General features: G+C 36.5%; 1 protein-coding gene and 1 long non-coding RNA gene across 2 annotated transcripts; both read right to left on the bottom strand.

Annotated features, from left to right (window-relative positions):
* Positions 1 to 14,069: 14,069 nt before the first annotated feature.
* On the bottom strand, positions 14,070 to 14,661 carry LOC139876400 (uncharacterized). Its single transcript, XR_011768075.1, has 3 exons — positions 14,584 to 14,661; positions 14,431 to 14,468; positions 14,070 to 14,315 (listed from the first exon to the last, which is right to left on the bottom strand). It is a non-coding gene; the product is annotated as an uncharacterized lncRNA (long non-coding RNA).
* A 14,219-nt stretch (positions 14,662 to 28,880) lies between these two features.
* On the bottom strand, positions 28,881 to 60,773 carry LOC139874986 (receptor like protein kinase S.2-like). Its single transcript, XM_071862373.1, has 4 exons — positions 59,904 to 60,773; positions 58,082 to 59,071; positions 29,169 to 30,131; positions 28,881 to 29,052 (listed from the first exon to the last, which is right to left on the bottom strand). Exons 1-4 carry the CDS (start codon positions 60,771 to 60,773, stop codon positions 29,032 to 29,034), a joined length of 2,844 nt encoding a protein of 947 aa, XP_071718474.1. The 3' UTR covers positions 28,881 to 29,031.
* Between the last annotated feature and the right edge of the window lie 11,316 nt (positions 60,774 to 72,089).

Here is a 72,089-nt window from a genome sequence, read left to right as displayed (position 1 = left end):
CCTTTTAACGTTGTGCAGAAATTTCTGACCTACTCGCACTTAGACCGTCTCCACGGTCAAACGAAGACGAGTTTGCTTCTGTAAATTTTATCACACTTAAAGGACTCGTATACGGAGCCATGGCCACTGGTCTCGCCTTATTTCAGTAGGTGTAGAGGCCGTGGTGACTGACCGAACTCAGCCTTTGTTTTAAACTACTTTCATGAAAGAAACTTACTTTATGCCTTTTGTTTGATGATGAATGATGATGACCCTTAAGACCTTATTTACATGATTTTAAACCTTTTGAGACGATTTACTGACTTAGTACTATTTGACTTAGGTTGAGGACCTTCGGACCGATTACTTGCACACCTTTTTCGAACCGACTTTACGACTACATTATCATTGTGAGTTATAGCATCCCTTTTTACTTTAACTATTTGGGACTGAGAATACATGCACGTTTTATGTTTTACATACTAGGCACGAGTACTTAAAACTTATATATGTGTGGGTTATACAACGGCACAAACATTCCCTTTAGCTCGGTAACGTTTAATCATTGGTTTTTGAACCGTGAACGCGAATCTTAGATATGGATCCATAGGGTTTGACATCCCCACTCGGGCTAGTCGCGCTAGCATTTAACGAGTGATTAATACTTCGTAATCATACGCACTTGCCAATTGTACTTTCAGGGGGTATAAACGTTAAGTTAGTTACCAAGTGCCCACGGTTAAGCATATACTTTATCATATCGTTTTGAAACGCTCTTTGTAGCACTGAAATCTCGTGGTCTACCTTATATTACTGTTATACTTAAAATATAGCTCACCAACCGTTGTGTTGACATTTTAAGCATGTTTTTCTCAGGTGCCTAAGGTTTGCTTCCGCTATGTTACTAGACTTGCTGTAGACACCCGCTGCTCTAGAGATGTCAACTGCATGAAACACTTTATTTTGCATTTAAACTTTAAAACTTTTGAACTACGTTTTGTAACGACCTAAGGGTCACATTCATTTATTCATGCTTGCTATTCGTAGAGGCATACTGTTGGTGTAAAACATTTGATGTAGGTTATGACGTCACCTTTTTAATCGTGAATGCAACTTCTTTTATTACAGCATATAGTACTTAACCTTGTAATGATCCTGTTGTTGATGATTCGTACACGATGGTTTTGTACGGGGTATCACACAAAACGCGAGATTATTTGATCGGAAACTAAAATATTATGGGAAAAATCAAAGACTTGTAAACTTTATGCAATCTGATGTTGGACTTGGAAGAAAATATTCTTTGATAACTGAAATAAATATATAAACCACAAAACGTTTACATCTATATTTAGAGAATTAAGTTTGTGGCAATTGAATACCTGAACCGCAGCGACAAAGAATCAATTCAAGCTGTCAAGCTCTTGTTCAATCTTGTGAGAAATCAAACTTCGACCGTTCAGAACTCCGAATTTACCTTCCTGGGTAACCAAAGACGGGCCTTTTATTTAGAATGATCCAAGTAACCCTATATTTTCAAAATAAAATAAAAAAAAAACTCAAATTCAGTTGAACCAAAACACCTATTTTTTTTATCCAAAACATAGTTGTATAGCCTTGTATATTTGTTGTCCAAACTATTATACCCATACATGATTATTCAATATGATCCGGTCAAGAAAAAAACTCATACCTGATTGAATGCTATATTATCTATTAGAGCCATGTCCAAACTATTTCATTCAAGCATTTTATCAAATACCTGAAATGTAAACCAAATTTAGCATTCAGTCCTTAAACAGGGATATTTAAATAAAAAAGTTAGCATTCTCTGTCTATCCAAGATCAAATAAATAAAATTAAATATATTTGAAGGATCGGTCCATAGATCGCTGTGTATAAACTTGTATCACAAATATTAGATATGTTCGTTAAACATAAATCGAAAATCAATAAAGCATACCTGATGTCGTTTTTAGAATCCGAAATCAATTCGATGACCCAACTATGAATCAACCCTACAAAACTTTAGGGTTTTTAATCCGATAAAGTAACGAACAGAAACAAAATTCAGGGTTTTTAATCATGTAAATAGTATCTTCAAAAATCGCTTGAAATAGGAATACATCGATCTTCAATCTGTAATTTTACATTGAATTGAGTTAAAGTAATTGTATAATGAATAACGAATTGCGAATTATGAATACCTGATTCGATCTTTGAGAATTTAGAACTCTCAATTTTAAACCTAAGTACAGGAAACTGATCTTTGAAACAAAAAACAAAACACCCGATACATGAAAACGCTATTGATCGAAGCATTAAGACAGGATAACTCACCCGCGATTATGAACGGATAATTTTCTTGATTTGAATTTCGTAATTCTTAGACTGAAGGCGATGATAGGAATGAGGCGAGAATAGAGAGAATTTGGAACAACTATCACGAATTATTAGTAAATTCTGACACAAAATGGGATGCCTGTTACCTGATTATGAACTTAGGGTTTCCAATTGCGATAGAAGTTATGTGAATTTCGTACGTATCATAGGTTTGAATCGAAACCTTCATAGGAGTATCACTTTGTTTGAATCGAAACCCTAAATTTTTCGATTGAATTTATGATGAAATCCAATCGCTGAATGTGGTGGTGAATTAGGGTTAAAAAGAAACAGATGATAGTATGAGTAATTTTGAGTGGGAACGGTTTTGAGAGCGTGTTAGGTTTAAGAGTGAGTAACTGCTGTCAGTTTAAGTGTTTAAGGGTTAAATAGATAAACACAGTTAATCTTAACTTAGATAGATTAGTTCAAGCTAAGATAAATCCTAGCCATTAGATCATTTTTTTTAAGGGATGAGATTTAATTTGAAAGGAGTTTTATGAAAGTATTAACTAATATAGGCTTTGTTTTAATAGATAGAGAGGATAGGGTGATGAAAGATGGGGTAGGAGAAAAGAATTTAGATGAAATTAGGGTGATGAAAGATGGTTTCCTTTTCAATTTTTTATTTAATTTAATAAATATTCAATGTAAACGTAATTGTAGATTAGATGTGGGTCCCATTCCATTCCTAACTACTTTCAAGTTCATTTTAAAGTTTCATTTTGTTTTTCATCTTAATCTTATACGGAGTATGTATTCGAGATGACAAGGAAAAAAATGTTAATTTACACTATTGGTTTGAGGTACATTTTAAAAGTTAAGTTAACCAACCATTAAGCGTATTTTTTAACCGTACTGTTTAATCGTTTAATTAACCGATTAAAACACTCCGCAACAAAGCACGGGTTTCTATCTTCATTTGTTACATTAATTGTTAGTTTAAATATGAAGGTTGAATTGGTTATGTAGACCACCGAATGTTATGACCAAGTTAGTGGATAAATTCAAATGCACGTGTTGCTAGAAAATAGGTAGTGGCAATTAGCTAATATCATCTATCTATCTACTCTATCTATTAAAGCAAAGCATTATTTACTTGAAATATTAAAAATTCAAATTACAACACCCAATTCCAACCCTTAGAGAGGTTAATCCAGTAGCTAAGATTTATCTGATGTCAGAATTACCTCTATGTTAGATTTATATGACTTTCCTAAATTGCCCTTCTAACAAACCTTACATATCAATCACCGCTTAAAATCAATTTAAGGCTTGCAACTTACTTTCTCCCTAATTCAAAAATCAATAACCGTCAGTTCGATTTGATCTTAAAAACTGAAAACCGTCATATCCATTAACCGCATTTAAAATCCCCTTAATCTCATTCCATTCCTGCTAATTTAATTTGATGGGAAAATTCAATTGTTTGTATTAGGGTTGGATACGTTTCGATGTTAAACAACAAAATCAACTATCAATTGATTAAAATCTTTCGTTTTGATGTAGATTATGTCGAATGGGCTACATGCAATTTGATTATGTATTTCTAGAGTAAGCTCGTAGTATTCATCAAAATCAACATAACATCCAAAATCTGACCATCGTCTTCAAATTGACAACAATCAAATGAAACAAATTGGGACATCAGCGAATAATGTTTCGAGAAAAAGGAAGAACAGCAGATTTGAAGGAAATGACAATCAGAATTTCATACTCCAGTTACATTCAAATTCGCATATATCAGCATCAGGTAATCTTATTTTCACATGTTTACATTAGTTTATTCTATAAATTAGTTAATTCATCAGTTTCAGGTAATATTCGCATTCATGATATGTAATTAGATAGATGGTACCATTCACACTAAATTAGTCAGTTATAAATAAGTTACATACAAGAGTTAATTATTAGTTTAAATACTAAAAACTGCCCACCATGTGTTTTGTGATTTGTTTCATTGAATTATAACCAACTTAAACCGGAATTTATCATTCACTTACTCAACATTGTTACTATATATTGACCTGATACTGTTTATTAGTTTACTCACATCACTAAGCAGTTGTATACAATTTAGATTCAGATGTTACTTTATGTATTTTCGTCTATCAGGTCAGACCATTACCAATGAGTTAAGCAATTGTGACTCGCCAATTGTTTATTCAGGACCAACATTCGACAATACACCTTCTTCTGCAATAAGTAAAGGTTACTTTCTAATACAATATCATTCATAATTATTCAATATTGTGGGTATGTTTTTCCTCGTATTTTATATTTGTTTTGTGGTATTTAATTATCTTTTTATTCTTTTATGACGGTAGTAATGTGCACATTTTGGGCGGATGTTGTATCGCCTGCAGCTGATTCATCCTGTAAACAGTTGCCTACGATTGCAGCTTAAGGTACGATTGTCGTTCTTTTCTTTATTGGTGGTTATGTGTGATTGTAGTTCTCTTGGTTATGTGGTATGGCTGAATGTTGATATTTTGTTTTTGTTTCTGTTATTTGTCGGGCAGGGGTGATTACTACTATAGTGACGCTGGTGAGTGTGAGTGTGTTTGTATTTTTTGTGGTGCCGTCTTTTTGGTACGAAGAACGATTATGATATTTTTCAAGTTTATGTCATTACTTAAAAGCTATGTAGGCAGATTTTGTAACCTGGCTGTGACTGGTCGTGCGGATGTGGTTGCTAGAGTATTTCATATGAAGGTGAAGGAGTTCGTTTCCCTTTTAAAAGAAGAACCTTTGGCCATTACAAAGATGGTATGTCTTCCTTTTTACTAAATTCTATTTTCGAGTGTATTAGTATCTAACCGTGTTTGTGGTTAACATATTTTGGTACATTTGTTATTTAGTTTTTTTGTGTACCTTATTTAGTTACTTGATAATACGTATTTGTATCCAAGTAGTATTAATGCTTATGTATCCTTGGTAAGATGTTTGGCATATGCTATTTTATATGTTTCTGGGCTGTCGATTACCTGGTGTATTGTTTCAAGTGTAAATCTCCAAGTAACAGGTTAAATTGGTCCTTTTTAGTTTTGTGATATACATTATCAAAAGTTTCTTTTTAAAAGGTTTATCAAGTGTGTAAAACGTCCCATTTTACATGATTAGCTTGAGGTTTATTAAGTTTCTTTCTTAAAAGGTAAGTCGAATAAGACTATATCTAAAGGTAGAATGGGACACTTAGTGTAACTTGTTGGGACTACGGTTAAGGAAAGCAAGTTGGTTGAAACTGAAATACTCTTTGTCCATTAGTTTTATAGTTAACGTGTCAATTACGATTCACCCGTAATGATTCTGGGCAACCCGCAAAGCGGGTGGTCACCCTAATATTACTCAGTTTTTGTGATTATATCAAATACGATTCACCTTGACCACTAAAACGATATGTAATGGTGTATCCTATCGTATGTACACATAAAAGTCGTAATGGTTGCATAAAAATAGCATCAGGAAGGCTGGAAACAACAGTTCTGTAGAGTTATCCTTCCAGCGTTCTCCGCTGTACAGGCTGCTCCGTCATGCGTAAGCCTTGAATGCTGCCTAGCGCGTAAGCCCTGGTCGGAGAACGCCACCTTCAACATAAATTTCGGATCACAAATAACAGAACGTATCATCATCTGACACGTGTCCCCAAGCAATCTGGTGGATCTGACACTATAAATAGACCCCTTGGGTCGTCATTTTACAGAGTTCAGACATTCTGACAACTTTGAGAGCTGAGACTTCACTTCTCTTTCTCTCTCTACTTTCTCTCACTAGAAGTCATCCGGCTAGCACTTTTACGCTCTACGGACGACAGATTGATTAAGCCACCCCACAAGTTTCTACACTTGTGAACCGGGTCTGCAGGGATTATTTCCCAAGGGTAAAAATCAATCGGCAACACTCCGCTCTCCTAAAGCTAGATTAATTCTAGTATCTTGTTGACACACTAAGCCTTACCTCATAAGGAAATAGGTATTAACAATGGTGCCATCCATTATTAAGACGAATCATCTCACAAACACTGATAAAGACGGCGAGGATAACGAATTCATACCCATAGAAGTGGGCATGATACATCCATGGAAAGCTGGACAACGGAGGAAGGCAGAAGTGTTAGAAGATTGGGAAGAGCAATTAATATCATTTCCTTCTATGTGTAACACAAATCCATCTGATGGTCCAGTGGTTATAGAAGCGCGAGTTGCTAATTGCTTAATACGCAACATTTACACTGACACAGGAGCTGGAGCAGACATCATGTATGAACATTGCTTCATACAGCTACCCAAAGATGTACAAGGAAAAAATGAAGGAAACATATGTGCCGTTAGCAAGTTTTACAAGTGAGCCGTCCTGGTCTGAAGGAAGTATCCTGCTTGAAGTAACCTTGGGCAAGCCACCCCTAAGACGCACGGCCAACATTGAGTTCTTAGTGGTTAAAGCAAATTCACAGTACAACATAATTTTGGGAAGAACTGCTTTAATGATGTTTGGAGCTGTAACATCAACTGTACATGGTATGATGAAGTTTCCAACGCCAGGCGGAGTAGCAACGTTATATGCAGAACGGCAGAAGTCAATTGAGTGTTCTCAAGTAACAAAGGCAATAATTAAGCCAATCATACACGATGATGGGTCAATTTCACCGAATCTTAAATTTCCAGATCAGAAAATCATAATTGGGTACACGTTGTCCGCTGAATGTAAAGAAAAATTACACAACATTTTGACAACAAATTTAGACGTCTTTGCATGGCAACCGTCTGATATGACCGGTGTTCCAAGGGAAATTGTAGAGCATAGGCTAAGCGTAAATCCCAACATACATCCTGTTTGTCAGAAAAAGCGTGGCATGGCGCCAGAAAGAAGCAAATTCCTCCGTGATGAGGTACGAAGTTTAGTGGATGCTGGGATCTTGCGAGAGGTCAAATATCAGACATGGGTAGCCAATCCAGTCATGGTTAGGAAGCCGGACAACTCATGGCGGATGTGTGTGGATTTCACGGATATCAATAAAGCATGTCCAAAGGATAATTATCCTTTACCTGAAATTGATTGGAAGGTTGAATCATTGGCAGGATATCGATTCAAATGTTTCCTAGATGCAGCTAAGGGATATCATCAAATCCCAATGGCTTTAAAAGATGAAGACAAAACGGCTTTTCACACGACGGAAGACATATTCTGTTACATGAAAATGCCTTTTGTCTTGAAGAATGCAGGAGCAACATATCAACGACTTATTGATATGGCGTTTAAGGATCAAATTGGGCAAAACTTAGAAGCTTATGTTGATGACATTGTCATCAAAAGTCATACTGAAAAAAAGATGTTACGAGATATACAGGAAACCTTTGCATCTCTGCGAAAAATTAACATGAAATTAAATCCCAAGAAGTGCACGTTTGGTGTGGAAGAGGGAAAATTCTTAGGTCATATTGTCACAGAACGTGGTATTAAAGCTAATCCTAAGAAAATTCAAGCAATTGAAGATATGAAGTCACCAACTAGCAAGAAAGATGTTCAACGGTTATATGGATGTCTAGCAGCATTAACAAGATTCTTGTCCAGAGCAGCTGAAAAGTCGCTTCCATTCATGAAGGTGTTAAAGGGCTGTTTAAATAAAAAAGATTTTGTGTGGACGATGGAAGCCGAAAATGCATTCCAAGAGGTCAAGCAGTTGCTAAAAACATTACCTACATTAACAGCACCGAAAGAGGGGGAAACCCTAATTTTATACTTAGCTGTCTCAAAGGAAGCAATAAGTTCTGTCCTAATCGCAGAACGGAACGGCGTGCAAATGCCTATATATTTTGTTAGCAAAGTGTTGCAGCTTAGTGAAACAAATTATCCACCACTTCACCGCATGGTTTATGCCCTTGTGCATACTGCACGACGTTTAAGAAGGTATTTTCAAGGTCATCCCATTTTAATGTTAACAGATCAACCATTGAAGCAAATACTCTGGCGTCCAGAATCGTCTGACCGTTTAGCAAAATGGGCCATCGAGTTGGGGGGCAGTTAAAGGACAAATTTTGGCAGATTTCCTCTTGGAGACAAATGAAAAGGTAGAGTATGACAACAAAATGGCACCATCACAGCATGAGTGGGAGTTACACACTGATGGAGCATCCAGTGAAGAGGGAACAGGTGCAGGACTAGTTTTAACAAGTCCAGCCGGTGAAGAGTATACTTATGCATTGAAATTTTGTTTTTATGCTTCAAACAATGGAGCAGAGTATGAGGCATTACTCTCCGGCCTCCGCATAGCGGTAGAAATGGGCATAACAAATTTACGAGCATATGTTGATTCTTAAATTGTCGCCCATCAGGTTAATGGAACGTTCGATGCAAGGGATACATCCATGAGACAATATGTAAAGTTGGTGGAGGCAATTTCAAAGAAATTTGATAACCTTGAAGTCGTGCAAATTCCTCGAAATAAGAACAAACAAGCTGACGTCTTGAGCAAGTTAGCTACTTTAACTTTTGATCATTTGCACAAACGAGTGTTGGTTGAAGAGCTTAAGGAGAAATCAATACATGGAAAACCAATTATTGCAATAGTTGAAGGAGCTAAGGAAACTTGGATGACTCCATATTTGAGATATTTGCATGACGGATGGTTACCTGTTGATAAGGCGGAAGCAAAAAGAATAAAAGTGACCGCACCAACGTATGAAATTGTTAATGGTCTCCTTCATCGAAAATCATACAATGGTCCGTTGTTAAGGTGTTTAACCGATAATGAAGTGTTAAAGGTGGTCAAAGAAATGCATGAAGGAGTTTGTTCTCAACACTCCGGTTTCCGTACTGTGGCATCACGGATTATGCGACAAGGGTATTTTTGGCCTTCCCTTTATCGAGATGTTGCAGAATCATAAAAACATGTGAGAATTGTCAGAGGCATGGTACAATTCAACGTCTTCCAAAGTATGACTTGATACCGGTGTCATCTGCTTGGCCGTTCTGCAAGTGGGCTATTGATATTGTGGGGCCATTCAATAGAAGCACTGGTAATGCTAAGTTCTTGGTGGTAGCAATCGATTTTTTCACGAAATGGGTTGAAGCAAAGGCTTTAGCAAAAATCACAGGAGAAAATGTCAAGAAGTTTGTCTGACATGATATTGTATGCCGTTATGGGGTGCCAAATGAAATAGTCAGCGATAACGGCAAGCAATTTGCAGAAAATCCATTTCGGAGTTGGTGTGAAGAGTTGGGCATAAAGCAAAACTTTACATCTGTTGCTCATCCTCAAGCGAACGGACAAGTGGAGGTTACCAATAAAGAAATCGTTGCTGGCATTAAGGCACGGTTGGGTCTGAGTCAAACTGGATGGGTGGATGAGCTGCCAAATGTGTTGTGGGCACACCGGACGACGCCAAAGCGGAGCACGGGGGAAACACCTTTCAGTCTAGTGTATGGAACAGAGGCAGTGATACCGGCTGAAATATGTGTGCCAACGCAACGCATTATGGCATTTGATGTTGAGGCTAATTCTGAAGCATTAAGGGAGAATCTCAATTTGTTGGAGGAAAGAAGGTTGATGGCCGCCATCCGGCAAGCAGATCACAAGCATAAAATGGCAAAATATTACAACAAGAAAGTGCAGCATGTGCAGTTTGAAGTAGGTGATTTAGTACTACGTGATAATGAGGCAAGCAGGCAAATCAAATTTGGAAAGCTAGCCCCAAAATGGGAAGGACCTTATAAGGTCACAAAAGTAAATCAGAATGGATCATACATGCTTGCTGCGCCTTCCGGCGAGCAATATGAAAGAGCTTGGAATGCAATGAATTTAAAGAAATTTTATGCGTAGCACTATATGCGTGGACAGCTTGATCAACTGTCAAATGCATGAGATATAGTCATAAATGTAAAAATTTCTTTAAGAATATGAATAATAGCAATTATTCTTATGGCAATATTTTTCATAAATTTTATCCGGCCAAGGAATTTTTTTTTTTTTTAGCCCAGGTGTCACATAGCTGTGTGTCATCCCTACCCGCAGAAAGAAAGAAAGCCTTTCGGTGGTAGAAGTACAATCATACTCAAAATGGTTGTATCGATAGTGAGACATGTAGAACTCACTAAAGCATCGAAGCGATGAAACGAATCTACAAAAAATGTCATGACACAACTTATATACACTAAATGCAGAGCAAAACGGAAAACGGACCATGGTGTCCAGCAAAATATTTAAAGGCGAAAATAATTCATAACTTTTCCTCATGAGTTTTATGACGGAAAGCGTATAACGGAGAATATGATTTCAATATTTACAAGCATAATGATTGCAACGTACAATCTCAATATCTTGTGCATTGTTCACTACAACAATCTTATTAAGTTACAGCATATTTCTAATATATACAACCAAGTACAATACTAAACGTTATGCAAAAGCAGATGTATAAAACATAGTATTTCATTCATCCTGCGGAGTATAATTCAATACATCATCTATTGTTACATCCGGCCTATTACAAAGATTTTCAAGATCAGAAAACTTCATATTTTCTATTAGTGCACCAGCTGTGTCAGCTTCTTTTATGGCGTTTTCGTTAATCTTCGATGTAATAACAACAGGCATTGGATTTGGCAATTCTGGCAGTTTTCTTTTCATAAAGTTGAAAAAATTCAGTCGTTTAGCAGACTTCGCAAGACGGACAAACTCACGTATCCCGTGAGACAGAGCTTGGCAATTAAAGATACGCTCTACAAGCGCAGGGATGCCAGCTTTCATTCGTCTTTCGTTCTCCTCTTTGGCTTTAAGCTGTTCTTTCAACATGTTATTCTGCTCAAGCATTTTTTCATTCTCCTTTACTAGTTCATCAATTTTGCTCAGATGCCGCTTTTCTCTGGACGATAGTTCTTTGACTTGCTCCTTATACTCCGCCTTCTGATTGTTGCTATTATCATAAAGCCTCTTCATTGTCTCGTATTCCCTCTTTATCTCTGTAGCTATTTGTTCAGTCCTGGCTACTTTCTCCTTTTCAGCAGATAGCTCCTTATTTGTAGTGACTTCATTGTTTTGCAAGTCAGATAGGCGTTGAAGGTCATTTAACCCAGAAGCAATGTTCAGAATGATACTTTGTGCCTTAACCTTCTTGGCATCTGCATCAGATAGGTTGCTAAAGAATTGGGCTAGTGAAGGACACACCATGGCATTCAAAAAAGTCATGAAATCTTCGTACGAGTGTGGTGGTCCTTTTAAAAGGGAGGAAAGCATATTTGTGTCAAGATTGGGAAGCGTAATTTGTTGTTGAGAAGAACTAGGGCCAGCTCCTTGTTGGGCGGATGACGGAGGAATTTGACCAGTTCTTCTCCTCTTGGCGGAAGGCGGAAGAGTCGCTAATGTAGTGTCTTGATGTGATGCACTAGCTGTTGGAGATAAAGGAAAATTGTTACTTATAAAAGAGTTCCAATATGCTTCACAACATTTCAAGGGTGGCATAAAGTATAAGGAAGGGTTTGGATTATAAAATCCACCAGTACTGGGCATACAAGAAAACAAGTACAGGTTTTGGTATGGTATTTTACATAATTTAGTGTTATCATTTTCATTACCCGAGGCACGACGTTCTCTAGAGGCAACTCGATTCATACCTATGTCGTCTTCTTCTTCTTCATCTTCTTCATCTTCCTCCTCCCTCACTTCATCTGTTTTGGGGGTATCATCAATAATTTTCTGAGTAGTAAAGGTAAGCTGTGAATAAGATGATGACCGCATGGCGGTAAGCGGAGTAATTTCTGCAAAAGTTTAAAAGTCACAGTGGTTAATTGGATAGATAAAGGAGAGCATCTTATTAAGCATATGTAGCAAAAGTAAATGCTTACTCTTCCTCCCAGAAAGAACACAGGCATAACCTTGTGTGATATCCCAATCTTAGCTTACGGATGTCAGCGAAAGCATGTGTTCCCCATATTTAACGTCATTGATTTGTTCAGCTTTAATTTTCTTAAACAAAATATTTTCCTTGGTAACGAGTTTTGGAAAGGTAACTGATACGGTATGCAAGTGTTTGCGCCACACTCGAGTAGCTGAGTATTGGTCATCAATTGCATCTTCATTAATAAAGATAAATGAAGCATACCAGTTATCGCCGGGATGATCAAGTGCAGGTTTCAAAAATCCATGAACTTTATTGAATGTGAACCAACCTTTTTCATGGCGTGCTATACGTACCAAATGGCAAAATATCCGAATAGATGGCTCAAAATTCCTTGCGCGACAATACATTTCAAAAATCAGAATCTTTCGAATTGATGCTGGTTCGAATTGACCAACAGCAACACCATAAAACTTGCAAACTTCTAAGAAGAATAGTGTAAATGGCAGACGTAAGCAAAAATTGAAAATTGAATGGCCATAAATAGCAACCTTGCCAGGGGGCGGTGAGTAGGCTCTGGCATTGATTGCAGGAATCACTGGTTCAACACCAGCTAATCTAGGAAAATGTTGCAGTAGTTCGCCTAAATATTTCTCATTTACTCTGCTATGAATAGCTGAAACATCCTTTATGGCTGCCATTAATGTTATAATGAAACAGGAAGTAAAGAAGGTATTGATGGAAGAAGATGAACACTGTAGAAGGAAGTTGTAAAAGTAAATGATCGGTTAAGGTTTATGGTGGTTAAAAAGCAAAAAGATATAACAGCTGTAATCAGTGGTGATTTTGGGGGTTTTGTTTTCAGCCGCACACGTGTAAGGACAAGATAAAAAGGCGAGTACATCGAAAAGCCTTTTTACAGCTAGAGGCGCGTGCGGTATTATAGCTGTGCAAAAAGCAATCATCAATATGTCAGTAAAATTCGCCTATCATTTAATGCCTGCGATGTGCTCCCCGATGCAAAAGGAAAACGTGTAGAATTGGTTGGCATGCGTTATTTCAAGTTTAATAACTTATTCATTTTTTAAATGCTTAAGTCATTAAACTGGGGGGACTTAATGGTGTATCCTATCGTATATACACATAAAAGACGTAATGGTTGCATAAAAATAGCATCAGGAAGGCTGGAAACAACAGTTCTGTAGAGTTATCCGTCCAGCGTTCTCCGCTGTACAGGCTGCTCCGTTATGCGTAAGCCCTGAATGCCGCCTAGCGCGTAAGCCCTGGTCGGAGAACGCCACCTTCAGCGTAAATTTCGGATCACAAATAACAGAACGTATCATCATCTGACACGTGTCCCCAAGCAGGATGTAGACTAAAGATAACAACGAATATATAAGTGGACCCCAGTGGACCTCGTCAATAATGTAACATTATGTAACGTGTCCTTGTAATTATTGTATGTAAATACGTGTGTTTAATGTACTGGCCATGTGGGCCATAGGAACCAATAATGTAAGATAACGTGTATGGTTTATGTTTAAAGTTAAATAAGTGCGCGGGCCACATCAATAATGTAAACAATCAATAATGTAATCGATCGTAGTGCGTGGGTCCTAGAGCATCTGTAAATAGTATTATGGCTCGCCTATAAAAGGAAGCCTTGGTTGTCATTTGTAATCAGGTTAAGTTTGATAATAAACCTCACTGGTTTCTTTCTGTTGAGTCTTTTAGATTCTGAATAGCAGAGCCCCCGTCGTTGAGTCCTAACCGATTCTGAATAGCGACACCGTCGTTGAGTCTTAACCGATTCTGAATAGCGACACCTATCCAAGCATTATATATATATATATTCATAACCTCAGTATACGTTCATCATATCAATCAAAGAATATAGAGTTAGGCATGTGTCTCAATCAAAGTTAGGCAAACCATTTACTCACATCTTATCCATGAATTCATACGTAATATATTTATTCAACTTTCAAGTAAACATTAGTCGGATCCTCACGATCTAATTTAATATAAACATAATATAATTCCGCACAAAAGAACGTATAGAAGATCCTGGTATCAGAGCTAGCAGCACGATTCTAGAGAAGCAGTTGCACCTTCAGAATTCTGCATCAAAGACAATCAAGAAAAAACACTCAGGTATACTTACAAACTTATTCTTAAATAACAAAATGACTAAAACTCAAGAGGAAGTATCTAATGAAATAATAGAAGGTATTACCACTATTAATGATATCGAAGATGAATCTGGTTTCATGGCTGATATCATGATAAACAGAAAAGCAATAAGAAGAACAAATTTTACATTATCTGAAAAACATAACTTTGATAATAATAGAAAAATTAAAGATATTTTCTCAAGAAAAAATATTACTTATTTTGGAAAAATGATTGGAGAAGAACCTGTACCTATTGAGCAAACAAAAGGAGATATATTAATTCCTATAATCAATAGAAAACAAATAAGCGATAGAATTAAACAAATGAATGAAAAAGATAAAACTAAAATAGCTTATGTACACATATCAACTATACAAATTATATTCAAAAGTACCTTCATGGGATGTAATACACCTATTGAATTAGAATTAAGAGACGATAGAATAATTGATAAACATGAAAGTATAATAGCAAAAGGAAAAGGAAATTTAGCTGAAGGAAAAATTAAGTTCGATGTAAACATTCAATTAGGTTTAAGTCTGAAAGATAAAGATCTAAATAAAAGCATTACAATAAGATATGAATTATTAAGAAGAAATTTTATGTATAAAGGAAATCACCCTTTTACGGTTACATATCAAATTAATTATGCATTAACAAATTCTCATCACAGTATTACTTTTAAAACTGATGATAGAATATATATAGATAAACTTTTTGAACCTCTATTAAGCCTAGAAACACCAAAAGTATTTACTAGCCAAAGATATATCGAAAAAGGGAAATCAACTTTAGAATTACCATCTGTTTGGATACCACGTATAGAAAAACCAATTTCCATTACAACAGGTGAAACATCTAGTGAAAGTAATGAAATAAAAGATTTAAAACAAATGATACGAACTCTAAGTCAACGAATTTAATGAATAAACTTGGTAGTATAGTTTTTAGTAAATTCAGAAACATAACTCCTAAAATAATATATAGTGAAACACTAGAATTAGAATTAGAAGTAATTAACCACGAACATAAAACCTACCAACTAGAATATATAAAGGCTGAAAATTACGATAAAAATAAACTCGAAATATTATACTCCAAAATATCTGAAAAAATTAAAAAAGATGAAGAATTATCCATAGTTGATTACTATAACAACGAAGCAAGAAAAAGATTTCAGAAAAGAATATGGAAAAAACAAATAGAATTAGAATTAAAGTTATGAGTTCTAGAGTACAAATTAAGTGTTCTAAATTAAATACTTTTTGGAAAGAATATTTGGATAGAAGATGGGAAGCTATTAAAAGGCATTATGAAACTATAGAACAACTTAAGAAAGAATTAAACGAATTAGAAGCCGGATTAGAAAAAGAAAAGCTATATCCTAAGGAAGCATGTAAGCATATTAATTGGATAGTAATTTTTAATAAAGAAATTAAGAGAAAAAAGTACTTGATTCATAAAAATTATTTGAGTATTAAAAATAATTTTAAAACTATAAAATATCATTCTAAAAATCTTACGATTTGTTAAAAAACTCATGGATCTATCAAATATTAAAATTGGAAAAGAAGGAATCACATCCAACAAACCATTTATACCATTTAATCAAACACTTTTCGAAATACCAAAAAATTTACCCGATGAATCAATTTACAAGATTGATGTAGAAAATATTTCAGAAAAACCTATAGGAGAAAAAGTAGAAATATTAAACTCCACATTAAATAATATTATAGAAATTCTAAGTTTTCTAGCGTTAAGACAACTTCCAGAAATAAAAGAAACAATTTTAGAAAATATAAACAAAATAAAAATAGTAAAACAAGACACTAATCATGAACATGCCAGCACAAGTGCTATAAAATATGAAGATACAGAAAGATTTTATGCAGATCAAGAAGAATCGAGTTCAAGAAAAAGGCATAAAATAGTACCACCTCTTCGCATAACATAATAAAAAAGTTTTACCATGGATTCTAAAATTCAAATGAATAATTTTTCAAATAAACTTTGGAAGAATCTTATAAATGAAAGCTGGGAAAGAATTTCGCAATCAACTAAAAATATTGAAGAATATGAAAAATATCTTGAAGAAGAAAAAGACACTGAAGGCATAGAACTTTTATCATCTATTATTAGCATACACAAACAATTAGTAAACAGCTCTTTAAAAAATATTAAAGAAATTTCAGCAAAGCTAGTAATCTGTTAAGCACACATTGCTTTGGGCAAACATTCTATGCAAAATCTATCTTCAAGTAATATTCATTATGAATTATAAGCTCGATGGAGGCAAGATCATATTCATGAAAACAACTCTTTTGAGTATATGAAAAGCAAACAACTCTTACGAGTACATGAAATAGCTTTTTAAAGTAAAAAGCACCAAAAGCATACAAAATATTTCTGCAGGTATTTCAACAATGGAAGCAATCATCAAGCAGATTCAACACCAATTACAACAAAAAAGAGAACAGATTCAAACACAGCAACAACAACTATCAATTTTTCAGAGGGAGGAGGAGGAATTACTAGAAACCTTAAACATTTTAACCCAACAAAAAACAGTCAAAAAAGAAACCCCAGAAAAAATCAAGGAAGAACCACCTTCATTAACAACACCCTCATCATCCACATCAACACAAACACCAAATTCACAAACACCACATAAACCAACTATCATTAACTTAGAAGAACCAGAAACACCCAAAAAACAAAGTTGGTATGAAATGACTGAAGAAGAAGAACAATCTCAACAAACATCGTATCCAGAAGAACCAAAGAAAAAATGGTATGTCATCTTTGACGGACCATCCAAAGGAATATACAACAACTGGGCAACAGTAAATCAGTTTATATTAGGAAGAAGCGTAACGTATAAAAGTTACAAAACTCTAGAAGCAGCAAAGGTAGCATTCAACGAAGCATATAAAACAATAGCAACTCAACCAGCCAATGAAACAAAACGTTCAGGATCAGGAATGGTTAATCTTAACCATTATCTTTATAGTCAAACAGCAAGTCTAAATGCCATGAATAGGATGAAAAGTATTCTCTCTACAACAGAAAAAGAAGATAAGAAGAAACCATCCACACACAGTTTTCAAAGGTTATGGGATAACCTTGTTAATTACAACGAAAATTACGCAACAATGATGTTCTATCCCAAAAATAGGAAAACTGGCCCTAAAGAAGTTTTCTTACCAGAAGCATCACCATTAACAATATCAGAATATTTCGTCCATGGATTAATTGATACCTTATATATCGATGGAAGAACACTTCATGAAATCAAGGAACTCCCTCAAAGAATGCAAGAAGCAATAACTAGATACAGAGACAATTTTGCAAAAGAAAGAGAAATATTTCTCAGAATGCATTCAAGCTACCCAATATTTAACGAAGACCAACAGTTACTTGTCCCATCATTTACAATAGCATATCTCGGAGTAAGCAATGGTAATTATCCAACAAGAGACGAAGCATTAAAAATAACTCCAACAATCGATCATCTGGTGTCATCATTAGCAGGAGTCTATTTCGGATCCTCAAAAATAGGAAATGGTCAAGAACAGCAAGAAAATGTGAGAATCAATTACGTTCACAAAAATGTCTTAATCTACTCAAGCATTATTGAAAAAATTGATGAAAAAGGTCTCAATCTAATCAATAATTTTGAAGAACCCTTTGAAGCATTCACAAGACAACTTTCTGCTATTCCAGAAGATATAAAAAGGCGTTTATGTAAACAGATATCCAGGGCACCAAGGCACAGTTGCGAATACTGTCAAGAAGAAGACACATTCCTAGCATCATAATCTCCAACATTTGTCTTTTTAAGCGTAGGAGGGATGTAGACTAAAGATAACAACGAATATATAAGTGGACCCCAGTGGACCTCGTCAATAATGTAACATTATGTAACGTGTCCTTGTAATTATTGTATGTAAATACGTGTGTTTAATGTACTGGCCATGTGGGCCATAGGAACCAATAATGTAAGATAACGTGTATGGTTTATGTTTAAAGTTAAATAAGTGCGCGGGCCACATCAATAATGTAAACGATCAATAATGTAATCGATCGTAGTGCGTGGGTCCTAGAGCATCTGTAAATAGTATTATGGCTCGCCTATAAAAGGAAGCCTTGGTTGTCATTTGTAATCAGGTTAAGTTTGATAATAAACCTCACTGGTTTCTTTCTGTTGAGTCTTTTAGATTCTGAATAGCAGAGCCCCCGTCGTTGAGTCCTAACCGATTCTGAATAGCGACACCGTCGTTGAGTCTTAACCGATTCTGAATAGCGACACCTATCCAAGCATTATATATATATATATATATATATATATATATATATATATATATATGTATATATATATATATATATATATATATATATATATATATATATATATATATATATATATATATATTCATAACCTCAGTATACGTTCATCATATCAATCAAAGAATATAGAGTTAGGCATGTGTCTCAATCAAAGTTAGGCAAACCATTTACTCACATCTTATTCATGAATTCATACGTAATATATTTATTCAACTTTCAAGTAAACATTAGTCGGATCCTCACGATCTAAATTAATATAAACATAATATAATTCCGCACAAAAGAACGGGGAAAGAAATACAATGACACTATAAATAGACCCCTTGTGTCGTCATTTTACAGAGTTCAGAGATTCTGACAACCTTGAGAGCTGAGACTTCACTTCTCTTTCTCTCTCTACTTTCTCTCACTAGAAGTCATCCGGCTAGCACTTTTACGCTCTACGGACGACAGATTGATTAAGCCACCCCACAAGTTTCTACACTTGTGAACCGGGTCTGCAGGGATTATTTCCCAAGGGTAAAAATCAATCGGCAACACTCCGCTCTCCTAAAGCTAGATTACTTCTAGTATCTTGTTGACACACTAAGCCTTACCTCATAAGGAAATAGGTGTTAACAATATGAAACCTATATAAATATATATTTGAAGATTGTGATTATGTTACTCATATGTTTAAACTTCACCATGTACCATGTATTTCATTTTTAATTAAATAAAGATACATATAGCGCCGTAAACATGTGACTATTATAGTTATACTGAATACAATAGTCTAGGAAATTTTATATTTGAAACAATTTGGTTGCTGCTATGTATTTTCCATGCTTCCCTTTTAGATTAGAAGTTTTGTTTATTTCAATTTGACCCATTTTAGCTAAATTATATCCTAAATCTGGGTGTTCATCTTCAAAAGAAAGGATAAATGGTTGCTATTTGCGATCGCGATTAGTGGTTCGTTTACATTCGATGATATACGTGAACTGATGGTTGTTATATTTAGGGTCAGGGTTCCCGTAGACGAAGGTTTTTTCTGCCCGAACTGCCCAAGCTCTGGTATGTTTATTTTATCTTAGTTTTTGTGTTTAATCTTTGTATTAAAGGTTAAACAATTGTTTCCCATATATAATAGTAAATAATTGACTAATATTGTTACAATTATGGATTTATGAATGGGGAAGTTTGGAGGATATTTTTTGTAAAATGTATTTTTGTTTTTAAATGTCAGCATTAGTTATAATGATCTACATGTTTTTTGGGTCTGAATAAAAATGAAACTGTAACGGTACATAGAATCAAAGATCATAAGATATATAATTTGTGTGTTTTTATATGTATAATAAAGCTAGGGAAGTGAGAATTCTCAATACTAATCACAGATGTTATTGCAATTGAGGAGTGTGCCTATTAAATTTTTATTGATTTGTAGAATTAGCAGAGAAATGTAGTTGTACTAGCTGAATCAATTTTCTTCCGTTATTGTTGCTGCCTCACTGAATCACATCATCGTTTATCCCCAATTACTTTGCCTTCCCTTCGTCTTTTTGATTGGCAGGCAAGCATTTATGGATTAAACAAAATCTGTAATTAGTACCACTCTCATGTGTGCTTGATTCTTCAGATATGTGGTGATCATCCAAATACTTGATGCAAAAGTATGTGAGTTTAAAGAGAATGTTTGACTTTTAATTTCTCCTTGAGACATCCTTTTACTTTACTGCCTTAAGAAAAAAAATGCTCTTTAGGTACTACAAATAGATCAACCCATACCGGCATTAAATAAGGAGTAAACATATTAATATTATTCAACCGTCAAAATAACCTCCATCAGTTTCTGCAGAATTACAATCTCACATGTGAAACATTCAATATCCATGAAATCACAGACGCCATTTTTGAATTCTATTTTACGAGTCTATAGATATATATTGAAAAAGTATGTTTATCGTTTCTATTTATTTTCGTCGGAGACGATGAAGGTAACGCCGCCGCCGTCAATGTATCATATGTTATTTCTACTTGGTTATCGGGGATTAACCAAATGTGGCCTGGTTAGGTTTGTATGATTTTCATTGAATTGTTCAATCAGTTTCATATTTATGGATGAATTTGCTTTTGTATTTTCCTGTTATGTGTTAGTTTTGTTATGGTTTTGAAAACGTGAATAATTATGTTGTTTAAATTCAATTGTTCATTCAATGTCGCCTAAAATATGATAAGATCATAATCGTGTTGCTGGATTCTCTCGGAATTTGTCTAAGAGTGCTATCAATGTTGCGGCTCCCGTTATCTCTTAAGACATTAGGTACATCCTCAAGCATCGAGTCTCTTGCTTGCGAGGCTTAGCCGGTTATCGAAGGTTCTTTCTTTGCGCCTTTTGTTAAGTGGAACTGTTTTAGAGAGTGTGGTTGTTACCAGTTTTCTATTTTAAATTTTGGAATTGTTTGTCCTAATTGGTGCAGGTAGTGTCCCTTCGTCTATTGAGTTTCCGCGTAATTCTTTTATTAGCATAGGTGTTGACATTTAAAAATGAGGAAGAAGAAATAGTCTATGTTGTTCTGGTGGTTTTACCGAATTAATGGATGTATCTGCAATGGGGATCCCACCTCTTGAAAATTCAGTAGTTATCAAGTGGTACTCATTTCTATCCTGGTTTGATTTAAGTTAACTTACTATCGTTTTCTGTGTCCTTTTTGCATTTGTGACTCTGAGATCTGCCTGTAGTGGTACCTGGTGTCCTTTTTGTACTGTCAAAGATATATGGTTACAATTTATTTTCGAGTAGTAATATATTGCAGGTCAAGGTACAGAAGCAACTCAACCAACGGACTCAACAAAGTGCTCAACAGCCCACCCCAATGGTACAATTTTATTTTGGGCCCTGCTGTAGTAGAATAGCAATCGTTAGGTGAAATGGTCTTTTATTCTACAAAGAATACAGCGAGAATAAAACAATACTAGGACTGAATAACATATCTCACTAAGAATTGCACGTTATTCTACAATAAAAGAATTGCAGGTTATTCTACAGTAAAAGAATTGCAGGTTATACACATTTATTAGTAAGTTGGAATTCTATAACTCCATGTTACTAAGCTAATTCCTGACATGTAGGTATTACATTTTAAACCAAGTCATGTGTCTTATTTGGATTCTTGTACACAAATACTCAAAGAATGGAATGGTTCAATATTAGCTGTACAAATTAGCTGTACAATATTGTGTGAATATTTTCCTTAATTGTATTCTACATAAACATAGCAACTAGAATCAAATCCCTGGCTTGTAGGCATTTAGTGGTAGGTATTAGCATATGCCAGCCAGCCCATCGATTGTATATATACATGATTACAGTGTAATGGAAATTCATAAAAAACCATTTACTTACATGGTATCAGGCCTTAATCGATCCTCTCCCTCTCTGTAATCACAACTCGTTCATACTTCCAACCCTTTACAACTCTACAATGTCTGATCAAACCACAAAATATCATCCAGCTCTTACTATCTCCAATATTAAAAACCTCATTCCCATAACACTTGACATGAACAAATCGATGTACAACTCCTGGGCTCAACTTTTCAAACTCCACTGCAAAGCCTATGATGTTATTGATCACATCATCACTCCTGCTGCTGCTACAGACTCTTCCTCCTCCACTGATTCTTCCACCATCGAAAACACACCAAAAGATGCACTCTGGCATCGTCTAGACGCTGTTGTCCTTCAATGGATCTATAGCACTATCTCAATTGATCTGTTGAATCAGATATTAGAAGACGAATCCACTGCCCAAAACGCTTGGACTCGTCTAGAAAACATATTCCAGGATAATAAAAACTCACGAGCCCTTTACCTTCAAAGGCAATTTACTACCATTCGCCTTGATGATTTCCTAGACTGCGCTGCATACTGTCAAGAAATTAAGGTGTTAGCCGATCAACTTCGTAATGTTGGTGATAAAGTGTCTGACAATCGCATGGTCCTTCAATTGATTGCCGGATTAAACGATAATTTTGATACCGTCGGCACTTATTTCACGCAGATGGATAAACTTCCTTCCTTTTATGATGCACGCTCTAAACTCATCTTGGAGGAGACACGAAAGAAAAAACAAGCAATCAACAACTCTACTAACATCGATGCCGCCTTGGTTGTTTCTGCTCCAAAACCCTCGGTCAATTCAACCCTCAATCAAGAAACCCCACCATTCACTGATCGGAGTAATTCTAATACACATGTTCCATCCAACAACAATCGTGGCCGTGGTGGTCGCGGATACAACAATAATCGTGGGAGAAGTAATCGTGGCAGAGGTAGAAATTTTTCCCCAAATCCATCGGCCTCACAATGGCAGAATTACCCACCTTGGGCTTATGCACAATGGACTGCTACACCTTCTTGGGCCACTCCACCTTGTCCTTTTCCAACTACCACTTGGGCTCGGCCCAATAACAATTGCAGCAAATCTAATCAGCCTGGAATCTTGGGCCCTAGACCACAACAGGCCCACTACTCGCATGCTGGATACACGCCTACTGATCTCAATCATGCTTTGCACACCATGACGCTTAATCCTCCTGAAGATACATGGTACATGGATACGGGTACCACCTCTCACATGACCGCGAATTCAGGTAATCTCGAGTCTTATTATCCCTTAAGGCAACGTAAAAATATAATTGTCGGTAATGGTCATGGTATGCCAATTTCGGGTTTTGGTCACTCAACCCTTTCTAATTTATCTCGTCCACTTTACTTACGTAATATCCTTCATTCTCCTAACCTAATTAAAAATCTTATTTCTGTTCGTCGCCTAACTATTGATAATAATATTTCTATGGAATTTGACCCCTTTGGTTTTACTGTCAAGAATTTTCCGCAGGGCACACCGGTTCTCAGATGTGACAGTACAAGCGACCTCTATCCACTTACAACCTCAGTGTTGCATCATCTATCAAAACCTTCTACTTTTGCTGCTTTATCTTCGGACATATGGCATCACCGTCTTGGACACCCAGGCGATGAAGTCCTACGTTCTCTTAGTAATAAGAAGTTTATTTCTTGTAATAAACAAACTTTGAATTCTATTTGTCAAGCTTGTGTGTTTGGAAAACAAATTAAATTACCATATGTTTCATCCTCTTCTACTACTTTATCTCCTTTCGATATAATCCATAGCGATTTGTGGACTTCTATTGTTTCAAGTACTGCCGGACACCGTTATTACATACTTTTTCTAGATAATCACTCTAATTTTTTGTGGACATACCCCCTAATAAATAAATCCGAAGTTTTCTCCACATTTCTCACATTTAACAAATACATCCAAACGCAATTTGCAAAACCCATTAAAACTTTCCAATGTGATAATGGAACGGAATACAACAACAAACAATTTCATCAATTTTGTGCCACTCAAGGGATGCAATTTCGATTTTCTTGTCCTTACTCTTCACCTCAAAACGGTAAATCCGAAAGAAAAATACGTGCCATAAATAACATTATTCGTACTCTTTTATCACACGCCTCTATTCCACTTTCTTTTTGGCCTCATGCACTACAAATGGCCACTTATATCTTAAATATCTTACCTACTAAAACACTTCAAAATCGTTCACATACTCAAATACTATATAATCGCATCCCTTCATACTCTCATTTGTGCACATTCGGATGTCTTTGCTATCCGTTACTCCCCTCTCACACTCTAAATAAACTTCAACCACGTTCTACTCCTTGTGTCTTCCTTGGCTATCCACCTAACCATCGTGGCTACAAATGCTACGACTTGTCCTCACAAAAATTCATTATCTCTCGCAATGTTGTGTTTGATGAAACTCAATTTCCCTTCTCTAAACTTCAAACACCCTCTACCTCTGACTATCAAATACTCACTGATTCCATTAATCCCTATTTCAACACTCCTCAATACTTGTCCACTCTACCCAACACTACATCTACTCAAAATAATCCAGTATCTCACAGCCCAACGGAGACCACTTCACCTAACATATCTCCTTTGGCCCAATCACCAAGCCCAACACACAAATCTGGACCCATTTCTTCTGTATCCGAAACTGAACTTTGGTCCACTTTCACTCCCTCCCCTAGCCCATCAAATACTAGCCCAATAGCCACGAGTCCAAAACCACCAAACATCACCACTACTGAACCGTCACATGTCTCTTCTGACAACTCCTCAATTCCACATGTTTCTGTTCCTTCCTCACACTCACCTACGGATACCTCCAATTCTGTACAAGCACCAAATCCCAACCACCCTACACGTACTATCACAACTCGTAGTATGACCGGTATACATAAACCTAAGACTCCCTTTAATCTCTCATTTATCACTACTATCTCTCCTATTCCGACCTCACCAAAAGAAGCCTTATCTGACCCAAATTGGAACATGGCCATGGTCGATGAATACAAAGCCTTAATGGATAATAATACTTGGGTACTTGTACCGCGAACATCTAATATGAATGTTATTCGTAGTATGTGGATTTTCAGGCATAAAATAAAATCAGACGGATCTCTAGAAAGATATAAAGCTTGGCTAGTAGGAGATGGGCGTTCACAAACTATTGGTATCGATTGCAATGAAACTTTTAGTCCTGTCGTCAAACCAGCCACCATTCGTCTAGTGCTCTCAATTGCTTTATCAAAATCTTGGAACATAAATCAACTTGATGTAAAGAATGCGTTTCTTCATGGTTCTCTCGATGAAACAGTGTACATGTATCAACCATATGGTTTTCGAGACACAACAAAACTAGACCACGTTTGCTTATTAAAACGATCATTATAAGGATTAAAACAGGCGCCTCGTGCGTGGTATCAGCGGTTTGCATCTTTTGCTTCTTCTATTGGTTCCAATCACAGCTCGCCAGATCACTCTCTATTTGTTTACACTCATGGCAATGACACAGCTTATCTACTTCTGTACGTAGATGACATCATACTGGTTACATCATCAAATGCTCTTCGTACTACTTTGATGTCTCTTTTTGCTAACGAGTTTGCCATGAAAAATCTCGGATCATTAAGTTATTTTTTGGGTATCGCAGTCACTAGAAACAATGATGGATTATTTTTAAGTCAGGAAACCTACGCGGAGGACATCATTCAACGTGCCGGTATGTCCGCCTGCAAAACTGTCAAGACTCCGGTTGATAGCAATGGTAAACTAAGTTGTCAGGATGGTCCTTCTTATTCGGACCCCACGGAGTTTCGGAGCTTAGCAGGCACACTTCAATACCTCACCTTCACTCGCCCCGACATCTCCTATGCCGTTCAGCAAATCTGTTTACATATGCACGATCCGAAAGAGTGTCATATGCAAGCCCTACGTCGAATCATCCGATATGTTCGTGGTACACTTTCTCATGGTTTACAGTTAACGAGGTCCTCCTTGTCCTCTCTAGTGTCTTAGACGGATGCTGATTGGGGTGGTTGTCCCGATACACGACGTTCCACCTCTGGTTATTGCGTTTTTTTGGGAGGGAACCTTATTTCCTGGTCTGCTAAACGACAGCCGACTGTGTCTCGTTCTAGTGCCGAAGCCGAGTATCGAGGAGTTGCAAACGTTGTGTCTGAGTCATGTTGGCTTCGCAACTTACTCTTAGAACTTCGGTGTCCCATTTCCAGAGCAACTATTGTATTTTGCGACAACGTGAGTGCCATCTTTCTTTCAGGAAATCCAGTTCAACATCAACGCACCAAACATATAGAGATGGACATTCATTTCGTACGCGAAAAAGTAGCATGTGGTCAAGTTCGTGTGTTGCATATTCCTACTCGTTTCCAGATTGCGGACATCTTTACCAAAGGTTTGCCTCGGGTGTTGTTTGAAGAATTTCGAGACAGTTTAAACGTCCGTCCAGTCTCCCGTTCAAACTGAGGGGCTGTATTAGCTGTACAAATTAGCTGTACAATATTGTGTGAATATTTTCCTTAATTGTATTCTACATAAACATAGCAACTAGAATCAAATCCCTGGCTTGTAGGCAATTAGTGGTAGGTATTAGCACATGCCAGCCAGCCCATCGATTGTATATATACATGATTACAGTGTAATGAAAATTCATAAAAAACCATTTACTTACATTCAAGGATGTGACTATGTGAGGTAACTATTCATTTGTTTTTAAATTTACTTGATATACTAGAACAACTTTTTTGGTTATAGGTGTTTCATGCATACTTGTTGCATTTATGAATGGGATAATGAGTACCTACATAACAATTACTCAATTAGTAGTAGCACATGATGGCGAAAAACATTGGTAATTAACTAATTATAGGGGTGGCATATTTGATAGTTGAGGTTGTCTCCAACATCGGGGCCTTATATGATGCTTCGCTTGGTAGTTTACTCCGTAACTTTTTATGTTAGTATTCGTGGATGGCTTTAGTTATAAAGCTTTTAAGGTTACCATCTGTTCCAGTTTTATACTATTATGAGCTATTACATAAGAGTCTAAAATGTGATTAAGAATTTTAAGATACTTAGTTATCAGTGATTATATACTATATATTTGATCATCAATGTTTATGTATGTTATTAACCATGTTGCAGACTAATGTGCTTATATGGTTATATTAAAGGAGAATTTAAAATGTTGAATGTATTGCCTATAACTTATGGTTGTTCAAACTAATTCAAGTTATTTTCATTTGCTTGAAATCTTACAACGTGAAACTTTTAGGATCAATAGTTACTTGCTCTGTTCATATATAAATACAAGTAATATAAAAATTGAGCTGTAAATATTAAAGGTTGCAAGATAGTTGGTGTGGGGTGCTTGGTAATAACTAACATATCAAGTTGTACAATGATATTAGCAAGCAAAACAGTTGCTTAAATATTTCATGTTTAATTCTTATACAAACATCATACAAGACTGTATTTGACTTTTGAATGTTGTAATGAGTTTTTTTTTTTTCTCATGGGTTGTTACAGGTGTGGATCAAGGAATATATTTTTAGACTTTTAAGTTGAACGGTTCAATATCTGAAACACTATCAGATCCAGATTTGCATTCGGAAGAGTTGTGTTTGTGCAGATGTTTTGTTACTAGACTAGATTAAAATATTGAAATTGAAACATTTATTATACTATAATTGGTTGCAAAATTGGTTATTCGTTAAACATGATGGTTTAATTTTTACTAATTAGAATTATTATAGTAGTTAGTTCATACATGAGTCATATATATTTGTCTAAAATTAATAAACTGTTTGTTTAGAAAGTGATGATTTCTTTTATCTTTTCTTTTTTTATTTCTACAATTCTTCTATCCCTTTAAATCTCTATAAACTTTAATCCTTTACTTTACTTGCATGTATCACGTCATTTTTTACCCACATATGATTATAAAAGGAATTTGTACCGTCATCTAATTATATTAAATTGATATTGCATTATTTTCTTTAATAATCCCGCGAATTCGCGGGTATTAAACTAGTATGTGAATAAAAGCAGTGAAAACATTAGCAATGTAGTCCTTTTTTTTTGTCTCACATATTCTATAATTGTGTGTTTTTGAATATGTTTTAGTAATTAAGAATGCAAACAGGTTTTATACTCAATCAATATCTGAGTATGTTATGACTTATGAGCATGTTCCAACATCTTAAACACTTCCTGATTTGGTGTAAGAATGCAGCAACTTCTACCATTAAATTGAGGTACACTACTGCTAAAAGAGGACTTCGAGCCTCTACAAGAACGTCAACCTACATTTATAGGTCGACCAAACGCATCCGATTAACAGGCTCCAAGGCAGCAGACGAAGAATCGAACGTAATGAAAGCATAGTAATGCATAGCCCAAGCCTCTATGTCGGAGATCACCCACACCTTACTAAAACCCCTTCTAAGCAGTAAGCATAGTGTCGTTGCACTCTTTCATGCGTCTTCCCACAAAGATCGTGCACCGTTGATCCACAGAGGACTCTGAAACGAATGAGATCTCCGACAACGGCCATCCGAAGCAAATCTGTAAGATGAGTCAATGATAGGTGGTGAAGGTGGATCGGCCGGAATTGAGAAGCTAGTCGCAACAACAATGTAATCATACAAAAACTCAAGAAGACATTACTATATTAGGTTGGGATGTGTTTAATTTTATTTTTAAATTGTCCTAATGCATGTAATGGGCTTAAACATTAAATCAGAACAGACTCCTAGTAAATATTTCCCACAGTTTTAGGCCGACCCTGCCACTCACACCGAAATATAAAACAACAATAATACAATGTTATTTCCTCAACCAACACCATTCACCCGATGAATTGCCTATGTTGAGATCCCGTTGACCTACAACAAAAGAATCGTTGAAATGAATTATAAAAGTACCTGTAAATAGTTAAAGAAGAATTACGAAATTAATGAATTATGAAAGTACTTGTAAGAAGTTAAAGATAAATACTTACTTGTAAATCCAATGCTTCCTCAAGCAGATCTACGATCAAATCCATGGTAGGGCGTTCCTTTGAATTGAAACTAATGCATTGAATTGCAGTGCTTTTGAACGCATTAAAAGATAGCGTGTTAATTTCGTCTCTGATAAACGGATCAATTAACAATTCTGGTCTGTGATCATAATAACGCCGGACATGATGCAACAGACTCTGGGGGGGTTTACCATCTTCAAAACTTCTATAATTATAAACCAGCATCCCACTTAGCAATTCAAACATTACAACACCAAACGAATATACATCTGACTCTTTCCGGAGGACACCACCTTCATGGTAAACAGGATCAATATAGAAGTTGGTACCCGCAATGTGTGTGTACGCATGAGCATATGGCTGACCTATGGTAGAGTCTGATATTGATAATTCAAAATCACATATCTTGGGTTCGAGATTGTCGTCTAATAATATGTTTCCGCTCTTTACGTCTCGGTGTATTACTCTTTTGTCTTCCCCAAGACCTGAGTGGAGGTAGTTTAGTCCTCTTGCTGCCCCTAAACAAATCCTCAGACGTTGTGCCCATGTCAAGCAACGTCTGTTATCCTCTATCAAGAGATAATCATCAAGGCTTCCGTTTTCAGCAAAATCATGTACTGTAATCTTTTCATTTCCTTCATCACAGTAACCAATGAAAGGGATGACATTTTGATGATTGAAATTGAAAATCATCCCAAGCTCACTGCGAAAATTGATCTCCATCTGTTCTTCGTCACCTTTGGGTTTTTGGAATTTGATCGCAACTTTGCGGTTTAGCCAGCGTTCAGAGAGTTTTCCTCGATAAACCACACCGAATCCACCCTCTCCAACACAAGTATCTTGATCTTTTACTCCAATGGCCAAGTTGATTTCATCAAGTGGAATTTTGAAATCTTCTATCTTTTTATCATTTCGGTTAACAGTAATATTAGCTCCATGGTTCTGTGAATAGAGAGCATAAACCTTTTAGGACGACTCATATGATGCATCTTGATTAATAGGATATATGAATCATGATATCATTTATATTTTGTAATGGATGGATATGCACTATAAATATCCCCCTCAGCTCCCCCCTCGCTTTACTACTTTTTGCCATTTTGAGCTTATATGTAACTTTACATATTATGGCAATAATAACTTTCAAAACTCTCTCTAGCCTAAACTAACAAACACATAACCTAAACATTCATATCTAGTGGTTAAACCATGGATTAGATCATTACATTTGGTACCACAGCTGTATGGTGCATTAGAAACGTTCATGAATCATTAATTCGTGGTAAGAATCACATGTTTGAGCTTAAATTTGGAGAATATTTTCGGTTTTTGAAAGTTTTTGTACAATTTTCTGAATCTGATAATGATAATTAGAAAATATAATGGATTGATTTTGAATTCGGAAGTTAGTAAGTGTTACAGATAGATCTGTAAGAGGAATCGAATTAGTTTTAAGATTTGATCATATATTTGTTGAATTTTCAGGTTGGGGTTTCGAAGCTTGTTAATCACCATTTTGAGAATTTTAGGCTTGATTAAAGAAAGATTTGAAGTGAATTGTTAGATTTAAGTGTTCTAGAATTATTAGGTAATAATTTCTGTTTGTTTAGGCGATTTGGAAAAAAATGGAGTAATGGGGTAGTGATGAACACTTGAAGACCTTCAAAGTGATCTTGAGTGCCAACGAAGCATAGCTTCAACGGCATCCCCTTTACCTTGTGTGTTGGGACTGGGGGTTAGGTCATGGGTTCAAGTCTCGCTCTGCCCATCCTATTAATTAATCTGTCTGAAATATGGATATCCGGATTGACCTCAGGGGGTTTTCTCCTAGATCCATTCAGGATTCAAACCTGGTCCGCCTGCCCCTCGGGATAGTTAAAGGATCGGGTTTCTGTAATGTGATTTGGGTTTTCTCGGAACGCGCGTGTGTGTGCAAATGATAAGTGTCGTTGAAATAAATGATACACGGATGAAAGCTTCTCGTTAAAAAAAATTGATCTTAAGTTGGAGCCAAAATTTGGTTTAAAAAAGGGCGTTTCATCTACTTATGTTAATTTCTAGGATGAAATTTGTGTTTGTGTCACTACCGTCGAAAAAATATATTTTCGACTAAACATCTAGTCGAAAATTTTATTTCCAACCACATCTTCACCTGGTCAAAAAATTTATTTTAAGTGGCGAATCCATGATTTTGTTTTAACGGGGGCAAAACGTAATAAAATGAAAAAAGAAACAAATAATGCCGGCAAAATGTCAAATTTTAACATATTAATACATTAAAAAATTCGATCGTCGAGGGCGGCTGACCCCGACGACACTACTCTGGCTCCGCCCTGTTCAACCACATCAACACCTAGCCGAAAATTTTATTTTGACCACCTCTTCACCTAGTCGAATTTTTTTTTTTTCGACTACTAATTCACCTAGTTGAAATTTATTTTCGACTACAAATCCACCGAGTCAAAATTTTTATTTATTTGACAACAAGTATACTTAGTCAAAAAACTTTAAATTTCGAGCAACCCTATTCACAGTCAAAAACTTTAAATTTCGACTACAATTCATGCTGGTGTGTGTGTGTAGGTATGTACGTACGTACATATGTATGTATGTATGTATGTATGTATGTATGTATGTATGTATGTATGTATGTATGTATGTATGTATGTATGTATGGTCAAAGTTTGTCCGTTAGGTCAAAGTCACCTATTCAAATCTGGTCAACCCTAGTTAAAGTTGGGTCAAAATAATCAAGCTTGAAAGTTTAGGGTGAAATCTGTCAAAAAGTTGAAGGTGTAGGGGTCATAAAGTCAAAATTAAAAGTTTAGGTTAAAAGCAATCAATATTTTAAAATTTAGGAATAAAACTATCAAAAAGAAAGTTCATGATTAAATATTTCAAATTCATAAAGTTGAAGGTTGAGCTTTCGAAAAATCCAAAGTTGAGGGTCAAACGTGTAAATCCTATTAATGTTTGAAAAATTTGCACAAATAGTCCTTTGGTTACTGTTAACACAAATATGGATCAAAAGTTGAATAACCGGGTCAAATTCTCGGATCAGGATATAATCCGGTGTGGGTGAGTTACAAAATCTAAACCAAGTTAGTGATGGGTCAAGTTGGGTTTAAGGGTTTGAGAACAATTGGGTTATAATCTGCTTCTTGGGCTTCTTACTTAAATGAGTTACTGAGCTTAAATATTATTTGGGCCCGGGTGGTTTAGTTGTGCTGCTATAGTTGGTTATAATCTGCTACACTGATTAGAGGTAATTAAACAATAAATTACGGAACACTAAAAAGAATTTGTCTGTTGTGATGTGAACTGGAGACATTCCCTCACAACCATACGCTTTAACCACTGAAATATACGTATTAAACTCTTTATATTTACGTTTTACACTTTTAAATCAACCAGGCAGGTTGTCTTCTTCCCCAAAACAACCAACCGCATAGAAAAAAACTAATTTCCTAAAACACGTGAGTCTTTCGACTCTTCCTGTGTGAGAGTGACAGATGCGTGAGAGTGTTTAAAGCGTGAGACAGTTTGGCGTGTATGAGTTTTTGAGAAATCTAGAAACTTGATGAAGATGATGATGAAGAAATTTGCAGTTTTGAATTTCAATCAAATTGCTAAAAATTGATTCTAATATGCTTCCGCACCATCCTAAAGGCTATTTCAATCCAAATAACGTCATTATACAAGCCTTAAATCGAGATTCACGATGGTACAGTGAGTTCAAACTTGAAAAATTAAACTCACTCTATAATGATTTTCAAGCAACTATTATAGGCTGAAAAATGTTCTAAACTGGTATACAAACCTTTGACAATAATCAGAACGATCTAAAAACCTATAAATTATCAATTTATTTCATATTCACTTTTCGTGAAAACTTTGACAGACGTATTGATAGACCAAACGAGCGAGTTAATCCTTGAATATTTACAGATAGTTTCACAAGATGATGTCGAAAATTTCTGTAATTTTTGTTTTCGTTAAATCCTTCTAGAAATCGTACACGACTGAAACAATTGAACGATTTTGACCAAGACTAAAAACGAATCTACTATCGAATTTGCAGCAAATTAAACACGAATTTGGAGCACTAGATCGATGAGGAAGACCTCTCACGCTCTGATAGCAAACGTAAACTCAGATTTAAGCTTGAATTCGTGTTTTCCAGTTAAAAATAATGAACTAGTAAGGGTAAAATGAAATAATGAGAGAATGTGAGTGTTTGTGTGTGAAACTTGGGAAGGGGAAAGAGAGTGTTTGGAACGGGTAATAGGATGGCTCAAAGGTGTAAAGTGTAACGTAACAAATGAGGAAATGGTATTTATTTATACTTATTTATTTATACTTGCATAGACACATGTAAATTAATTGGGGTTAATGGGCAAAATGATCATATCACACTTAGGGATAAAATATTACAACAAATCATATCAACTACTGTAGGATCGAGTAAACGGAATTAATCGATCTTGACTTCAATATCGAGTGCGGAATAACTCAATAACGGGTTTTATATCAAAAACAATAACCAAAACAATGATCTTATTTAGTAAAACGATTTTAGAATGTTAAAGATCAACCAAACTGAGTGCTAGAACCTCTGTAGATCGATTTCACGGCTAAGGAAGGTTTTGAGTTCGTAACCCTAACAATGAACCCGAAATCAACATTAAATATATTCTGCACTTGCAACCGTGCGGTTGCAGGATGCAACCGTGCGGTTGCACACTGAACCCGTACGGATGCATTCTGCATCCGTGCTGTTGCACAAACTGTAAGTAAAATTAACTTTAAATGTATACGAGCACTTATTCTATTAATCACCGTATATAAAACACAATGTAAACATAATAATGAACTTGGGACTAACGCTCATGCACTAACAAAATCCACCTAGGATCCAGTTCATTATCTAACAATCAGATCAACATTAAACATCATTATTTAATCAAATAAACATTCAAACAATTCAAATAACGAATAGTTCACACATTCAAGTCTATTTATTACAACCTAATTGAAATAAAAGAAACGTTCAAGTCCATAGTTCAATAGTTCACGATTTAAAGAAAAACATTAAGTGCACAGGTCATATGCATAACATGTACGAACAACCCTGTTAAAATGAATAACATGTTCCTTGTTCTGCAGCTCGTAGAAGATTGGGTGTCATCTCAACACCTTGATATCAGCCTTACGCATATTCCTAATCCACCTCGGATCTAAAATCCTTATCTGATTCGCCCATCATAATACCACCATTTCAAAATCTCTTACCGAAGTTTTGTGGCATCTTGCGAACAGGAGCATACCTCATCGTCTTCGCACATTTATACTTTACAATCTTGATCCTCTTCCCAGTTTCTTTATCGGTTCGATATGATGTCTTTGGAAACTGCGGAGCTAACACTGATCAACCATACTTAAATTCCTTTTTTTTTATTATCTTAAACTGTATCCACTCACTCCAACCATCAGTATCATGGTAAAGCGGAGGCAGTCTTGCAAACTCCATCATTTCAAAATACGGGAGAGTCTTCATATCAGTAGCATGTTTGAAGTAGTCAACTCCATTCTCTTTCTCACAGCAAAACACTCCAAATCCTTGAGAAATTCCCAACTAAGAATCTTACCACCAGTGACTATACCCCGTTCTATCACAAAATAACTTGTACTTGAGATTTAGTGGCAGTTTTCGAAACCAAGATTTCTAAGTATTCTTCTGGTACTCCCTCCATTCTTGATTCTTTTGTCTATTCACTTCCTCATGATTCTCAACTTCTTTATTCACACCGGATGACTGTCCCTCCTCAGCAGTTCGCTTCTCATCAACCTTTCTATTCAAAACATCATCACTTTGTTGTCTAAATAAGTCAGCAAACTCCTGGTAAATCATCCTCATCAGCATCATTCACAGACTCTTCATCATCGGAAGCATCCTCAATGATAACCTCCTCAGCACTATCGTCACCTGTATGTCTATGTACACGTGTTCCCACGGTATTCAGTCTTTTCTCACAAGTAATCAATTGCTCAACCTCTATACCAAACAATTTAGTTACCTCTTCATCACTCATCGTATGTACAATTTCTCCCTCTTTGACATCATAGTTTAGCGAGCTGATCACTGTATGCTCTCAGGACCATCAGAAGACGAATTCGAAGAAAATTCACTCTCGGTTGATATGAGATCATCTTCAATGTCCTTCAGCTGAACAGTACCATCTTGAGGATCAGCCTCTAACTTATCTTGTTCAGTTACAGTAGGTGGGTTTGTAGGTAGTCCTCTTCGAATTGCTTCTCAGGTGGTGTGAAGCTATAGTCATGCTCAAATGGGGGTGGACACTGATTATAGTCACCAATAGCTCCTTTATATCCTACTGTCTGACAATACTCTAACACAAAAGTAGATCTCTTAAAGATAAACGACTTCTCTCTTTCTGTTTCAAAACTAATCCTTAGAGACTCTTTTTCTCTCTTAAGGGCATCTATCTTAGCGAGATACTTCATTATTGTTTGAGTATTAAGCATCACATTAGATTTCAAATCGGTCACCTGATTCTCTAGTGTTTTGATGATTTCCCTAAACTCTTTCTCTCTATTCCTATAGAACATGTAATCCTCATACCTTCTCTTAAGTGTCTCACTACTTTTCTTAAGAAAATCAATTTCTTGTTCTAAGACAGTATAATTATTACAGTTTAGGCAAATATCAGTCAACTGCTTAACCTGTTCTTCTAAATTAACACATTCAGGACAGGCAGTTACATATTCTTTAAGGTCTTTAACTTTCTGTTCTAAACTAATACAATTTTTACAAACAGTATCAATTTCAGATTGTACCTTAGATTTGTTAGAAGAATCTGCCATGAACACATAGAGACGCGTGAATTTCCCATCATCTGGACCAGATTCTGATTCCGACTCTGATTTAGATTCTTATCTAAAGCTGTCTGACCAAATTTCCAAGCTTCCTAACTTATCACCATTCACCACATCAGCAACCTTATCGTCATGATTACTAATATTGCTTCCTGACAACCGATCTTCATTGTCACAAGATCTCCATGATTCGTTGTCAGAGGAGGAGGACTCACTATCAGTCCACACGTCACCATCATTGTGCTTAGCCCACTTGAACTTCTCCGTTAACCTTTTGTTCACAATCCCTCTACCCAAAAAAGTTTGCCCAGTACCATGCTTGCTTAATTTTATGTTCCATTTTGTACCCATAGCACTTGCAGAACTTATCTCTACCAATACACCCCATACTTTCTCTCCCGGCCTTCTCCTTTTCAACTTCCTCTTCTGTCATTTGTAGCCTCACGATGTTAGCCTGATGATCATAAGCATTGGTCACATCAATTGACCAGTCATACACCTCGTCCTCATCTGTTGCAGCCAAGGCTTTGGATGACTCATTAGTAATTGGAATGTTGGCCTTATTCTTTGGTTCCCTATTCTGATTATGAAATGGGTTGTGAAAACCTGGCTGCTTTGGCTTACTACAGTTTCTATTGAAATGTCCTAACTCGTTACAGTTGTGACATCTCACCTTATTCATATCAAAGCCAAACTTGTTGTTCTTGTTTACACCCAACGTCTTCTCACCAGTCTTCTATAAGTACCTCTTAGCCCTTTGAATGACACTACCCATAGCCTAGAGGATGTCCATTTTCTCCATTTCATTCTCATCATTCTGATCATAGTCTTCAGCTTCTAAATAACTATTCCCAATATGACCATTTAGCAAATCATTATATGAATTTACAACCATAACCACTAACGCCATGTCCTCTTCTACTCCCTGAATTGTTCAAAAATGAATGTTATCAGTTTTAAGAAACTCAGAACTCTCGTATTTGCTTGAAATGGTATTATGGAGAACACTTTGAGGAGCAGGAGTAACATAACAAGAGGTCAATTTCTGACTGTTTGTAGTGAACGCTGTCTGAAGAGGTGTATGTTTCTTGTTCGATCCTATAGTAGGAGCTTTGTAAGCAGCTGGGTTTTGAGCTAACCCTAATCGCTTCAGACATTCCTGCATTTCAAGTTCCTTAGCTTGTAGCTTGGTAACAAAGCTTCTAAAAGAGTTATCCAATATGACACAAGTAGTCTCAATTTGTTGTACAATTGGATCCCACTTAACACGTAAATCCTCACTGAAGCATTGCACAATCTTCTTATTTGTGAAGGTAATATCAAACCTCTTCAATTCTGTCAGCAGGTGACGGAATATAGCAACTGCAGCCTCTAAAGTCTCATCTGGTTGTACCACAAACTGTTTCCACTCTTTCTTCAAAACATTACCTTTAGTCTTCCTGTATTCAGCACTACCCTCAACACCACTCTCTATCGCATTCCAGACCTCATACGTGGTTGTATGTGTTTCAAACTGATGGAAGACCTCTTTTGAGAGAGCCTGAGTAAGATAACTGAAAGCCTTACATTATATATTATAGTCCTCTCTCTCAAGAGCAAAAAGTTTCATAGGAGTCTTAGGTTCTCCGGGTTCTTTTTCAGGGAACTTGTACTCAACTTTTAAACATTTATGCAATCGTGAATCGATTCCACTAAGTGAAATTAGGAACCTAGGTTTTCATTCAGCATAGTCGTCTAAAGATTCAAGCCTAGGAACTCTATATGTGCTCCCTATCTCATTTTCAGTTTGTAAAAGTTTGTGGAGACCAGATGAAGAGGCCCTAACGTAAGCTGATTATGTTTCAGAGGATTCAATATGGTTTGACATTGTATCCGTACGGTTGCAGTACACAGTTGCACTAAAACTACACGGATGCAGGATTAAAACGGTTGTAAAAACACCGATGTAAGGTTACACGGATGCAGGTGTAACCGGCTTAATGCTATACGGTTGTACTGGGTATCCGTACGGTTACAGGGGTTAACACGGTTTCACTATACGGATGCAAGGGTTCACGGTTGGATGAAACATGTAACATCCCGCCTTTTTCCATTTATTTTTCCGTTATACTAATATAAAATCCGTTATATGTTTATAACATCTCCCGTTGATACGCGTTTTAAATTATCTCGTTTAGGTAATTCCCGCACCCGAGCGAAAGTTGAGGGACTAAACTTGACAAGGGATCAAACCCTTGACTAGGTCAAAGGGTCAAACCCCTTTCACCCATTCATTTCATCTTCATCTCTCTCTCTCTTTCTCTCTAGCAAGAACACACACACCCAATTTTCTTTCTCATTCATTCATCATCTAAATCCGGATTAGGGAGCTAGCAACCAAATAAATTACATATTCGTGATCCTCTCTTCATCCTCTTCATTTTGGTACCAACTTCATCTCATTTGGGTAACTTTCTAAAATCACTAGATTTTGTGTTCTTGATGTTTTTAACTTATAAAAGTGTTAATTAGTGTCTATGGCTCAAGTCTAACATGAATATATGATTTATATGCTCGATCTCGTTGTTTTAGTGTAACTAGCATGAACTTGAATTTTGGTGTGTTGTTCTTGAATTTTGGATGATCATATGTTGTTAGATGTTGAAAGTTGATGTTTTAAAAGTGTTACTAGCATCATTAGCTTCATGTTGATATATAGATTGATCAAAGAAACTTCAAAAACGTGATTATTGATTTTGGTGTTGCTTGACTAGGGTTTGCTAGTTCTTGAAATGAATTTTTGGATGCTTGAATGCCATGGAATGTTAATTGTTAGTGATTAGTTGTAATGTATGCTTCATTACCTTCAAAACGGCATATCATATGTGTAAATTGGATTCCCGGAACTTAAAATGCATATTGATGAACTTGAGGCTTTGAGATGAGCGTTTATTGATCACATGACGAGAATTTGATTGTTGTAAATGATGTTTTTGTTTGAGGATTTGTGTTTAGTTGTGTTCCTTGTCAAAAGAGCTTTCCAACGGTATAAGATACGTCTTCTAATTGTTTGCGGTTTGCGTTTTGCGTTTGTTTGAAGTTTTGACCAAGACTTGAACCTTGAAAACGACCTGACACCAGACCATGTGTTATGTCGCGGCGCGACACCCCTTGCCGCGGCGCGACATTTGCCTTGTCCAGATTCTGTCCAACTTTTCCATTTTATCAAAAATGTTTGCCATGTTCTAGACCTCCGATTCACATGAGACTTGTTCTAACATGCTTATATATGAATAAAAACCTCAGAAAAATAGTTCGGGACCCGACCCGAACGTGTTGACTTTCGTTGACTTTGACCGACCAAAGTTTGACTTTTTGTCAAACTTAACCAAATGATTATGCAACCTTCCTAACTTGTTTATATACTTGTATCTTGCATGAAACTTGGCAATTTGATTTCACATGCTAAATAATCGAGTCGTAACGAGCCATAGGACTAATTGAACATCTTTGACCTATCGTGTTTACCGTTATTGATACGACCTATTTGTTTAGGTCAAGACTAGCACTATCCTTCGCACACGTTATTTTGTGAAGTACTTTACTACTCGTGCACTCAAGGTGAGATCATAGTCCCACTTTTACTCTTTTTGAACTTATATTGGGATGAGAAAACATAAACGATTCTTTTGAACTAAGTGAACACAAGAACGGGAAAACAAACATTCTACATACGAGTTTAGAACAAAATCCTCAATTCGATTATCATTAGTTACACTTGCCGGGTGTAAGCGAGAACTTATGTTATATGGCCATATGGGTTGACAACCCTCATCCTTGACGGTTCGCTACCGTCTACGGATGAAATATATTTTCGAGAATCAGTGTTTGTTCTAGCACTAAGTGATGGGGTATACAATGGAAGGAATGTTAAGCTTTGATAATTGGGTGCTCGTGAAACAAACTTTTGGAATGTATTACTATTATTTCATTGATGCAAATCTTGTGGTTCACTTGTACTTACTTACTTAAACCTATGATTTCACCAACGTTTTCGTTGACAGATTTCTATGTTTTTCTCAGGTCCTTGAACGATACATGATACATGCTTCCGCTCATTATTTGATACTTGCATTGGATGTCGAGTATATGTGCATTTCATGGAGCGTCTTTTGACTTTACTTTAAACCGTGTCGCCTAGATTTCATTCGTATTATAACGTTGTAACTTAACTATTGGTTGAACAATTCTTGTAAACTTTGGGAACAATCTTTATTTTGAAATGAAGGCGACATATTTTGGTCAAACTTTGTCTTAAAGACTTATGACCACGTAACGGGACCTAAGTAGACGGCGCCGTCAAACATGATTTGGTCGGGTCGCTACAGATGGTATCAGAGCGTTGGTTGTAGGGATTTAGAGTTCATTAGTGTCAACCCCGAGTCATAGGGTACATTGGTGAGTCTAGACTACAACCGGCATATAGACTTGAAGTAGGAATTACTTGACTACTTGTGCATTTATACTCGAACGTTTCTACTCATATCTACTCCTAGTTCATCTTAATCTCACGTTGTTTAATTTGATTGACACGCCACCTTGACTATATGAAATGATGTCGAATGCACATATGAATCAGGGTAATATAATTTCCGGGATTATATTACGGTGACTCGTATGAACGTTCCGACATTATGACATAAAGAATTTAAGGCGAGTCGAAAAAAAAAAAAAAAAAAAAAAAAAAAAAAAAAAAAAAAAACCCTTCTCTTTATCTTTATTCTATATCACGGTTAGTATTATTGAGAATACTAATCAATGATATTCTTGTGTCTTGAAGGAGCAATGGCTCCTCGTCGTGTACGCCGAAATGAAACTCCCGAACAAGCTCTCGAACGGATGATAGCTACCGCCGTAGATGCGGCCATGGCCGGTCACTCATCCAACAACAATAATAATAACAACCACAACAACAACAACAACAACAACAACAATGGAGCCAGAAACTCAAACGAGAGATGCTCCTATAAAGCTTTCATGGGGTGCAAACCTCACACTTTTGATGGAACCGGGGGACCGGTCGTGCTCACCCGATGGTTTGAGCAAACGGAAGCCGTCTTTAGCATAAGCGGTTGTCGGGGCCAAGACAGGGTCAAATACTCCACTCACACTTTCTCCGGAATTGCTCTAACATGGTGGAACACCTATGTTCAATCGGTGGGTACCGATGAGGCTCATGCCCTCTCTTGGGCCGATCTAAAGGAAAAGATGATTGTTGAATATTTTCCGCGCGAAGAAACCCGAAAGCTTGAGGAAGAACTAAGAGCTTTGAAAGCAGTCGGAAACGATCTTAAAGCTTATAATCAACGCTTCGCCGAACTATCCTTGATGTGTCCTAATCTTGTTAACCCCGAATCTCAAAGGATTGAGCTCTACATGCTCGGTCTTCCAAAAAGCATCAAACAAGGGGTGATGTCATCCAAACCCACTACCCATCAAGCCGCTATGAACATGGCTCGCCAACTAATTGAAACGGTTGACGAAATCGTAGTTTCGGCACCTAAGGCCGAGGATAAATCGGGCGGCAACAAAAGAAAGTGGGAACCCTCCCAATCAAGCAACAACAACTTTGCTAAGAAGCCTTACACCTCCGACGGCAAGAAAGGTTATGCCGGGAACCTACCTCTTTGCAACAAATGCAACAAACATCACTTTGGCGAATGTAGTAAGTTAATTTGCCACCGGTGCCAAGGAATTGGTCATAAGGCCAACGATTGTAAAAGTGCCACTCCCGTCGCTCGAAAATGGCCCAATGCACCAAAGACGGGCACTTGTTATGAATGTGGCCAAACGGGCCATTATAGAAATGCATGCCCGAAGAGGAAAGATAACCCCAATACGCGCGGTCGAGCTTTCAACATAAACACCGAGGAAGCCCGGGATGACACTGAACTAGTCACGGGTACGTTTCTTCTCAACAATTCTTATGTCTCTTGCTTATTCGATTCGGGTGCCGATAAATGCTTTGTATCCAAGACTTTGACTCATTCTTTTAGCACTCCACCTCTTCCATTAGATACCACTTATACCATTGAAGTGGCTAACGGAAAACTATTAAGTGCCGACACATATTACCGGGGGTGTACGTTAAACATTTTGGGTAGGGAATTTGAAATTGACTTGATACCCATGGAACTAGGAAGCTTTGATGTAATAATCGGTATGAATTGGTTAGTCAAAACGAAATCTCACATTCTTTGTGATCTTAACGCAATCCGAATTCCTATCGAGAATGGTGAACCTTTGATCGTCTATGGCGATAAGAGTTGCACCGGACTCAACCTCGTTTCGTGTATTAAAGTTAGAAAACTACTCCGTAAGGGTTGTTTTGCGATCCTTGCTCACGTTAAGAAAGTCGAGTCCGATGAGAAGCACATCGATGATGTGCCAATTGTTAGTGACTATTCCGATGTATTTCCCGACGAATTGCCGGGTCTTCCGCCTCATCGACCGGTTGAATTCCAAATCGATCTTATTCCGGGAGCCGCACCCGTAGCACGTGCACCATATAGACTCGCTCCATCTGAAATGCAAGAATTGCAAAGTCAAATCCAAGAACTACTTGATCGAGGTTTTATCCAACCTAGCCATTCACCTTGGGGCGCTCCGATTTTATTTGTTAAAAAGAAAGACGGATCCCTACGAATGTGCATTGATTATCGTGAACTAAATAAATTGACGGTTAAGAACCGATATCCTCTTCCTCGCATCGATGACCTCTTTGATCAACTACAAGGGTCTTGTGTATATTCGAAAATCGATCTCCGCTCGGGTTATCATCAATTGAGGGTTAAGGGGGAAGATGTCTCCAAAACCGCTTTCCGAACTCGTTATGGTAGTTATGAATTCCTTGTCATGCCATTTGGTCTCACTAACGCACCGGCGGTGTTCATGGATCTTATGAACCGCGTGTGCAAACCGTATCTCGATAAATTCGTTATTGTGTTCATCGATGACATATTGATCTATTCTAAAAATGAAGAAGAGCACGAACATCATCTCCGACTTGTGCTTGAACTTTTAAGACAAGAACAACTCTATGCCAAATTCTCCAAGTGTGAATTTTGGTTAAAGGAAGTTCAATTTCTTGGTCATGTTGTAAGTGACCAAGGTATTAAAGTCGATCCCACAAAGATCGAAGCCATTAGTAAATGGGAGACTCCTACTACTCCTACTCACATTCGTCAATTTTTGGGTCTCGCCGGGTACTATCGTAGATTCATCGAAAATTTCTCTTTGGTTGCACGTCCTCTAACCGCATTGACTCACAAGGGAAAGAAATTCATTTGGGCGACCGAACATGAATCCACATTCCAAATCTTGAAAACGAAGCTAACCACCGCTCCTATCTTGTCACTTCCCGAAGGCAATGATGACTTCGTTGTATATTGCGATGCCTCAAAACATGGTTTTGGGTGTGTATTGATGCAACGAGCGAAAGTCATTGCTTATGCTTCTCGACAACTCAAAATTCATGAACGAAACTATACGACACATGATCTCGAACTCGGAGCCGTTGTCTTTGCACTTAAAATGTGGAGACACTATCTTTATGGAACCAAGAGTACTATCTTCACCGATCACAAAAGCCTTCAACACATTTTCGATCAAAAGCAACTAAACATGAGACAACGACGGTGGATTGAAACTTTGAACGATTACGATTGCGAGCTTCGTTACCATCCCGGGAAGGCAAATGTAGTAGCCGATGCCTTAAGTCGAAAAGAAAGAGCGGTGCCTCTTCGTGTCCGAGCCTTAAACATCACCATCCACACAAACCTTAATAGCCAAATTCGGGTAGCCCAAGATGAGGCTCTCAAGGATGAAAACCTTTCACACGAGCTCTTGAACATTCTCGTCTCTCGATTCGAAATTAGGGAGACCGGACTCCGATATTTCGCCGGAAGAATTTGGGTGCCTAGTTATGGGGACCTACGAAGCCTTATTTTAGATGAAGCCCATAAGTCACGATACTCGATTCACCCCGGTGCCAATAAGATGTACCACGACCTTAAACAGCTATATTGGTGGCCGAACATCAAAAGGGACGTAGCTACTTATGTTTCCAAGTGTTTGACATGTTCCAAAGTCAAAGCCGAACACCAAAGACCGTCCGGACTACTTCGACAACCCGAGATTCCGCAATGGAAGTGGGAAAGGATAACGATGGATTTTATCACCAAACTACCAAAAACGACGGGCGGTTATGATACCATTTGGGTTATTGTTGACCGTCTCACCAAATCCGCACACTTCCTGGCCATGAAGGAAACGGACAAAATGGAGAAACTTGCACAACTTTACATTAAGGAAATCGTAGCCCGACACGGTGTACCTTTATCCATTATCTCCGACCGAGATGGCCGTTTCGTTTCTAGATTTTGGCGTACATTGCAAGAAGCGTTGGGAACGCGTTTAGACATGAGCACCGCATATCATCCTCAAACCGATGGACAAAGCGAACGTACGATCCAAACCTTAGAGGACATGTTACGAGCTTGCGTGGTTGATTTCGGAAAAGCTTGGGACAAGCACTTACCTCTCGCCGAGTTCTCTTATAACAATAGTTATCACGCGAGTATTAAAGCCGCACCCTTTGAAGCGCTATATGGCCGCAAATGTCGTTCACCTCTTTGTTGGGCCGAGGTAGGCGACGTGCAAATCACCGGACCCGAACTCATTCACGAAACCACCGAGAAAATCGTTCAAATCCGAGATAGGCTTAGGACGGCCCGAAGTCGTCAAAAGAGCTATACCGACAAACGACGCAACGATCTTGAATTTCAAGTCGGTGACCGAGTAATGTTAAAAGTCGCGCCTTGGAAAGGTGTAATCCGTTTTGGGAAACGCGGGAAGCTAAATCCGCGGTATATTGGTCCTTTCGAAATCTTGGAGCGTATTGGAACCGTTGCTTATCGTTTAAATCTTCCGCCTCAATTGAACTCCGTTCATCCTACCTTCCATGTATCTAACTTGAAAAAGTGTCTTGCCGAACCCGATATCGTCATCCCTCTTGAGGAACTTACTATTGATGACAAGCTTCATTTTGTGGAGGAACCGGTTAAAATTGTGGACACCTCCGTCAAGACATTGAAACAAAGCCGAATTCCGATTGTCAAGGTTCGTTGGAATGCCAAAAGAGGACCCGAGTTCACTTGGGAAAGACAAGATCAAATGCAAAGGAAGTATCCTCACCTATTCGTGAATTCGGAAACGCGAGATCTCGAGGAAGAAACAACGACTACTACGCCTACTTAAATTTCGGGACGAAATTTCTTTTAAGGAGTAGGTAATGTAACATCCCGCCTTTTTCCATTTATTTTTCCGTTATACTAATATAAAATCCGTTATATGTTTATAACATCTCCCGTTGATACGCGTTTTAAATTATCTCGTTTAGGTAATTCCCGCACCCGAGCGAAAGTTGAGGGACTAAACTTGACAAGGGATCAAACCCTTGACTAGGTCAAAGGGTCAAACCCCTTTCACCCATTCATTTCATCTTCATCTCTCTCTCTCTTTCTCTCTAGCAAGAACACACACACCCAATTTTCTTTCTCATTCATTCATCATCTAAATCCGGATTAGGGAGCTAGCAACCAAATAAATTACATATTCGTGATCCTCTCTTCATCCTCTTCATTTTGGTACCAACTTCATCTCATTTGGGTAACTTTCTAAAATCACTAGATTTTGTGTTCTTGATGTTTTTAACTTATTTTTTTTTTGGGTAAAGGGTTATACCCGGTGAATTTTATAAAAGAATAAAGAATGAAACAAAATAAGTTAGAGGTTAAGAGACAAGCCTCAAAACCACCATAAAAGACCAGCAAACGCAAAACCAAAACAACAAGCACGCAGGCTCGAGCAAACCAAACAAACAACCAGACACGGCCTAATAAACAGCTAGAACACTAGCAAGCACAAACTAGCGCAGCTTATGGGATCTTCCATGTATCCTTTAAAAGCTGCGATTGAAGAGAATCTTTAAACTTGATCGAAAGCAACTTTAAACGAACAGTGGAAAAAATGACATCAAAGACTTGATCACTTGAACGTTTGGGTCTTTTGAAAATCCGATTGTTTCGCTCTTGCCACAGAAAATATATAGCAGCAGCATACAAAAGCTTTGAAACGACAACACGGGCCACTTTTTTGTGAGCAACTGGCGATAACACATCACGAGCCAACTTCCAGCTAGAAGAATTAATAGGAATCGGAATTAAAGGCTGCACTTTGGACCAAACCTGCGACGAGAAAGCACACTCAAAAAATAAATGATCATGAGAATCCATAACCATGTTGCATAACGAGCACACCACAGCCCCCCTATGATGTTGTAAATCCCACGAGCGAAGCCTATCCTGAGTTTTCAGTTTCTGACCCATGACAAGCCATAACAGAAACGCGTGACGGGGAATGCAATGAGGGGACCAAACAAGATTAAACCATGGGACAACAGGAGCTTTTGGCCTAATCGAATGCCAGACAGATCCAACCGAAAACTGATGAGCAACACCATCCGAATCGATCCACTTCATAAAATCATGATCATGAGACAATGAGATAGAAGTATCGAAAGGAATAATCTGACCCCATTCCGATGGCCATGTCCACCCTGTGTCATTAACCAAACTGCACACTCGAGTATTGTGATCAAAACCCGCGTTAAAAATTTGGCGTCTAGAAATCTTAAGATCCAACGGGCCATGTTCGCACCACCAATCGAACCAAGCAGAAGTTGATTGGCCATTCCCGATAATATGTCTAATAAACGGCCGAATGATACCTCGAATGCTAAGAAGTTTTCGCCAGCTCCAACAAGAGGTGGATTTAACATCAACCTCCCAAAAATGGCGCCCCACTAAATGGTAAGAATGCACCCACTTAACCCAAAGGGATTGCTTATTTGCAATAAGACTCCAAATATGGTAAGACATGAGAGCAACATTCCACATTTTAAGGCTCTTAAACCCAAGACCTCCTTCAGATTTCGGAAGACACAAATCAGACCATTTTACCTTGGCCTTCCCTTTTTTCATATCCCCTTGGCACCACAAGAAACCCCTTAACAGTTTTTCGATGTCTTTGATCACGGATGCAGGCAAAATAAAAACACCCGACCAATAAACCTGCATAGAATAAAGCACTGAGATGATAAGTTGCACACGCCCAGCAAAAGATAAAGATTTATTTTTCCAATCATCTATCTTGTGCTTCACTCTCTCAATAAGAACTTTACAGTCTCGATGTAATAAGCGAGAAGAAACAAGAGGAACCCCAAGGTAACGAACCGGGAGAGATCCCTCTTCAAAAGGGAGTAAATCCAGAATCTGATGCTTTACAACCTGGCTAACGTTAGCAAAAAATGCGGTGCTCTTAGGAAGACTAGGCACCAACCCCGAACAAGATTTAAATTCCTCAAGGGCATCGGAAATAATACGAACAGAGTCGATATCAGCATGCGAGAATAAGAACAAGTCATCAGCAAAGCATAGATTTACAATGTGTTGCTTACTACATTTAGGATGGTACTGAAAGTCACCTGCCCGGCTAATATTCCGTTTTAGCATCAACGAGAGCACCTCCATAACAAGAGTAAAAAGATAAGGAGAAATCGGGTCTCCTTGTCTCAAACCCCGTTTACTTTTGAAAAAACCGTGGAGCTCCCCATTGATATTAATAGAGAAGGAAGTCGTCTCCATTTCACCATAGTATTATGAAATCCGAAGCAATGCAGAATCGACTCTAAGAAATTCCAGTCGACAGTATCATATGCTTTCTGAATGTCAACTTTAAAGGCACAACGCGGAATACCTCTATCAAGATGATAATTCTTCATGAGCTCTTGGGTAAGCAAAATATTATCTGATATTCGCCGACCCGGAATAAAAGCTGACTGGTTATCACTTATCAACATATCTAGACTCGATTTAATGCGGTTAGTGATAATTTTACTGATACATTTATAAATAACGTTACAGCAGGAGATCGGCCTGTAATCTGTAACCTTCGCCGGGGTTGCAACTTTCGGCAATAAGGCAATGATAGTATGATTTAATTCAGTAAGTAGCTGACCATTATTAAAGAAGTCCGCAACCGCAGCAACCACATCAGAACCAACAATCTCCCACGAGTTCTTAAAGAAAGCAGAAGTGTAGCCATCAGGACCCGGGGATTTAATTTCTCCAATATCAAATATCGCATCCTTGATCTCAGTAGCCGTTACTGAACGAACCATATGGTTAGCCACATCAGCAGATAACCGATTGGTAAATAGGGAAGCAGGTTGTGATATAGGAGAGCAAACATTAGCCGTACCAAGAAAATTCTCAAAGTGAGCAACAATTTTATTCGGGACAGCTAGACCCTCAATGATACAACCGTCACCATCTATCAGCGCCTGAATTCGACTACGGTGTGTTCTACCTTTGATCACCTTGTGAAAGTAACCAGAGTTACAGTCACCGACTCTTAGCCATTCAATCTTAGATTTTTGTTTTAAAAACCTCTCTTCCTCTAAGCTTGCTTCTGTAAAATGTTTAAGAGCACGACTAGCATTCTCACGAGAAACCACATCCGCAGGATTGGCATCCAGGGCAATCTGAGCTTCATCAAGCTCCTTTCTACAACGAATAACATTATCGTGCAAATCACCTTTTGACCACATGAGTTTTCTAAGGGGCTTCTTTAAACTTCTTAACTTTTTGACCACCTTGAACATATTGTGACCATCAATAGTCGCTCCCCAACCATCAGTCACGATTTGCTTGAATTCCTCTTTAAACACTAAATAGTTGCTGAAGCGAAAAGGTTTTGGACGATTAGAAATCACACTAGGAAACTTCAACACCGATGGGCAGTGATCAGAGATCCTGTACGGTTGAAAAATGGCATAGGCGTTGGTAAACTCGGTCATGAAAGCTTCGTTCGCCATTATACGATCAATCTTTTTAAGAATGCCCGAGTTGGAATTAGGCCTCTGATTCCATGTAAAATGCAATCCAGTGGGATTGACATCAGTCACACAAATATCATCGACGCACTCTTTGAATTCCCTCATAGCAATTGTCATTCGAGAAGAACCAGAAGAAGAGTCATCAATATATAAGGAAGCATTAAAATCCCCCAAGAGAACCCATGGATAAGGACCAACGAATCGATTATGCATTGACAGATCCCGCCAAAGACTCCTACGATGCATGTGATTATTTGAAGCATAGATAACAGAAACAAACATATCTCTGTTATCTTGTAACATCCTGACTTGGCAATGAATAACCTGATCAGAAGAAGCAAGAATCATCACTTGAACAATATCAGGATCCCACCCCAAGATTATCCTAGTGCCTCGCTCACATGAGCTACTGTTAGAACTCCAGCTCCAATGAGGAAACACAGTCGAACAAATATTGTTTAACTTCTTACTAACAACATGGGATTCCAAAATAGCACAAATGCAAAGATTATTACCCGTAACCACTTCATGAACCTCATTTTGTTTTGGGATGCGGTTCAAACCCCTAATATTCCACGAAGCGAAACTAATCATTGGATACCTGTGACATCGGGAGTGCTTGCCCCCTCAGATAATCCATGAGCCATAAATTGAGCAGTATCATTCAAATCTGGATCAACATCGCTTTCTTCATCAATAAGATTCAACTCGATTGTCTTAGTCGCGGGAAGATTCTCATCAATATTATTAAGGGCATCAAAGGCATTTTCCAAGTGAATCTCTTTTGAACCCGTTTCATCTTTGTTTTTCAGCCCACTCGGTTCACCCGATTTATTTGTATCCATTTTCTTAATTGCATCAGGTTGTTTGACCCTATAGATCACCTTTTGTTTTTGTTTACCCACTGCAAATCCTTCAACAGGTGGCTGTTTAGGGTTCCCAACATTTATACCTTTAGATTTACGCTTATAGAACAGCTTGAAACCATCATCAGTCTTAGGCGCTTCCACTTCCTTTACCTGGACCGACTTCGGGCATTGAACATCTTTATGACCGAATACCTTACAACACGAACATCGTGGAGGTATCCACTCATATTCAACCGTAACCACATCAATAGTTTTACCTTTTCCCTCAATGTTCGGAGTAGCCACAGTTAGCTTTTCCTTTAACTCAGATTTGGCATCCACTTCCACCATGGCACGAGCATAGTTCGGCCTTCCCCATGATTCCGCACACATTGTGCTCGTATAAGAGTCTAGCAACATAGGTCTTCCAATCTTAGAGGCAATGACACTTAGACCATCTTCAGTGAACCCAGCTAAAGGAACATCATACAGTTTTAACCATACGGGAATCTTAGTCAAATCTTCTTTCGTCAACGACACATTAGGCGACCATTTATTAAGAATAATAGGGACCGTTCGAATCATCCATGGACCATGCTCTAACACGTCAATCATACCAGATTCAGAGGAGAACTTAAAGAAGTAAAAACCCTTGGCGTTCATCATTGCTTTCTCAATCCCAAACTTCTTCCATGCATTCAAAACATAATGTTGCACCACTGGAAAAGCAAGTCTCTTGCCAAGAAAATATCCGTACAAAGTATTAGAATACCTCGCAGAAGCCTCCATAACTGAAGATAATGGCAGTTCCACATCTATCCCCTCTTCCAACTTAGTATTCGATTCCAAAAGACGAAAGTTTATCTTTGGTTTCTTAACAGAACTGGAAGCAGCATGCAAATAAGACATCAAAGGATCCGTTTTTGCTGTCTGGACATTAGTATCATCATTCATATTCAAATTCACAGAAGTAGTCTTAAACTCCTTACCTGTGACATGTTCAGTTCCCAGGGTAAAATACGCCCCCTTTTCTGTCGCTGTAGTGGAAACCCTAGGAGATTGATCACAACGATTGTCACTACCAGAAACATGATTAACCCTAGGTGACTCAACATTATAATCAGCCTGTTGTGAAGTAGATTCATCTTCAGACGAATCCGAAGCCGTATACACACTTCTATTATCCTTCACCCCTTGATCGTCAAAATTCGCATCAAGGTTATTAACCTGAGAGTTTTCCGGTGGCACCAATGTTTCGTTTTGACTATTTCCGGGTTGATTATCGACGTCAGTAACACCAATTTTGCGATTCCTCAAAACCCTAGGAGCCAATTGAACCTGTTTTTTCTTCTTCCCACCCGATGATTTACCCATGACCAGAAAACCAACAACGGGAACCAGATAATAACCAAAAGATAGCAAGAAAATCGAACTCACCAGGAAAAATCAAAGAAAACGAAGAAGAATCGAGCACGATATGAAGATCGCCTTGAGTCGCCTGGGTGGGTACTTGTGTTTATCTTAATTGGATCAAATACTATGTTTTTAACTTATAAAAGTGTTAATTAGTGTCTATGGCTCAAGTCTAACATGAATATATGATTTATATGCTCGATCTCGTTGTTTTAGTGTAACTAGCATGAACTTGAATTTTGGTGTGTTGTTCTTGAATTTTGGATGATCATATGTTGTTAGATGTTGAAAGTTGATGTTTTAAAAGTGTTACTAGCATCATTAGCTTCATGTTGATATATAGATTGATCAAAGAAACTTCAAAAACGTGATTATTGATTTTGGTGTTGCTTGACTAGGGTTTGCTAGTTCTTGAAATGAATTTTTGGATGCTTGAATGCCATGGAATGTTAATTGTTAGTGATTAGTTGTAATGTATGCTTCATTACCTTCAAAACGGCATATCATATGTGTAAATTGGATTCCCGGAACTTAAAATGCATATTGATGAACTTGAGGCTTTGAGATGAGCGTTTATTGATCACATGACGAGAATTCGATTGTTGTAAATGATGTTTTTGTTTGAGGATTTGTGTTTAGTTGTGTTCCTTGTCAAAAGAGCTTTCCAACGGTATAAGATACGTCTTCTAATTGTTTGCGGTTTGCGTTTTGCGTTTGTTTGAAGTTTTGACCAAGACTTGAACCTTGAAAACGACCTGACACCAGACCATGTGTTATGTCGCGGCGCGACACCCCTTGCCGCGGCGCGACATTTGCCTTGTCCAGATTCTGTCCAACTTTTCCATTTTATCAAAAATGTTTGCCATGTTCTAGACCTCCGATTCACATGAGACTTGTTCTAACATGCTTATATATGAATAAAAACCTCAGAAAAATAGTTCGGGACCCGACCCGAACGTGTTGACTTTCGTTGACTTTGACCGACCAAAGTTTGACTTTTTGTCAAACTTAACCAAATGATTATGCAACCTTCCTAACTTGTTTATATACTTGTATCTTGCATGAAACTTGGCAATTTGATTTCACATGCTAAATAATCGAGTCGTAACGAGCCATAGGACTAATTGAACATCTTTGACCTATCGTGTTTACCGTTATTGATACGACCTATTTGTTTAGGTCAAGACTAGCACTATCCTTCGCACACGTTATTTTGTGAAGTACTTTACTACTCGTGCACTCAAGGTGAGATCATAGTCCCACTTTTACTCTTTTTGAACTTATATTGGGATGAGAAAACATAAACGATTCTTTTGAACTAAGTGAACACAAGAACGGGAAAACAAACATTCTACATACGAGTTTAGAACAAAATCCTCAATTCGATTATCATTAGTTACACTTGCCGGGTGTAAGCGAGAACTTATGTTATATGGCCATATGGGTTGACAACCCTCATCCTTGACGGTTCGCTACCGTCTACGGATGAAATATATTTTCGAGAATCAGTGTTTGTTCTAGCACTAAGTGATGGGGTATACAATGGAAGGAATGTTAAGCTTTGATAATTGGGTGCTCGTGAAACAAACTTTTGGAATGTATTACTATTATTTCATTGATGCAAATCTTGTGGTTCACTTGTACTTACTTACTTAAACCTATGATTTCACCAACGTTTTCGTTGACAGATTTCTATGTTTTTCTCAGGTCCTTGAACGATACATGATACATGCTTCCGCTCATTATTTGATACTTGCATTGGATGTCGAGTATATGTGCATTTCATGGAGCGTCTTTTGACTTTACTTTAAACCGTGTCGCCTAGATTTCATTCGTATTATAACGTTGTAACTTAACTATTGGTTGAACAATTCTTGTAAACTTTGGGAACAATCTTTATTTTGAAATGAAGGCGACATATTTTGGTCAAACTTTGTCTTAAAGACTTCTGACCACGTAACGGGACCTAAGTAGACGGCGCCGTCAAACATGATTTGGTCGGGTCGCTACAAAACAGTTTGACAATTACACGGATACAATGTTGTATCAGTATGGTTGCAGTATCCGAGTGGTGTATCCGTATGGTTGCAAGGTGTAACCTTACGGTTGTGATCTTTGCGAATTCTGGGCAGAAAACTGCACCAAAATTAGGGTTTATGGGTTGAATCGATCTAGCACTCAATCTGGATCAAAAATACCAATTGTTTTACGTTCAAAACAAAGATTATGACCAGATTAACACACTTAATTAACAAAAACACGGATTTAAATGTCAAAAATTTAAGATTTTGATGAATTCTTTCAAAAATACCAAAACCCAAAACTTTAAGAACACAATTGACTCTAAAACCGATCGATTAAAGACACCTGTAGATCTTAATAGAGATATACTTAGCATTTATCTTGTATTTATTATCTAGTGTATCTTGTAATTATTTATATTATTGATGTATATCAAATCCTTAAAATAAGGGATTTAGTTTCCATGTATCACTGTAATCTTTGGGGCATATATACCCCACGTTCAATAAGATGAAGGCATCGATCCAATTACTTAACTCTGTCATGGTATCAGCCTAAACCCCTGCTCATCTTTCGTTTTTCACTCTTCTACCTTTTCTCTTTTCTTAATCGATGGCAGACAACACCAAATTATTTATGGACCTTTCCCCTTGGTAAAAAATCGGAAGTATATAATGTGTTTACCAACTTTAACACATTAATCAAAACACAATTTCATGCATCCATCAAAACAATTCAGTGTGATAATGGAACCGAATATAACAACACCTCATTTCACAATTTTTGTCGCCAAAATGGCATGCTTTTTCGATTCTCTTGTCCATACACCTCTTCCCAAAATGGAAAAGCCGAACGCAAAATTCGGGCCATCAATAACATAATTCGCACTCTACTTTCTCATTCTCATGTACCTCCTAATTTTTGGCATCATGCTCTCAAAATGGCTACCTATCTTCTTAATATTTTACCCAACAAAACTTACCACAATCTCTCCCCCACACAACTTCTTTTTAATCGTGATCCATCTTACAATCACCTTCGTGTTTTTGGTTGCTTATGCTACCCACTTATTCCCTCTACACAACGAAACAAACTACAACCCCGTTCTACACATTGTGTTTTTCTAGGTTATCCCTCGAATATTCACGGATACAAATGTTTTGATCTATCCACCAACAAACTCATCATCTCTCGTCACGTCATTTTTGACGAATCATCTTTTCCTTTCTCTACTGTACACGATATTAACTCCAATACATATCAGTTTCTTCACTCATCATTTAATCCTATATTCTATCCTACTTCCACTATCCACCCATCTACTCCTTCCAGCCCAAATACTCCTCAGTCCACTCCAAATGATTCTAATATTACACCAACTTTACCCACATCTCCTACGCATGCTTCACCACCTTTGCATGCTTCTTCTCCCACCCATCCAGATTCGACACATCAATCCACTTGTTCTCCACCATCGCCTATAATTAATCCACCTCCCACTCATACACCTGCTTCATCTCAGTCCCCGAATTCACCATCTCCTATAATTAATCCTAATCCTCCTACCCATAAAATGGTTACTCGTAGTATGTCGGGAATATTTAAACCCAAATCTCCCTTCAATCTCTCCATTTCCTCTTCTATTTCTCCTCTTCCTTCTAGTCCTAAAACTGCTCTTACTGACCCGAATTGGAATAGGGCTATGTGTGATGAACTTAAAGGTTTGATTGATAATAAGACTTGGACTCTTGTCCCACGGAAACCTAATATGCAGGTAATTCGTTCTATGTGGATTTTCAGGCACAAAACCAAATCGGATGGTTCTTTTAAGCGTTATAAGGCTTGATTAGTGGGTGATGGGTGTTCGCAACTTCTCGGAGTTGATTGTAACGAGACTTTTAGTCCGGTAGTCAAACCGGCTACGATTCGTATGGTTTTGAGTATTGCGGTCTCTAAGAATTGGCAAATTCGGCAACTAGATGTAAAGAACACATTTCTCCATGGTCATCTAAACGAGACCGCATACATGTACCAACCATACGGCTTCCGTGATCCAAATTTTCCGGATCATGTTTGTCACCTTAAGCGCTCTCTTTATGGTTTGAAGCAAGCCCCGAGGGCTTGGTACCAACGTTTTGCCACTTATGCCAAGCGTATTGGTTTTGTTAATAGCTCATGTGATCATTCCTTGTTTATTTATCATCACGGACACAACATTGCCTACCTTTTACTTTATGTAGATATAATTCTTACAACTTCCAATGATAAGTTACGATTACAGTTACTTTCTCTTCTATCCCGGGAGTTTGCTATGAAAGACTTAGGACCGCTTCATTCTTTTCTTGGAATAGATGTTAGTCGTACGCAACATGGTCTATTTCTAAGTCAGCAAGTTTATGCCGAGACTATCATTCAACGAGCTGGGCTCACAGGGTGTCATCCAGTTTCTACTCCTGTCGATACTGCCCGCAAATTAAGTTCTAAACAAGGCAGGCCATATGCGGACTCTACTAAATATCGTCAACTTGCCGGGGCCTTACAATACTTGACATTTACCCGGCCCGATATTTCGTATGTGGTACAACAGGTTTGTTTACATATGCATGATCCGAAGGATGTTCACATGAATGCGTTGAAATGCATCCTTCGATACTTGCAAGGCACGTTGTCTCTCGGCCTCAATCTTACTCGCTCGGCTACTTCGACTCTTGTATCATACACTGATGCGGATTGGGGTGGATGCCCGGACACACGACGTTCCACTTCGGATTACTGTGTTTAATATGGTGATAACTTAATTTCTTGGTCGTCTAAACGACAAACCACAATGTCTCGCTCCAGTGCCGAGGCAGAATACCGGGGTGTGGCAAATGTAGTTGCCGAATCATGTTGGTTACGTAATCTTCTTCTCGAGTTGCGTTGTCCGATTACTAAAGCAACACTCGTTTTCTGTGATAACATGAGCGCCATTTATCTTTCGGGCAATCCAGTTCATCATCTGCGTACAAAGCACATAGAAATGGACATCCACTTCGTACGGGAGAAAGCGGCTAAGGGTCAAGTCCGAATACTGCACGTTCCGACTCGTTATCAGATTGCTGACATTTTCACGAAAGGCCTTCCTCGGCTATTATTTGATGAATTTCGTTCCAGTCTTCGCATCTCATTACCGATGGCTTCGACTGCGGGGAAGTAATAGAGATATACTTAGCATTTATCTTGTATTTATTATCTAGTGTATCTTGTAATTATTTATATTATTGATGTATATCAAATTCTTAAAATAAGGGATTTAGTTTCCATGTATCACTGTAATCGTTGGGGCATATATACCCCACGTTCAATAAGATGAAGGCATTGATCCAATTATCAGATCTCATACCACTTCTAAGATCAAGTAAACAGAATTAATCGATCTTGACTTCAATATCGAGTGCGGAATAACTCGATATTGAGTTTTATATCAAAAACAATAACCAAAACAATGATCTTATTTAGTAAAACGACTTTAGAATGTTAAAGATCAACCAAAATGAGTACTAAAACCTCGGTAGATCGATTTCACGGCTATGGAAGGTTTTGAGTTCGTAACCCTAACAATGAACCCGAAATCAACATTAAATATAGTCTGCATTTGCAACCGTGCGGTTGCACACTGAACCCGTATGGATGCATTCTGCATCCGTGCGGTTGCACAAACTGTGAGTAAAATTAACTTTAAATGTATATGAGCACTTACTCTATTACTCACCGCATATAAAACACAACGTAAACATTATAATGAACTTGGGACTAATGCTCATGCACTAACAACTACAAATGGATTTAATAATTATTATTAGCAGAAAGACTGTTTCTTGAGTTTTATCGATTAACAAGAACTCTGCGAAGAGATTCTCGATTCTCCTAAAAATAGACCAAAGACATATACTCAACTGGATAGTGACATTCCACTTTAACCTAGTCAGCTAAATGCACATTATCAAAAGAATGGAAATAAAGGTGACAAGTTGACAAGATCTTACATGCTTCTGACAGTACGAGAGGAGATTTATGAGAATGTTGACGGTAATAAGACATGAAATCACCAAAATACTACACGGATCCATTGCAGCTTCAAAAGCCCGACCAACCTATGAAAGTTTCAAACAACAAGAAGGAAGGAGAGCTTTTGGAAGACATGTCAAAAGATTTTGTAACGTCCCAAATGACGTTAGAACAAAGTTATCGAAATAATAATGGAGTTAACATAAGTTATTAAACAGCATGGAACAGGTTTTGGGCAAGACACTATGAATATCAAACAAAGCAAAGATATAGAAGTGCTTGACATAGATACGATTGTTGAACCTTTTGCACTTTATCGGGCTAAAGTACTTGAGAAACATAACATTGTATGGAACAGGTTTTGGGCAATGTTTTCTAAGTCTATTCAGCGAAAGTACACTCGAAATCCTCCAACCAATAACAACCTCTGAACCTCAACGACATCATCTTACTATTAGAAGAAACCCATAATACACACAAAAATCAGATAAAGTTTATTATATCGGACCTATCCTGACCTAACCCGACTCGTTCGCTAGGTATGGTTGTAACCTATATCTTGCTCAAAAAATATTGAGCTAGCATCCCAATTAGTAGTACAATTTATTTAGAGGTCAAGCATATTAAGAGAAAAAATGTTGTAAAGGATTTGTAAAACATCGACTTACTTGAAGGTTTAATGCAGTTTGAAGTCTCTTAATGATGACTTTAATTGTTGGACGCCTGTCTTGAGTTTTTGCCAAACATCTAAATGCTATCTTTGCAAAGACTTTCAAAGACTCTTGATTGGCTACTATGTTTACCCCGTGGATTTCTTCTGCTTCTTCCAATAATTTAGGATCTATTATATCATTTAGCGTTCCTTCGTTAAAGCGCTTCCGTGCAACCGATGCAAGCCCTTTAACATTTTCAGCACAATAAATTGAATCGTTGGCCAATCTCCCGGACAATATTTCAAATAACACGACTCCTAAAGAGTATATGTCACATTCTTTTTTTAATTTACCCGTCTTCATATATTCCGGATCCAAGTAAAAGTCAGTACCTGCAATAGTATTTGTAATCATAGTGCTCCTCGACCGATTCAAATGGGAGAATTTAGAGAGCCCAAAGTCAGCAATCTTGGCCTCCCAATTCTCGTCTAATAATATGTTAGCACTTTTGATGTCACGATGAATTATCTTTTTTTTTTCACTGAATTTTGTGTGAAGATAATCCAACCCGCTTGCAATATTAAGGCATATTTTAATCCGTTGAACCCAATTAAGATATATTTTTGCATTTATGCCTATCAAATAATCTTCTAGGCTACCATTTGGAACAAACTCGTAGACAAGGATCAATTCAGAATCTTCATTACAATAGCCAAGAAGTGAGACTATGTTGGGATGCTCGCATTTACTAAGCATATCAACTTCTATAAAGAACCCATGTTCACCATGCCCCTTTTCATCGCTTTTGATTTGTTTTATAGCTACTGTTATACGCTTCATATACGTTCCTTCAGGCTTCTTTCCTTTTATCTTCAAAAAGGTATTTTCATCGAAAATATCAAGTTCTGCTTTATACACATTACCATATCCGCCTGATCCAATTAGGTATGTTTCACTAAAATTCTTTGTGGCTGACTTGATGTATTCTAGTCCAAACGATCGTTCCTGAACATTGATTGATATAAAATATTTATGAGTTAAAAAACTAATTTAGTCTACAAAATAAGTAACCTTATTAAATACTTTTTTCCATATTATATGGCCATTTTAAGATTCTAATCAACCTGACAGTTTAAACTCAGTGCAAAGTATTTGCTCAATATTATTTTTGTACGATGTTGTTACCCAAAAAAACTACTACAAAGTGAAAAATTTTCTTATTAAATAAATTACATAATTGTCATCTCACTACAATGTCGATCGGCAATAGATTACATAATTGCCATCTCGCTATAGTGTCAAACGACAATTGTAAAATGTGTTTCACAACCCAATTACACGACAATGCAATCTTCCCTTAATAGTTACTCCCTCCGTCTCAATTCAAGTCATGTTTAGACTTCACAAATTAATAGTCCATTTCCATAAATAAATAAATAAATAAGAATAACGAGTTAACGTTCTTTAATATCTTTACTTTTATACATATAAAACAAAAAGGTAGGTAAAAGTAAAGGATAAAACTGTAAAATGAATAAAAAATAATGATAATGAAATTTATTAAACTGTGTGCCTTTTTGTTTGAGGACTATTAAATTAACACTGATAGAGTCATTATTATTATTATTATTATTATTATTATTATTTTGTCAAATAAGTACTTCGACTGAAAATAATACACTCAATATAAAAAGGGTGATGATATGTACACAACCTATTATTATTATATACACAACATCATGCTTTACAGTATTGTACAGTTAAAGTATGATGGTTGTGTACATAACAAAAATAAGATGTGTACATATCACTCCCCATATAAAAAGGATGGGCTTACTTGATAACCTTGAAGAATAAACGCTCTATCAAGTAGTTTAACCACCTCATCCATTGACGGCCGCTGTTCACCTTGTCCATTCAAGCATTTATTAAGCGATTCTAACAAAATGGCCAATGCCTGTGAGTGTATTTGTTTGCGAATGTTATTATCAAAGTGTGTATTGTCGATTCCAGATAATTCAGTATCCCCCCCACATCGCAGCAATTTTGCATACTCGTGACAAAACAGGTCAATCAAAACCATACCGAAAGAATACACATCAGATTTCGGCCCCAAACTCTTATTCAAGGTATCTGAGTCAGTGTAAGATATTACCCAACCAACAACCTTAGCCTCAAAATTTTCATCTAAAAGTATTTTATTGGTCATGAAAACACCATGTACGGCACCCCACTCATGGATGTGCCTTAAGGCTCTGGCAGCACCCAAACATATTTTCAATCTTTGGGAACATGTGAGGACTTTATGGACAACTAAATTCTTCTTTGAGCTGGAACTGGGAACATCTACGATATTTAGGATTTGGTCGAGACTTCCTTGAACTTCACCTTCCGTAACGATGTAACTGTCTCCGTACCTATAACAAAACCCAACGAAAGTGGCAATATTTTTATGCTTAAAACGGGAAAGCACTGAGACCATTTTCAAGATCTCATCTTCTGTCGTACATTCAGTTCTTTGTACGATAACGTTGATCCGTTTGCGAAGCCATAACAGATCCCCTCTGTATACATAATTATTATGTAATGTTTTATGAATGATATTTCCCGGGTCAAAGTTGTTGGTAGCTGCTAACATACTTTCATATGGGATTCGTAATTCATTAAGTTCTTGGAATGAAGACGACTTGATCGGTATATTTCCCATTAGCAGCGAAGCTAAAGGATACAAGGAGGGATAGATCTAGAGTTAATTGGGGCTGGGGTTGGGATCGAGGATTTAGGAAAGTTTGATAATTATATTCAACTCTTAAACTCTAATACACGTTAATGACAACTTTTGTACATTAATTAGCCGGCCAAATAGCAATATAATAAGGATTTGTACAATAAGTTAGCTCCTCCAATATAATATTTGACCAATAAGGATTTGTTTCAAACATCTATGAAAGTTGACCAAATCTAGTTGACTAACGCTGTATTTTTGAAAGAGCATGGTTGAAAATTTACTGTAATTAAGAGATTTTATTTATACTTGAATGTATTACGAGGTATAGAATGTACATTCATTAATTAATATTATCTTCACTCAAAATGACTTAATCTACCCATAATTTTGACTAAGTGTTTTCGTGTTATATCTTCTTAGTGAACTGAAATTTCACCAAGTGTTTTCCTTGCTACATTTTCTTAGTCACCTGAAATTTGATTAAGTGTTTGGTATTTCCTCTTAGAGGCATAACTAGAGGCAGCAACGAAAGTGCTGAAACGACATCACGACTTTAGGTGCTACCTTTAAAGAGGCAGCACAAGAGGCAATGCGAAATTTTTTTTTAAAGGCAGCAGCAAAAAGACTTGTTAAATTTCATTGTGTTTTGCTACTCCTTAGGCAGCAAGGATTTGCTACTCCCTCTCATAGGAAGTAAGAAAAACACTTAGCACGAATTTTGAGATTTACCGTGTTGTCTAAAACAATATACGAAAAGAATATTCATGTAACCACTTATGCTATATTTGTGGAAGGGATAATGCTTGTGTAAGGAAAAGATTATTATTTTAACAACTTTGAATATTATGGGAGATATTTTATGGAAAGTCAATCGGCCAACTGATTTGAAAATATCTTCTTCCATAATTATGGGTGCTGATATATACATAAACGATTATTCATGAGAGATGCACAATACGAAACCTAAATACTCTACTGCGAAATGGTTCTTTTTTCTGTCATAAACAAGAACATAATCTTTGTCTTATCCCAAAGTGATATCCATGTAACCCAGGCAATAAGGGTCGAATAATTACTTTCGAAGATGTGATACCATGATTCATTGATTTATCCGATAATCAATTTTTTTACCCTATTCGAAAGTTTAAGACCTCCAACAATCGAAATTAATTACTGGTTATAATCGATGGCGGCTATGATGAAACACATGATGACGATGGCAGAAGAAGATGCGCTTCTTCTTGAGCAGCATGAGTGTGGTGTATGTACTCAGACACCTATCCTGAAGATCATTGTGATGATGCTACCGTGGAACAGATTCGACAAAGGAGAAAGTAGGAGAACGATTACTACATTGCTCGAGGTTTAATCCTCATTGGTATGGTTGATTCCCTTTTCGATATTTATCAGGATGTTGAATCTGCTAAAGAACTTTGGGACTGTCTGGAAACCAAGTGTATGTCAAAGGATGTGATATGACCAAAACTGATGGTTTTATTTATGTGGTGTCGTCAAGTTGCAAAACTTCGGAATTAGCTACCAGAAGGGGGTAGTGGTTTTATTATTTATATTTAGCTGGGGGTTTCTTAGCTATATTTCACCTACTTGTCTTCCTTTAAACGAGTAAGTGGTAAGTATAACCTAGGTTCGTATTTTTGTACGTTTGCTCAGTAATGTGGGATAAAAGTGCCTTGAAAGTCAACCCTAATGACAAGTGGTGATAGAATAAACTTAACTAAGATGGTATGAAATTATGAAGAAAAAGGGATAGGTATGTAAAATATGATACTGATGAAAAATTGTTAAAAGAGTTTAAATTCCTAGAATGAACACTAAACCTCAATCAATTGGGTGATGAACCTAATCAATTTATCACTAAGAGTCTAGGCTTTGAAGATTCTGTCCAAGACAAATATCCCTACTCCCAACGTTAACCTTAAAAGGTTTAAACGACGTTAAGGATGAAATCCTAGGTACATGAATAAAGTGGTATATCCCTAAAGGAAAGTCTCAGCTTTTCTTAATCCTAGTTGGTTTAACTACAGTAACGCTTCTCCACTTGATACTGGGCTATGCATTAACAATAACAGATGTGCAATCTTAGATATCCTAAGGTACTGCTAATTGGATTAAAAATCTCTCCTTTACAATCACTTACTCAACTCCGGATCATCTTACAATATCTCTAGAACATTGCTTCTGATGCGAACCATGCTTTTGAGTAAGTCAGTGTTCACTGAACTCTATGTTACCTACTCTAATCACAACCTAAGTGGGCAGCTCTTCTCTGAAGGATAAGTGATTATCCGTACGTAGGTACTATTCCCTATTGTGACGTTAAGCACATATAACTACTTTTTCGTGAAAAAACTAAACACTTTGAGGTTGATTTACATTTTTTCAGGGAAAAAATAACTTTGGGAATTATTCAACCTGAACAAATTCCTTCTAATGATAATATCTCTGATATTTTTACAAAAGGTTTGGGTGGATCTCAACATAAATTGTTGTGTGATAAACTTACTTTAACTAATGTTTTCTTTCTTTAGTTTGAAGGGGAGTATTGAAACTATATGGTGTCAAACTATACATGTTTTATATTCTTCTTGTATTTATTTCTGGGTTAAGTTCTGTATAGCGGTCTTGCTATCATTTTGTCAAAGTTAATGTTAGGGCAAAAGCTTGAAAGAGAAAACTTATGTGCTTCAGCTGGAATTAAAGTTTTGAAGACTTGGAGGACCTGGATGCAATATTGACAACTTATATATATTTAATTTATTTCTTTTAATTTAATTATCATTCACAAAATCTATCACTTCTCTCTCTGTATTTTTGATCGTGCTAGGGTTTCTTACATTCTTAGAAATCTTAGGTGATTCATAAGTTCATGATTCTATGAACTTTTGTTAGATTGTACTGTTGTGAGAGATATGAGTTTGATTACAGTTTATGTCCTGTAAAACAATTTGGTTATTGTTGTTGTGACTTCCTATGATTGGAAGATTTTCTTCCTGTGATTGGAAGATTTAATATGTGTATTGTTCGATTAATAATTTACTGTTTATCCAAAGTCATTCTGTGTTGTTTGTATCATAATTGCTAAATATATTCTGGTTCAATATACATCAATAGAAGTTGTGATGTGGTCTAGTGGTTGGTGGCCCACCTCCTTTAGGGGAGGTCAGGAGTTCGATCTCAGTTGGCTACATATTAACCCACAAATTCATCCCTGCCATGAAGTTCCACCTATGGCACCTTTCCCACATCGCGTTGGGGGGGGGGGGGGGTGGTAAAGGGGAGGAGGTTTTACCGTCTATGCCTCGTATGAGATTGGTGCGGGTTTCCTCCTGGGCACGCAGTTGGGGGCGGGTATAACTGTGTAGCAGATGAACGCGTGGGTGGTTAAGTCCCCCCTGGGTGATCCTAACAGCTTTCCAAAAACAAAAGTATGCATCAATAATTTACTTGCATGTTTCGATTAAAACAATGATGTGACACTCCAGAGTAATGCCGATTACTCTCCGATTACACCTTTTTAAGAACCGTACGATCCGATTTTTCAAAATCTTAGTAGTTAATTTGTCAACGTCGATCAATATCAGAATTAGTTGGTCAAAGTCATATTACTTAAAAAAAACAAAAAAAGTCATATTACTTAAATTTTAACCAAATGGCCTAGAAGTACATGAACCATGGGTATGTGTGAAGACCCGTCATAATCCATCCGGACGAAGTCCATATCGATTATAAACGATTCACAACAGTTGATTACATCGCGAGATACTTGACCTCTATATGATACATTTTACACACATTGCATTCGTTTTTGAAAAAACAATATTTCATTTCATCGAAAGTTGACGACATGTATACCATTTCATAATATATCTAACTATAATTGACTTAATAATAATCTTGATGAACTCAACGACTCGAATGCAACGTCTATTGAAATATGCCATGAATGACTCCAAGTAATATCTCTAAGATGCGCAAATGCACAGCGGAAGATTTCTTTCATACCTGAGAATAAACATGCTTTAAAGTGTCAACCAAAAGGTTGGTGAGTTCATTAGTTTAACATAAATAATCATTTCATAATCTTAATAGACGACAAGATTTCATATTTCCATTTCTCATAACATACGTCCCATGCATAGAGACAAAAATATCATTCATATGGATTGAACACCTGGTAATCGACATTCACAATATGCATATAAGAATATCCCCATCATTCCGGGATCCTCCTTCGGACATGATATAAATTTCGAAGTACTAAAGCATCCGGTACTTTGGATGGGGCTTGTTGTGCCCGATAGATCTATCTTTAGAATTCACGTCAATTAGGGTGTCTGTTCCCTAATTCTTAGATTACCAGACTAAAAAGGGGCATATTCGGTTTAATAATCCAGCCATAGAATGTAGTTTTAAGTACTTGTGTCTATTTCGTCAAACATTTATAAAACAGCGCATGTATTCTCAGTCCCAAAAATATATATTGCAAAAGCATTTAAAAAGGGAGCAAATGAAACTCACCGTATTGTATTTTGTAGTAAAAATACATATAACGACATTGAACAACTAAACAATGCAAGGTTGGCCTCGGATTCACGAACCTATATCATTTGTATATATATTTATTAAAACATATAATCGAAATCAAACAACTGTATATATATTTAGTTATGTAATTGTTATAATAATTTATAAGTTTTATTATCTATTTATATATTTTCATTTTATACATAATTAATAATATAGTTAAATTATGTGTATTAATTGTATATTTTTATCTAAAGATCATTTATTTATTAAACTACTATTTGTAATAATTCTAGATTAGGAATAATAATAAATATGTTAATTTTAATAATGACAATTTTAATATTACTGATAATTTTACTATAAATGTTGTTTTTACTAATAATGATAAAATGATAGTTTTACTTATAATGATTCGTTTAATACTAGGGTTGTAACAATAATAAAATGATACTTTTTAATAATAATACTAATTCTTAATAATAATGATAATTTTAGATAATACATTTTAAGGATGATAAATATAATAATATGCTTAGTAATTATAATAACAATACTTTATATAATAATTTCAATAATACTAACGATAATAATATTAACATTGATAGTAAAGATACTAATAATAGTAATTATAATAGTTTTACTACTAATAATAATACTAATGATAATAATGGTAATAATTTTAATAATAATGATAATACTAATAAAAATTAATATTAATAATAATAATGGTAATTTTAATCTTATTAATAATAATAATGTTAACAATAATAATAATGAAATAATAATGAAGAGTAACAACCTTTGAAGAAAGCCTAAAAAAAAAGAGCCACTGTCGAGACTCGAACCCATAACCTCTCGAACACCCGTCCCTATCCTAAACCATCTGGGCTGTGCCCGTTTTCTGTTATAACCACTCAGACTAAAAAATATAACTCGACCATTTATTTGATCCCTTCATCTTCTTCACTAACTAAATCGACCAGAGAACGAACCAATTAACAACCACTTAATTAATTAGTTTTTAGGATTTGTAAATGATACAGAGACGTTTAGAGGTGAATTTAAATCAATTAAAACTGAAAAGAAAATAAAAAAAACTGAGCAGCGTTACTATGAACACGTATATACTTTAATTCGAAATCGAACTTCCAAAGCGTTTTAGACCTCGATCATTGAATGAAAAAGGTAGTAAATGACTTCTAAAAACTTTCTGCATAATCAATTTAACATATAACATCAACACGAGTTAAATTTTAGGATGAACATCCCGTTTAACTTTTTGAAAAGTAAATTTGACTCGAAAATTGAACCTCTATAGGATGAACTGGATTATGAAACCTTGCAGATAGTTTGAGAAATTGAATCCTAACAACTTGGCATTATTAGATTTTAAAATGGATTTCGAAATTGTTAATTTTGAAAAACGGCTCAAGAACAGGGGTGAAGGAACTGGGTTCTTCATTTTCTGTTTAAATTCGACAGTTAAAAGCAGCTCGTAGCAGTGTGTGGTTGATAAATATAGTAGTGGGTTCAATGAATTTTTATCAATTGAAATTGCTCGCTTGGTATATAGCATGGAGAGTCGACAGCCTTTTTTTACCAGGTACAAAATAAGAATAAAAAAATAGCAGAAGACAAAGATTGATAACAGAATTAGGTGATTAATTGACTTTATGATTTGAATTTAACTGTTTGAAATCGACTGAAATCACAGTAGAGACAGGAAATAGAGTTTAGAACAACTGGATTAATACCCTTAACAAACTTGTACGAATTTCTTGCTTTTATATTCTATATAATTAATATTAATAACTAATAATAATTATATTAATAATAAATAGTAAATAATAATTATATTAATAATAATTATAATTATAATAATAGATAATAATAATGATGATTAAAAATAATGGTGTTAATAATATTAGTCACAATGCATTTACTAATACTAATTATGTTAATACTAATTATAATAATACTATTAATAATAATATAATGATTTATATATATCAAATATTATATTTATATATCTCTTATATTTATACATTTATATTTACAGATTTTAATAAATCTTATTGATATATATAAACATAATAATCATACTCTCAATATTATATTATAACTAATAACAATACAAATGTAATAGAAATAATAATATTATTATTACTTATTATAATGATGTTAATTACTATAAACAGTATGACAATAATTTTGTTAATATTAATAATACGAATAATAACACATCAATATATATATATATATATATATATATATATATATATATATATATATATATATATATATATATATATATATATATATATATATATATATACTATATGTTAAATTAATAATACTAATATCAATTTAATAATAAAAGTAATGTAATAACTATATTTAACTTGTAATTAAGTTTAATAATATTTTATTTTATTAATTATATAATACTTATAACATATTTGGATATTTAATATTTATATATATTATATTGATATTACTATATTCATATAATATTAATTGTGTGAAGAATTCGTATATATATTTATATATATTTATTTTGATAACATCTTAACTACTTTGTATATTACTTTACGTATTTAATTCAAATGATTAAATGGTGTTATATCAAATTAATATATACACTTATATTTATTTTTACATATATATATATATATATATATATATATTTAGTTACATTTTCACACAATTGTTCGTGAATCTTCGGGAATAGTCAAAGGTTAAATGAATGTATGAATACAGTTTAAACTTTTTGAGATTCAACTTAACAAACTTTGCTTATCGTGTCGGATTAATATAAAAATTAAAGTTTAAATTTGATCGGAAATTTCCGGTCATCAAAGAATGTGGGTTCACGACATATTATGTGGGGTGGGCCGTAAAATTGGCTTTATTTGGTTTATGTTCTCATAATTGTAGACGTTGTTTCTAGGGATCTTAGAACGCTTGCAAACCGATCTAGAGGCGAAAATCACTAGAACGATGTTAAACCGCGAATTGGGTCGTATTAGGGTCGAATTGGTCGAACCTAGGGTTAAATCTAGATTAGGACGACTTCTAAACGTAGTAATTCGGTGGTATATGGTGTTGAGGTCGATTGAGAAGGAAACTAGACGATTAGGTTTAATGGGATGTGTAACCTCGTTAAGGAGGCTTCTACCCCTATATATACTGCATATCAGACACAGTCGGTCGACTATGTTCGATAGTCGGTCGACTGAGCCACACAGTCGGTCGAGTGTGTGGACACACTCGGTCGACTGTGTACGCAGTTTAACATATTGATTTAATGAATTTTAAAGCGCGCTCGCGTACACACACACACGTATATAATCAATATTCACAAAGAAACGTTATTACATGACCGAATGTATTAAACGAACAATTAACTAAAACAATGGATTACATGCACCAAAAAACTCTCCTTAAGACCTAGTTCGTAGTAAAGAAAAATTCAGTCAACACGTGGATTTGTCACCCAGTTCTTTAGATAACATGGCTTTACAACTCTGCGATACTGTTAAGCTTTTATACGTTTCTCTGGGCGATACATCATACGATTGTAGTACAGGGTAAACATGTCTGCTTCACAACAGTTTCTAAGCCTGACAGGATCCAACACCCTGATACTATCATTCTCGTTGCTTCCATCTTTATCCAACACGATAGCCGCTTCCTCCGAGCGTTCATCATAATACCACTAACGAAAACGTGGGCTGAAGTTCTGCGACATTTTCTTTACCGAAACCTTTTGCATATACTTTACTAGTTCATATTTGACTATCTTTCTTCGTACGCCCGTTTTCCTATTCGATCTATAAGAGATCTTTGGGAACTATGGTCTAAATCCTTCAAAATTAAGTGACCTAAATGATCTTCTTATCTTACGAACCAAAAGATTAGGAATTCCAGCAAAATCCTGATATAACATCTTAAGCCTGGCAATCTGCATAAATTCAAAATAAGGAAGTGAAGTGAACTAAAATGCATGTTTGATGTAGTCCACTCCATATTCTTTCTTTATCACGTAGATATCGAACTCCTTAATATATTGCCAAGCCAAGATCTTTTCCTTAGCACTAAAGCTACCACTGTGCTCAATAAACATCAAAAACAGTGGCTCAACTTCAGGTTTCTTGAAATACTTACGAATATGCCTAGAAACCTTCCACTCCTCTTCTAAAACCTCCACTTTCTCCTTATTCAATTTCACTGGTAAAAACCCATCCAGTAACACCTCCTCCTTTTCTAACTTCTCCTTCTCTTAACCCTTTCTATTCAAAACTTCATCATTCATTTTGAAATAATCAGCAAAAGTTGGAAGATCGTCATCAGCAAAACCCTCATATCGAGGATAATCTTTCGTCGGCTCTTTCTCAATAATAATCTCGTCAAAACTGTTGTCGCTTTCATCAACTGCTTCAAACTCACTCAAATAATCATCAAGTTTATTAGTTCTTGAAGATGATGTTCATATTTCGGCGTCAGCACATTCCTTAGCTTCTTTCTCTAGACGCACCATCAGGTCTATTTCATCCCTGGTGAAGTCGTGAGGCGATCCTGCATAGCTAAATAGTGAGAAAGTGTTATTACTTGAAGTGGAGTAATGAACAGTGGGTTGTCCTCAGTGTAATCCTTCACAACTTCTATATTCAAATTCTATTCCTCGTGATCAGAATGACTAAAAGGATCAGGACCATCATCAATTTCATCCATAACTACCTTCTTCTCCCATTAGTTCAATCTCTTAGTCAGGTCTCGAGAATCAGTCTGACGAGCACAATCGTTTCAACCTAACTATTAATAGTAGTTTCAAGCTCATCGATTTTCTTTTATTTTTTTTCTCAATTATCGCCTTCATTTGAGATATCTCAGTATCCCTCTAGCCTTATCTTCCTCAGCAGCCTTTTAAAATCTAGCAAGATCAGTAGATAACTGTAGAAACCACCTGCTTAACATCCTCGAAGAATCAGTAGCTGGCACAGTGGGCTGCAGAGTTGTCTGAGCTTGGTCCTGTTGTGACTGTTGTTGTTGAGTTGGATGTGGTTGAGTCACACCACCGACAGCAGTAGGTTGTGAGGAAAAATTTACTCTCGGTTGAGACTTTGTCATAGAGGATAAACTACCATCTTTGTCTCTAACCATGAACCTTATATGCTTTTGCCTTTGCCTCGTTGACACATTCGGCGTTTCAGCCAACTTTTGTTTCACGAGTTCCACCTGACTTGCATCCAGCATTGCCACCTTATCTTCATTTCTTAATTGAGGTCCAGTCTGTTTCACTGGAGGCTGATTCACCTCCTCATCACCTCCTCATCACCTCCCACCAATTCAATATCCATTTCATCACCTGATGTGCTTGTCTCATGTATAAAATCCATTCCTTTCAGACACACGTAGTCTGGATTAATTAAGTGACCAATCAATCTCTTTTCTGGGATCTCAGGAGTACCTGTTCTGTGCTTTATAAGCCGGTTAAATGATTGATCGTTGAGATGTTGTTACTTCAACACATCATGCGGAATCTTAACTAGACCCTGAATAGTGTATAGACAAATTCATATCTTAGCGTATCTGCTAATTCAAATCTTAGCGTATTTGTTACTGTAAACTTTGCCTATTATATTCCGTAAATTTCTCCGTAATCTACAAAATCTTTTATTCTATATATATATATATATATATATATATATATATATATATATATATATATATATATATATATATATATATATATATTCTATGTAATTAGAATACCCCACGATAGCCGGAAAATCATTTCATATCGAAAAATCCTTTATTCAATCGTACGAAATTGAATTCGTCATTAGTTCAAGTCCCTCGAATTCCGATATAGAGTTTCACTTGAGCTTCGAAAGCAGTGTGACCGGAATGAATCAACCAATCAGTCATTCCTAATTCATCTGTTGAGTTCGTAGTCGACTTAATCAATGGAGATGAGGAGAAGGCGATCCTTTCCACCAACCGAATTCACCTCTTGGCGAAGAACCTGAAGCACTTATCGGCAAACCAGTCCGAAACACCATTTTCACCCTCATTTCCCGAATATCTCACCATGATTATATACTATCTCAAATTCAAAACCTTATTCATCCGCTCGTTTCAACCGTCAATCATTCCGGGATAATAGAAGAAGTCAACGAGCTTCGCGCCAGAGAAACAACTTTGAAGAATATGGTGCAAAACTTACCAGCTTCAGCAACATCATCAGTACCAATAGTACCACCAACATCAACACCAGTACCACCAACAAGCTAAGTTTCAACATCACATGCCTCAACATCTCATTCTGTACCTCGAGTATAATCATCGTTCTACTTATCGTTCTACATCAATTATCTTCGTTCTTCATGGCGATTATGTAATCTCTAAAGTCTTAGAGATTATTTATTCTAGCTCAAACCAGAAAGCAAATGAGATTAATATCACAGTTGACTCATCAAATCCATGATAACATCTGAAGAAAATATATATTTAAGTATATTTTCATAAAGATTGTAATTAAAAATTCTTTCGTACAAACTGTTAATGGTGAAAATATTTTAACGGGTAGGTAATACCCGAGGAATATTGAGTTTCACATTAATAAGTTACACTGTACATTCTTCGAATCTGATTCAACAGTCATTTACTATCCTATTTACACCCACAGATATACGTATCCGTTCACCGCAGAATAACCATTTTCATTCAATTTTATATTTGGAT

Source organism: Rutidosis leptorrhynchoides, chromosome 11 (genome assembly GCF_046630445.1).
Source record: "Rutidosis leptorrhynchoides isolate AG116_Rl617_1_P2 chromosome 11, CSIRO_AGI_Rlap_v1, whole genome shotgun sequence".
In the NCBI taxonomy this organism is placed as follows: domain Eukaryota; kingdom Viridiplantae; phylum Streptophyta; class Magnoliopsida; order Asterales; family Asteraceae; genus Rutidosis; species Rutidosis leptorrhynchoides.
This window is presented reverse-complemented; position numbering and strand designations above follow the sequence as displayed.

Excerpts from the sequence above, each read along its gene's own strand:
- LOC139874986 (XM_071862373.1), bottom strand. The coding sequence starts at position 60,773 with ATGGGAAATATACCGATCAAGTCGTCTTCATTCCAAGAACTTAATGAA. Across the intron at positions 59,072-59,903 it reads TTATTCTTCAAGGTTATCAA|GAACGATCGTTTGGACTAGA; the intron begins GTAAGCCCATCC and ends ATCAATGTTCAG. Across the intron at positions 30,132-58,081 it reads AAACTGCATTAAACCTTCAA|AACCATGGAGCTAATATTAC; the intron begins GTAAGTCGATGT and ends CTCTATTCACAG.